Here is a 72089-nt window from a genome sequence, read left to right as displayed (position 1 = left end):
CCCAAGAGGATCTGATTTAAATGATCTGGAATGCAGCCCGGGCATGGGGCTTTTTTTTTCTTAAGGTGCCCCCGAGACTCTGATGAACAGCTGGGCTCCAGAATCCAGGCCCTAGCGCCCAAGCTCCAGCTGAGGTCACAGAGGAGTTCCCATCTATATTGTGAGAAGTGGATGGTACCTGTACACACCCAAAACACTCTAGTCACCTGCTGTCCTTGCAACCTCACTGAGACACCGCAAAGTTCGTGTTTGGTCAACAAGATGGTGAAGTGCAAGGCCAAGTTTTTCTGTCTTGTGGTCAGCACCTGGGAGCAGAGCTCCATGTTTTATCATTCTTAGGCATTTCTCCTGGCTACGATTCCAAAAGTGCCATGGGCAGCGACAGCTGCTCTTGTCATGTGAAAAGCCATTAGAGTTTCTTCACAAAGTTGTGGTGAAGACAGGACATCAGAGGCATGGCAAAGTCTGGATGAGTGGCAAGGGCTGGAGAGAGGAGAAAATGCTGGCTGAGGCCATGAATCAGAGCCATCTTGTGTTGCTCAAAGCTCATCACAGTTCTTCCTATGGTTTACAGTGTGGACAGCTGCCAGCGCTCATGAGGGTAAACAATGGCTGGAGTGGAGAGTTCAGATAACTGTGCCTACAGAAATCTCTTGGGAGACTTGGTGGTATCCAGATTATCCTTTCCGTTCTGATTCATTAGGTCTGGGACAGGGTCAAGGAATCTGTACTGTAACAGGTGCCACAGGTGGTTTTCCTGCAGGTGCTCCCCCGATACTTGAGGATCCTAAGCAAATTGATGGTCAATTATATTGAACAAATCCAAAATATGAGGTTGCATTAGAGAAGCATACAGTATAGTTGCTGTTAGAAGATGTATGTATATTCACAAGCCTGTACCCCTGGGGTTAATAATACATTATATGTTAATAAAAAATAAAATTTTTTAAAAAAAGATGTATGTATATGAGTATAAGAAACAAGGACCTTAAAACAGGAGATAGGATATGATGACTGCTATAGAAAAAGGCAAAGCAAGCATGTGGGAACTGAAATGTGACATATGTCACATTTGTCACATTTGGTTGAGAGGATCAGCAGAAACTTCATGAAGGAGGTAGTACTGAATTAGACTTGGATGTGTGGATAGGCGTTCTGTAGGTGGTAATGGGATAGAGAAGAGAAAAATATTACTGTACTGGAGATGTCAAGTATTTCCTGCCTACCCACAGTCCCTTCTAAGGAGACCTGACCCACCCAAGGCCTTAGCTGATTGGACAGTAGATCATATGATCCCACCTCTGGTCAGAGTTGATTCGACCAGATATTGCCATTTGATTAGGGTAAGCCCACCTACAGGCTTGCTGGCCACCTTCCTTTGATACGGTTTCCTCACAAAAATATGCTCTTCTCTTGAGAATAGGAAATTGGGACACTGAGAGACTGAGTGACTTAAAAGAAAGGTTATGTCAAGGAAAATTGTTGGGAATTGTTTTGGGGCATAAGAAAAACAAATCTGTGTTTTGGAAGACTTTTAAAATTATTATTCAGTACATTAAAATATACGACTTTATTAAATTAGGTTTAGTGAAGTGGAATGAAGTGGAATGGAGAATGGATTAATGATGGCGGGACAATTGGGAGGTTACTTTGACAGTCTAAGGAAAAAATAATAACAACTAGCACTTATCTAGCATTTATTAGATTGCAGGCATAGTATTTGAGGCATTATTTCATTTAATGCCAACAATAACCGTATTAGGTAAACGCTACTGGTATTCCCATTTGAAATGGGAAATGAAGCTCAGACAAGTAAAGCAACTTGCCCAAGGTTATGTCTTACAAGTAGTGGAGGCAGAACCAGTGCCTGAACATGATATGCTTGATTTCAGAACTTCTGCTTTGAACCAGTACTCTATGCTCCCCAGATTGCGAAGTGAGAGCTTTTTGGCACTGGGGACAACAGGCATGAGAAGAAGGGGATGATGGCAGGAGGCTGCATCCACGTAGCACTGACATGTATACAATCATGGAATGGTAGAATCAAAACAGATCTTAGAGACCATTTAGTACCGTAACCTTTTTATGGACAATGCTTCAAGACCCTGAAAGGAGAATACTTCTTCTGTGAGCTCCCTGGGCTACAAGCAAAGACTTAACATGGAAATTAATGTCGAGGAGAAAGGGGAAGGAAGAATCAACAATACTTTTGAGGTTTCACATCCAGGTGACTGAGAGGATAGAGGTAGGGCCTGATTGTGATGCTGAGTTTGAGGTCCTGATGGAACATGAAGACGGAGATTTCCCATGAACTATAGGCTAAGTTTAAAGATTGGCTGAAGTCATAGGAGAGGGTGAGATCATTGGAGAGACCCTAAATAGAGGGATGAAAGTCAAGACAGAATGAGAGACAATGAGAGAGAAAAAAAAATCCATAAAAAGTATAGGGAAAGAATAGTAAGAAAGATAGGAGGACTTTCAGAGAGTATAAGGTAACTAAAGACAACATAAGAGAAATTTCAGGAGGGAGAGGATTCAGTTTCAAATGCTACAAAGAGGTAAGGGAGGATGCAACTGAGAACAGGCCTTTGCATGGTGAGGAGGAGTCAGAGTTTGTGGTGGCAAACAATACAAACCAACTTTGGCTAGCTTCAGAAAAGGGTGAATTGGAAGAATACTGGGTAACTCAAAACAATAAGAATGGAGAATCAGACTAAGAACATTGGTAGGAGCCAGAAAAGCTGGAGTTAGGGAACATAGTTAGGGTTTTGCCCAAGAAACTGTTGGGTGAAGAATTGCTGTGGGGTCCACCCCTCTGACATATTCATTGCATTTAGAAAGTTCAACCTCACCCCTGCTTCTACAAATAATTCCTAACTGATTGTGTGTCCTTGCTTCATTCCTTCTGAAAGCATAGTTCCTTTTGCCTTTTTAGCCAATTCCATTGGCCAGACCTAGATCATGTACTCCCACTCTCACAGGGAGAAGGACAAATCTGATCTTTTTCAGCTTGCAACAGGGTCAAAAAATCTGCATCCACCAAGCCTCATAAATGGGAAGTTCTCACATACGAAGTTGTTTCTTTGCTGGATAACCCCAAATGGTCATCATATCACTTGAGACATTTGAGACCAGGATTGCAGATAAGGCTTTAGTGGCAAAGATCGTTTAATGGAATTAATGGATATTAAGGAAGTTTTAGCTGTAGTATAAACTACTCCCCCAAATGGGAGAACACAGTTGAAGAAAGAAACCCTTTAGAACGGGAAAGACAGGGACAATTTGTAGGTAAGAGAGAAGGCATTCATTAGAGATGGAGGAGTGATACGAATAAGTCTCATTGGCCAGTGGATTTTCAGCACCTAGGATAAGAAGAACGGAGGAAGGAAAAGGAGGAAGCAAGCAGAGAGAGAAAGAGAGAGAGATGCAAGAGAACATAGATGTACAGATATACAAAGTCTGCTGGGGAGAAGAGAGGATCCGGTTGATGGTAGGCATATTTGTTGGGTTCTCATCAATTTAATTTGGGACTTTCTTTAGCAGCCACATCCCAACACCCTCACGGATAATCATGGTCCTAATCTCTGCTCCTGACTCAGCACATTTTCTATTTCTCTTTCTTTTTTTTTTTTTCCTTCTTTCACCAGTTTTATAATAGGCACCATGCCCTGATTTTCAGCCCAGTCCAGCTCAGCTTGCAGTCCATGAATTAAATGTAATGCATTCTAATTTGTTCTGATGTTATGCTGCTGCTCTTTGAGTGGGGCAAAGAGATCTGTCCCAGTACCATTTATACCGTTTTGGTTGAGCTTCTCAAAATCTCTAGCTCTCATTTGTTAAATCTGGCAAGGTTTAGAGGTTCGGTAGGCATTGAGGAAGAAAATGTAGCTAAGTGGCCCTGGAAGAGATTACATCCAAGACTTAGATCTCTTTATACAGTGTTCAGCACAAAGGGAAAGGGTAGTCAGTTGGGGTCAGTGGCTCCTTCCCAGAATCTCTTCTGCTATCCAAGATAATCAAGTCTAAAAAAGTGCACTTTTTCTACCTAACTCGATTTCACCAAAATGTTCATAAGGAAGATTTAATTACATGACAATGGACAGCAAAAATGAACAGCTTCACTCCTTTGTTGTGGCTGTCTTTTCATGTAGACTATTCATTTGCCAGCTTGGTGTCTGATGCCCCTAGAAAGATTTCTTTAAGACCTAAAGCATAAAAGATGCCCCGAATATGAGAACCTGTGAATTCATTAAACTAACATACATTCTATCAATTGTGAAATAAAATAAGAAACAATAGGGCAGGTTTTAAAATGATTTCTGAAAAAAAGGCTGACCACCACCAAGAGACATGGCAAAGGATATAAGCAACTGGTGGAGATATAAAAAGGTACAATAACATTTAATATGAGACATATATATCCTTCATCACTTTAAAGGAAAAAAATATATTGCTATAGAATATGCATATGAAGCTGATTTGGACAGTGTTTTTAATCATTGTGGTATCTCAGGTTTATTACCTCGTAGTATTTCCAGTTTAAAGCAAAAAAAAAAAAAAAAAAAAAAAGGGTGGGGGATAATATTAACCCTAGCTCTACTGTTTGACAGATAGTGAGTTCTGGAGCCAGAATGCCTGGATATAGGGAGCATGTACCACCAATAGCAAGCTCAACCACACAATAGCTATGCAACCTTGGCCAAGTTTACTTAACCTCCTCATACTTCCATTTCCTTTTCTGTAAAGCACAGCCAGTGAACATACCTACATTAGAGGGTCACTGCTAACATTAAATGAGTTGATGCATGTAAAAACACTTGAGTGTCTGGCACAAAGCCCTCACGAGATGTTCTCTATCATAATTTACCAGTTGGAGAAATGGAAGTACAAGACATAATCTACATATACATTTAGTTGGATCCTCAAATTAGCCAAAAATTTGTCAAATATATTGCTGGAAATAGGAAAACTTTTAAAAGAACAATAATAAAATGAATGCTTACATTTCCAGGCATCACAATATACAAATACAGTCAATCAATGCATTCAATAAAATACCGTGAGACTATTCCAATAGTAAACAGAACAATGGCACACTACAGAAATCTTTGAAAACAATCCCAAACACACAAAAATTAACCATCTGACAAAAATGACACTTAAAAATTGAATCTGAAGAAAAGTTAAGCCACGCAATAAATGGTGGTGAGACAAATGGTGAACAATAAAGAAAAGTTGTCAGAGGGGCGCCTGGATGGCTCAGTAAGTTAAGCGTCCCAGTCTTGGTTTTGGCTTAGGTTATGATCTCAGAGTTGTGGTATTGAGCCCCACATCTGGATTGGGAGTCAGCTTGAAGGCTCTCTCCCTCTGCCACTGCCTCCTTGTGTGTACTCGCTCTCTAAAATAAATAAATAAATAAATCTTTAAATATTTAAGAGAATTAGAAAACAGAAAAGTTGTCATATATATTTTTTATAATTTATACCAAAATTCAGATGGATTAAACAGTCAAACATAAAAACAAAATAAAAATACAAAAAGATGAAAAACAGGTATAGTTGATAAAGATAAATATTAATCAGACTTTAAGGTGAGAAATGACTTTAATATTGAAATTAAAAGGAATCATTACTAAAAAACAGCTTGATTTAAATATGCAAAAATGTGAAACTTCTGCATATTAGAAAAATCAAAGATTTTATTTATTTATTTGACAGAGAGAGAGAGAGATCACAAGTAGGCAGAGAGGCAGGCAAAGGGAGAGGAGGAAGCAGGTTCCCTGCTGAGAAGAGAGCTCGATGCAGGGCTTGATCCCATGACCCTGAGAGGATGACCTGAGCCAAAGGCAGAGGCTTAACCCACTGAGCCACCCAGGTGCCCCGAAAAATCAAAGATTTTTTCATGTAGGGAAAAAAGTTGCATATGATGTTAACACTCTTAATATATAAAGTTCACTTACAAATCTGTAAGAAAATACAGTGCCCACAGAAATGGAAAATGGACAAAGGACATGCGAAATCAATTCCCAAAAGAAGAATCTTAATGGCTAATACATTAAAAAATTTAACTGGACTAATATTGAAAGGAAACAAAGTTTCAAAGTGAGATACTGTATTTTTCTCACAAAATTTAATTAAAAATTACCAATTTTTGATAATTATAATTCTTATTATCTGTCGGGGTTTGGGGAATAAATATTTTACTGTTTTAAGAGTGTATTTTGCTACAACCTTTCTGTGGTTTTTAGTGGTAAGTGTTAAAGGTCTTAAAAATGCTTATACCCTTTGGGCAGTAATCCCACTTCTTAAAATTAATCTGAGGGAAATTACCAGGAATGTGACCAAAGGTCACAGAACATCTGTATGCTGTGATATTTGCAGAATATCTTTATCTGCAAAGATATTCATTGAACATTTCTCCTAATGAGAAAAATAGAACAAACAAGGGACTGGGTAAATAGATTATGGTTTTTCCGTATAAAAGAATCATATGCAGTTATTAGAAGTCATATTATAGGAGACTACATAATGATATGAAAAACTGCTCACCGTAAATTAAGGGAAAACAATAGCTTATAAAACAATATGATACCAAGATTTTTAATATGAATTTTTAAAAATCTAGAAGGATACACTTTAAAGTCTTTCTTTTTTTTTTTTTTAAGATTTTATTTATTTATTTGACAGACAGAGATCACAAGTAGGCAGAGAAGCAGGCACAGAGAGAGGGGGAGGCAGGCTCCCAGCTGAGCAGAGAGCCCAATGCAGGGCTCAATCCCAAGACCCTGGGATCATGACCTGAGCCGAAGGCAGAGGCTTTAACCCACTGAGCCACCCAGGCACCCCTACACTTCAAAGTCTTAACAGTTGTTCATTTCTAGCTGATAAAATTGAACGTTCTTTTATTTGTCCTCTTCATACATTTCTTTATTTTCTATATTTCCTCAGAGAGTGTGTACTATTGTCTTAGACGAAATGTTAATTGAGATAATTGTATGCTCACATGCAATTGTAAGAAATAATCCAAGGAAATCCCAAGTACCCTTTATACAGTTCCCCCAATGGTAACATCTCACAAAAAATACAGTATCACAAGCCAAAATATTGACAGTGATGCAATCCACTGATCTTGTACATATTTCTTATTTCATTGTGCTTGTGTGTGTGTGTTGGGGGGGTTCTACGCAATTTTATCATATCTGTAGGTTCAAATATCCACCATTACAGGCAAGTTACAGAGCTGTTCCTTTATAGTAAGAAGCATCCCTCCTGTTGTGTTTTATACCCACAGCTACCTCCCTCTTCTCCCATTCTCCCTCTGGATCCCAACCCTGGAAAACACTGATCTGTTCCCTGTTTCTCAAATTTCTTATTAAATAAGGTAAATAAATATTTCTATTTGTTAAAGAATTTAAACTATGGAATGTTAAATAAATGGAATTGTTAAATGTTCAAAATGTTAAAGTATATTAAATATTGGAACATTAAATGTTAACATTTAAACATTAAATGGAATAACACAATATATAACCTTTTAGGACTGGCTGTTTTTTTACTCAGCATAATTCCCGGAGATTAAACTAAACTGTTGCATGTACCCATAGTTTCCCTCGCTCTCTCTCTTGCTCTCTCTCTCTCTCTCTCTCTCTTTTTTTTTTTTTCAGCTGAGTAGTATTTATGATATGGTTGTGTTACAGTTTGTTTAACAATTCATCTGTTAAAGGACCTCTGGGCTGTTTCCACTTCAGGGCTATTATGAGGAACATTTGTGATGAACATTTGTCAACTATGAGCATTTGTGTACAGGTTTTCGTTTGGACATCAGTTTTCATTTTTCTGGGATAAATGCCCAGAGTGCAATTGCTACATTGTATGGTATTTGTGTGTTTAGTTTTCTGAGAAACTACCAAACTGTTTTCCAGAATGGCTGTTCCATTTAACATTGTCACTAGCAATATAAGAGTGACTTAGTTTCTCCAGATTCCTTGCCAGCATTTAATGTTCACTTTCCTTTTCACCCTTCTGATTGATGTATGGTGCTATCCTATTGTAGTTTTTAATTCAAATTTTTCTGGTAGCTACTAATGGTGAACATCTTTTCATGTGCCAATTTTCCATCTTCAGTGAAATATCTGTTCATGACTTTGACCATCTTCTTGGATGATTTGGAGTGCTGGGTTTTTTGTTTGTTTGTTTCTTTTTCTTTTTTTTAGTGTTGAGTTTTAATTTTATATATATTCTAGATACCATTCTTTTGTTGGTTATGTGGTTTGCAAATATTTTCTCTCAGTCTGTACCTTGTCTAGTTACCCTAACCATGCAGTCTTCAACACAGCAAATCAATCTTTCTTTCCTGCTTTCTTTTTCTTTCTTTCTTTCTCTCTCTCTCTCTTTCCCTTCCTTCCTTTCTTTCTTCCTCCTTTGTCCCTTCCTTTCCTTCTTGCCTGCCTTCCTATGCTTGTCCAGTTGATTTTAAAACCTGTCTAAAGAGGGACATCTGGGTACCTCCTGATTTTGGCTCAGGTCATGATCTCAGGGTTATGAAATGGAGCCCCATTCTGGGATCCACACTGGGTGTGGAGCCTGCTTGGGATTCTCTCTCTCCCTCTCCTCTCTCTTTCTCTCTCAAAAAACAAACAAACAAAATAAAGAAAACCTGTCTAAAGAGTATTTGAAACACTAGGTATTTTTGATAGTGCAAATGTAAGATTGCTGGGTTGTATAAAAACCGGTTAATGTCCAAAAGGCCACACTGTAATATTTGGGGTTACCCATTCCACCAGACAGAAATTATTTGCATCTCTACCAGACAAGAATCTGTAAGTTCACCTCCACTCCTACGGTTGTAAATTCCCCAGACAATAGAATGTCAAGCTCAGCACGACAATGCAAGAGCATTGAGTAACATTTTTTGCTTCTGCCCTAGTTTAATAGTGTGCCAGGAACACAAAATTAAACTAGAGCCAGTGAGAATCTTCATGTTTGAGTTTTAAGTGGTAGACTTCAAAATCAATGCAAACTTCAGGTTCTTGGTAGAATGTTTAGTTTGGGACAGAACACCCGTGCTGACCAATCAATGGAACAAATTGCTAGGTATGTTCTTTTCCAAATCCGTTTGAGAAAGACTCAATAGGCTTACCTTACATCTTCTTGGGCAGTGGTTCATAACCAGAGAGTGACTCAGGAGCTTAACTGACTATGACACCCAGATGTCTCTTAATTTAAGCATTCATTAACAGTAGAATGGATTTTAAAAAAGGTAAACATATGGTGCAATCAAAGAATACATTTAACAGTGAATGTATGCAAACTGCTTTTATTTATTTATTTATTTATTTATTTATTTATTTAAAAAAGATTTTATTTATTTATTTGACAAACAGAGATCACAAGTAGGCAGAGAGGCAGGCAGAGAGAGAGAGAGAGGAGGAAGCAGGCTCCCTGCTGAGCAGAGAGCCCAATGCGGGGCTCAATCCCAGGATCCTCGGATCATGACCTGAGCCGAAGGCAGAGGCTTTAACCCACTGAGCCACCCAGGCGCCCCGCAAACTACTTTTAGACTCCACAAAAAGCTCATAAACATGACAGTGAATGAAAGAAGCAAGATACATGATATGACTCCATTCATAAAAAGTTTAAAAACAGACAAAATTAAACTATGCCAATAGGGATGCTTACAAAATTGGTATAACTATAAAGTAGAGTAAGGGGGCACTTGGGTAGCTCAGTAGGTTAAGCACTGCCTTCAGCTCAGGTCATGATCCCAGTGGGATTGACCCCCTGCTTCTCCCTCTCACTTTGCTGTTCTCCCTGCTCATTCTCTCTTTCTCTCTTTGTTAAATAAAGAAATAAAGACTTAAAAAAAATAAAGTAAGAAATGATGAACTCAGATGCCAAGATGGTAGCTACCTCTGGGGAGGGTAGGGAAGGAGTTTATTTAGAAAGGAGGGCACTGGGGCTTCTGGCCTGGAAATGTTCCTTCTTGATTAGATGGTGTTTTGCAGATGTTCGCTTCATAAATTTTGCTTTAAATAGTAGCACATTTATATTTTACACTGCTTTCTTTGTGTGTGTTGTAGTTTATATTTTGAAAAATAAACAAGAGGAGATCCTAACATAAAGGTCTATGTGTCAGGAGTGAGGAGGTGGAGAAATCACCTTTTCTAGAAACAGAAACCACTTTCAGGTCATTGACGTAGGACTGAAGGGTAGAGAAGTTAGTGGAGACCTTGATTAATGAAACTGAACCACTTTCAGGATTGGTTGTCTGGGTGTCACAGTCAGCTAAGCTCCTGAATCTTGGTTTCGGCTCAGGTCATGATCTTGGGTTATGAGATGGAGCCCCTTGTTGGTCTCTGTGCTCAGGGTGGAGTCTGCTTAAGACTCTCTCTCTCCCCCTCTGCCCTCCCACCCTGTTCTCACTCACTCTCTAGCTCTCAAATGAAGAAATAAATGAGTAAACAAATAAATAAAAAACAATTTAAAAAATGAACACTTAAATTCTGTTCAGTTTTTGGTAAATAGAATTGTGCAACCGCAAACATTCTTGTATGTGTTTTACTGCCACTGTGCCAATAGATTTACCAGGGTAAATGCCTAGGAGGGGAATTTCTGGGTCATAGTATGTGAATCCCTCTGATTTGACTAGATAAAGCCAAAGATGTTTGCTAGTTTCCTCTCGCCAACAGTTCCCATTGCTCCATGTGAGCAGATGTGTTTTTAGAGTTCTGGTAATTTCATACAGTGAGGCCTTTTTCCTTTGGTCCTGCGGATTCATGCACTCTAAAGTAGGCAGGTTACCTAAAGCCCAGATTGAGTCTAATTCCAAAAGACAAGAGGTATCAAAGTCATCTTCACTAAGAAGGTGGCCGTACTGCCGTGATATCACTGAAACTTTGCCAAAGAAAGGATATTATTTTGACCACAAGATGCTTTTGTGAAGCATAACAATATTTGTGGCATTGCATGACATCAGCACAAAATAAGAACAAGATATTAATCGACAATTCTGCCACTCAATAAATCACACTGTTTTTCTGTTTCCTTCCAGACCCGGCTCAATATACTACTTCAATTTTTTATATAATAGTAGTCACTACATGGATATGTTTTGTCTTTTGCTCATCCCCTAGACAAGATAGCATGAACATTTTTTTTATACTTTGGTACATAAGCTTCCTAATAATTATGTTATTCACTGTGCAATTTTCTGCCAATTGTTGCAGGTGTAGGGGAGATAGCTGCGGTTTTAGTGGCCCCCCCAAGTCCCATCCTTCATTCCCCACAAGCAACACCAAATAAATATTCTAAGGAAAAAAACATGTACTCTGTCTAAACGCAGATTTGAGCCCCCCGTCCTGACTCCAACAAAATTGCATCCTAAACCCTTACCATGTGGAAATGCTGGAGTTTTCTGACTGTCAAGAGCATACCATTACTGACTTCATTGTTTTCCTGGTGGAGAGCCTTCAGATTGCTTCTAATGCCTTGAAATTTTAAATCGTGCCATTCACATAGCCATTTTCCTTCCTTAAGATTATTTTCTTAGCATAAATTCTTAGAAAGTGTTAATGAGGGGCACCTGGGTGGTTTAGTTGGTTAAGCATCCAAACCCTGATTTTGGCTCAGGTCGTGATCACTGCAGTCTTGGGATTGAGCCCCACGTTGGGCTCCCATTCAGCAGGGTGTATGCTTGAGGATTCTCTCTCTCCCTCTGCCCCTTCCCCTACTTGTGTGCACTCTCTCTCTCTCTCAAATAAATAAATAAATCTTAAAAAAAAGAAGAGAGTTAATGAGTCAGAGATGAATGTTTTTTCTGGATCTTGATATATAACACTAAAAGACTTTACAAAAGTGATGTTTCAGTTCATATTTGCACTAAGGATGTAGGAATGTACACACTATTCTGTAATGTCTAGACTACATTAATCAGGATTCTTAGTCTCAAATTAAGGGATTTATGGGTGGATAGAATAAGTCTTAGAAGCTCCACAGCTGTGAAGGATACCCACACCACACTATACAGGGATGTTCCAGAGAAGATTGTGTTGTTGTCTTCAGGACATAGCACCGCAGCTCATCCACTGAGTCTTGGCCGTTGCTGATGCCGGAAACTCTGCTGCCCTCAAAGCTGGACCCATCTACTATTATTACCATCAGGAAATGAATTCCGTGTATCATCTGCTTCCTCCTATTTCCCTCTTCCATATCAGATTTTTTTTTTAAGATTTTATTTATTTATTTGACAGAGAGAGCACACAAATAGAGGGAGCAGCAGGCAGAGGGAGAGGGAGAAGCAGGCTCCCCTCCAAGCAGGGAGATGGATGCAGGACTTGATCCCAGGACCCTGGGATCATGACCTAAGCCAAAGGCAGACACTTAATGACTGAGCCACCAAGGCACCCCCCATATCAGACTCTTAATTGGCTATATTTATAGGTTACATATCAACATCCCTGTTGCAAAAGAACTGGGAAAATGAGTTTTGTATTTTTCTTTCAAAGGCATGATTCATAATTTGACAACTTTCCCAAATATAAGAAATTTGTTCAGAAGATACTGGTGGCCACCAACATGAGCTATGTCTGCCTCACCTTCCATAGCTGTGAACCATAGCTAATTAAATTGCTTTTGCTAATTAGTTATAAAATAGGTTTTTTAGGGGCACCTGGGTGGTTCAGTGGGTTAAGCCTCTGCCTTTGGCTCAGATCATGATCTCAGGGTCCTGGGATCGAGCCCCATATTGGGCTCTCTGCTCAGTGGGGAGCCTGCTTCCCCCTCTTTCTCTCTACCTGCCTTTCTGCCTACTTGTGATCTCTCTCTGTCAAATAAATAAATAAAATCTTTAAAAAAAGAGTTCTTTTTACTACTTGAATTTCCTTTCAAGTTTCTGTGTACCAATTTTATATTCACTTGCAGAAACTATCAGTGCAACTTCTTCGTCTATCAGAAATATTAGAAATATTTCTATCAGAAATATCTGTGAATATATTTATTAATGTATTTCTCATAGCTGTGTAGAAACTTTGTTATACTGTAGAGATTAAACTTAGTTGTCAACATTTTCATCTTTCAACATCTCAGTGTCATAATAATTTCTATGCTGGGTGAAGGTCAGGTAGGCTCAGTTTGTCTGGTCTTTGTGGCCCTTCATTGCTATGATACCATTTATTCTAAGAGGTGGCTGGTCTCTTGACCTATGCCCAGAGAATTCCAAGTAACTCATAAAAGGGAAGAAAAAGTGAATCTGAAACACCTATATTTGTTTTGTGCCTTTGTACATGTCACGATTTCTAGTTACTTTAGGAAGCATGAGAACATTATGACTATAAGTGGCTGAGATCCTCGTGTCTCAGGCGATATTTTTTTAACCAGAAAGCTAGACAGTCCTTGACATCTTTCTCTTGTCTTCATCATGGATTGATGAAACAGTCAAGGGAAATATTTATTCTTTAAGTCCAATATTTCATCCAAAGGGTAGTTTACAAACATTGACCTCAATCTGAACCAAAGCCTAATTCTGCACTCCAGAGATGGCCATTTTAAATATGAGGGATAAACAGCTCAGGTATTTTTATCAAGGTTATAAACGCTTTACCACTAGAGTCATAAATCGGGTATTTTTCAGTTTGGGGCCCTTACTGTTATCATCTCATATGCCCATTATACAGAATTACACAACGACCAAGTCACATTTTCAAAAGCCAAGGCACGAGGCAGTATTCTTTGGGGTAGAAGGCCATGCCCTCTTCTCCACCAATAAAAGTACAAAATATAAAGCTTACCTCATAGACCATTGGGCAAATGCCTAAATCCTGGATCAATCTGCCCATGTTTTCTGATGCACAGGGCTTTGGCCTCGCTAATGCTGCCTGTGATTATAAATGTCTGGAAAGCTCTTTGATGGATGAATGGTACTTTCCACCACTTGGTGAATGGTGTGCTCCCATGCATAATAAAAATAAATACAACCAACATGATTGCATTTCAGAGAAGGGGTAGTAGAGCAGGGAGCAACCAATCAAAAGTATCTAAAGTACCAAATTATGCCCTTGAGGAGTCATCTTGCATATCCTTGCTTCTGTTACCATGGTAGTAAGGATTGCTTGGGATATGCAAAGGCAATTTAAATGCATTTAGGCCACAGCTTACTAGGGGATAATCTTAGGAAAATCAGAAGCAAGTAAACACTAACAGCTAGTAAGAGAAGCAGTATTAAAAACCATTCTCCATCTTGCTCGCTTTTTTATTTAGTGAAAAATAAAAAGTTTTGGACATCTGGAAATTATGTCTGCTTCTAACTTGGGCTTGGGATGACTCATTTCGAGAAAGCGCCACAATTTCCATATGTTAGAACACAGAAATTTGAGGCTGCTTGTTTTTTTTAAATTTAATTTTTAGACTCAAAGGTATGAATCTGCATTATTCTCCCTGGGGCCAGCCTCAGGAGTGTGCAGACCAGGGACAGACAGATTCTCCCACCCAACCCCCTGCCCCACAATCTGAAAATACAACTCCTCACCTACCCGTCAGCATTGCATATTCATTTCTTCAAGCTCTGGTGACTTTTCAGCCTTCCAGAGTCTCCAGAGGGAACTCAAAGGCCCCTTGGAGAAACTTGCTGAACCTTACCAGTTGTGATCTGCTAACACCCTGGTAGGAACTTGAAAAGAGGGCTCAAGATGAACGTAAAAGAAAGAAGTGCAGGTAAGAAACACAAATGCCTATTTCTTAATTTTCCCCACAAATGCCTATTTCTTAATTTTCCCCTAGGGCACTGCTTGGTTTCCCAAAGGGGACAAAAGCCTCAGGAGACTTTGTTCATTTTCTCATTTTGTTTAACCAATACCCGTGTAGCCCTTGCTAAGATCTTAGACACCATTCTGGGTATTTTACAAATCTAGCTCATTTGTTCCTCATGACTACCATAAAAAATAAGCACTTTTGATTATTTCCAGGAGAAAGAGGAGGAAGCGGGCACACAGCTTGAGGTAAAAGTCCCAAGGGTCCCCAAGAGACCGTAAGTGGAGAGCTGAAAATCCGGATCCAGGTCCAGACATGGCTCCAGGGTCCCCGATCTGAACCATTCCACACCACTCCATATAAAAACCACCTTGTTGTTTTTTTTTTTTTAACTCTCTTGGAAAGCTTTGGCATTAGGGTATGTAGATAAGGAAAGAGGTCCATTTAATGGAACAGCTCGCTCCCAGAATTCAGCTTTCAGGTGAGAATGTATAATGTTGACTCATCTGCTTTGTGTAACACTTAGAGAGCTACCGCAACTCCTGCCTCTGTATTCATCTTTGAATGGAGATTTTGATGTTGATTAGGTAAGAGTTCTAATTTTCATATAAAAGAGAGGTTGAACTCCCCCAGGAGGCAATCTGGCTTCAGCTTGATAGCCTGTGAAGGAAACCATTTCTTGTTCATTTGAAAGCAGAGAATAGTGGGATGGGAGAAAAAAATGGGGATTCGAACTATTTTGTGGAATCTGAGACTTCTCTTAGCATCAGGGGAATTGTCTTGGTCTGTGTTGTGAAGGTGGCATGACCCCTTCTCTATAAGGGATGGGAGTTACTCACTATTTCCAAGCGTACAATTGCTTCATTATGTCCACACCCACATTTTTCTGTTTATAGCCAAAGAAAAGGCCCATTGTTGATGCCAAATCACTACCTGAAACAAGCATATTATAATTCACTTAAAATATCTTGGACCGTTCTGGGGAATGGTATATTTTATTTGACTCCGGAAAGCAATTTTCAATCATCCTTTACTTAGGAAAATACTGTTAAAACTTTCTAGGTATTAAAATGACGTTGATATTTAAATGTGTTAAGTCTTCGAAGGAATTACAAATAATCCTCCACAACCCTCAAAATCTATGATTTTTTTACTTTTTAAAATGTTACAAGTATTTGCATATTAGTAGCTTATCCACAGAAACCTGGGTTTCTGGCCTTTGGAAGCTACAGAGGACTGAAGTGGTTGTAAGCCATTGTTCAGAGACCATTGCATTCCAACATCTCAAAGGAGAGTGATTTTGGTCCCCCAGGGGATGTTTCTTTGGCAATAAGGAGAGAACTGGTGGTGGGATGTTTTTACAGGCATTTAGTGAGTTGTGGGTAGAGATCCTACAGTGCGCCAGACAGTTCCCTACAACAAAGAATATCGAGACCACGGTGTGATAGACAAACCCTGCAATGGAGAGTTTCCAAAACTTTTATGTAGAACTTTTTACAAAGACCCCTCATTTTATGTTGCTTGCCTTATAAGCCCCTTGTATAGGCAGCTAGTCAGTCTATATTGGAATTTACCAGATTGTGATGGGTGCCCAGGACCATCAGGAACTCCATGGTCACAGAGGGTCAGAGAAGCACTATATCAGGGCTTAAGCTTCCAAACCACACTAAAAACAATTTTGCAAGCTTGCCCAAGAGCCTAACTTTCATGTATAGCTTAGAAAAGATATTTGCAAAATTCTAGTCTTGAAATGAACTCTTGGAATGCATCTGCTTGAAAACTGGGTACCTCAGTTCACATCACTGGGATAACGGTTCTGTCTGTGTTGTTCAACCTCATGCTCTCTAGCTCCTTGGAGTATTAGAGAAGAAGTCACTGAGAGTAGCATGGCAGAGTACGAAGTATGAGGAAGTGGTGCTACAATGACGGGCTTTGGGTACAAATGTCATCACCTTTGTGGTCTTCTTGGCTCTATTCTCCATATATTCATCTGAAGATACCAACTTGCAGAGATTTGTCTGAATGACATGAAGTCGTTTATCCAAATCATGTGTTCCAGGGTCTGAGCACATAGTAGATGTTCAGTTAATGCTAATTCTCTTCTCCCTACCTATTTTTCCTAGGGAGAACTCCTCTCTTCCTCTCCTAGCTCGTCAAAATGAAATAACCACCCATTTCACATGGAGCCTTGTGTCCTCCCCTCTGGGTAGACAAAGACCTCAGGCGGTGACCACAGGCCTTGAGGAGCTGACAGCATCTTTATGCAACAGAGACTCACACTGGCACACCCTGCTTGGCTAATGGAGTGTGATCTGGTTTTCAGCAGCCCCCCCCCCACCCTTGCCCTTCTCCTGGCACACTGTGCAGGGTACAACTTAAACTATTGTATACTTTCTCCATTTTAGAACTGCTCTAACTGTAAAGAGCACACATTTTCCTTTGCCCCTGATTCTGTGAGCAAACACACCTGGGTCAAGGTCACAGTGTGGGCACCCAGAGGCAGAACTGTCTTATCTCTGTGTTTGACATGTATAAGGCAGGTGGCTTCTCAGCAAGTCTTGCCTAACCACCAGGGTCTAGAAATCTAAACTTGAAGGGAAGCAATAGGAAGCCTGATTTTGGCTCACAGGGCCACATGGCATTCTCTGACTCCTAACTCTATTACTCTGTAGAAGAAAGAAGTAAGATTAGCATTTCAGAAATTCCGCCAATAATATTATTAATCCATGAATCCATGTTGACATTTACTACACAGTTTTTCAGCATGTTCATATGATAGGTGCAGTGCTAGATCTTGGGGGTATAACTTTGAAGCAGACACAGTCTCTGCTCTGAAAGTACCTGTAGCCTAGTGGGGAAGAGAAACAAGTCACAACAAGAGGGTGTAACTAATTCTTCAATAGAGGTATATATGGGGTGCTTTGGAAACATGGGACCAGATCAGGAACGTAACTCAGCCTGAGAGGTGCAGAAGAATCCAAGCTCTTCTCAGGAGAAGTGACATCTGAACTAAGGCTTGAAGGCAGAGAAAGAGTCTTTTAAGTACATGAGGAGGTGAGCAGGAGAAGGGCATCTAGGGTGATGTTCAAATGTCTGGCTTGGACGGCGAAGTGAATAATGGTGGCCTGTAAGAGGGAGAAGAGTTGTAGACATGTTGCCTGGTAATGATGGTCTGTGTTTCAAATGAAGGTCGTCCAGTGACTGGGTGGATATGGGAGTTTGGAAGAAAGAGAAGCAGAGAACAGCACGTTTTTAATGAAAATCTAATATATGCCAGATACCGTGGTAAGTGATTTACATGCTTTATTTCACCCATTTTGGTCAGGCTTTGTGAGTTTTATATTACTGTCTCCACCTTACAGACAAGGAAAGCAAGGCCTTTCCAAACCCACACAATGACAGAGCTGCAACTTGAATCCAGGCTGTCTACACCAAAGCCTGTGATCTTTCCAGGATCTCTGGGAGAGAAGATGGGGGTGGGGGTTGGGAGTCTCTAACCTAGAAATGATGGCTCATTCTGCATCTCCATTTGTCTTATTAGGATTGCATTCAGGTGTTCTTCTCATGGTGATTTATGGCATATAGCTTAATTTCCATCAGGCATTCCTCTTTTTCCTTTTTCTTGCCTTTTTTTTTTCTTTGTAAGTGCTACTCAAGTAGTAATATTTTTTTCTTTCTTTCTTTTCTTTTCTTTTTTTTTTTTTTTTACTAAGTGGAGCCCAATGCCGGGCTTGAACTCATGACCCTGAGTTCAAGAGCTGAGCTGAGATCAAGAGTCAGATGCTTAACCAGCTAAGCCACCCAGGGGCTCCAAGTCATAATATCTCTTAATGACTGTTTATTTTTTCTTATCTTATGAGTCAAAATTTGGGGTAGATTTCAGTCGGTCTTAATGCTACTGCTATGTCAGGTAAAATAGTTTGTTGGCTGACTTCCAACCAACCACAATTTAATCTCCTTTGACAGGAACATAACATTTTCATAGCAGGAGAACCGATCATTACAGCTGACTAAACTCAGCTTACATTTTGTCTCAAGAAGATAAAAAGTTTATCCCAGGAGCTAGAATTAGCATACACATTAGAGGAACTGCAGCTGGTGATGTCACAAAGCATTTACTTGAGTTTATTTTCGAGGTTGCCAAAGTAGGAAACCAGTCCCCATTTACTCCGATGAGAATTTAATTTTCTCTCTCTCCCCTCTACTTTTTTTGTCTCTCTGACACTTTTCTTTCTTTGTTGTTAACATACTTGAGTTCGGTTTTTAAACTTATAATCCTTAAAACTGGAATATGAAGCCTTTTTTTGAGGAAATTTTTATCTGACCATATTACTAGGCATGGAGGAATATCCAGACTGTTTGGATGTCCTAGTTTCCACTCGCTTCTCATTGACATTAAGAGAAAGTATCAAAAATCCTATTTAAATAATCTTGTGCCCAAGGTATTTATTGAGTAACAAACACAGATCATCCAGTAGAGGGCAGTGCTGACTTATTCGTGGATGCCTTCAATGCCTTATTCGTGGATGCAAAATTTAGTACAAAATAAAAGCCTTAATTTTTTTTTAATTGAAATATAGTTAAAACACAATGTTATATTGATTCCAATTGTACAATATAGTGATCGGGTCAGTCTATCCCTTTTGCTGTGCTCACCACAAGCATAGTGCCATCTGTCACCATAGGTTGTCATTACAGTATCATTGACTGTATTTCCTAACTTTTGCCTTTTATCCCGTGAATTATCTCCATAACTGGAAGTCTGTCCCGCCCACTCCCCTTCACCTATTTTGTCCATCCTCTGACACCCCACCTCACCTCCCCACCCCCACCCCCACCGCTGGCAACCATCAGCTCCTTCACTGTATTTATGTGTCTGTTTCTGCTTTTTGTTCTTTCTTTCTTTATTATCTATTATTCTTTGAAAGACAGCCTCTGACAGACAATAGGTAGTTTCACCTAAAATGCTTTGAATTCAGCAGAAGTGCCTTTGTTACAAAGAAGAAGTGTGGCCATCAGCTTTGCTGTCTGAACATCCAAGTTTCTGTGCTGTCTCAGCCCAGGTACTGATGAAAAGGTATCCTTCTGAGTGCTGAGCCAAAACTAAGGTGGTACAGACACTATGTCCCACTCTCCCAGGCCCAGGGCCCATCAGTGTTCCTGTACAGACTTTGGCATGAGGCTTGTCCTGGGGAAGATGATTCAGAGTGTCAGTGGTGCCTGCTGTCCCTAACTGGTCCTCAGGCTGGTCTGTGGCTCCTTTGAAGAGAAGGGTTTGAAGCTGGTACGATCTGGTGGAGTTAAACAAGCCTTTGTGAGGCCAATCAAAGAGACCAATATATAAGGCATGGGGGAAGGATGAGATGACTCTTTCTTCCCTTCTTCAGGAAACCAGTGACTACCCTACAGAATGGAAACATTGGAGAAAGAAGCCTTGACACCAGACTTAATGTTCTTGCAATCGTGGGTGGAAGCAATGAGGTTTCCACAACTGCTTCTGTAGGAGTCAGTCATGGACAAGTGGGAGTAGAGGCAAAAGATTAGGAGAGATAGTTGAGGTTGTTGCTGACATTCTGCTTTGTAAGTTCACCTAAATTTCCTCTTTAGGGATACTCGACTGTAGATGGGAGACATCAATTTTTTTTATAAGTACATCATCATATTTTTTAAATTGAGATAAAATCGACATATTAGTTTCAAGTGCCCAACATAGTGATTAGATATTTGTGTATAATGCAAAATGATCATTGCAGTAAGCCTAGTTAACGTCCGTCACCACATAAGGTTACAACTTCTTTTTTGTGATAAGAACTTTAAAGATCTACTCTTACCAACTTTCAAATACACAATACAGTATTATTAACTCTAGTCACTATGCTATACATTACAACTCCATGATATTTACCATATAACTGGAAGTTTGTACCTTTTGACTACTTGCACTCATTTTGCCCACCTCACACTCCATGTCTCTGGCATCACCAATCTCTTCTCTGTATCTATTAATCTGCTTTTATTTTTTAAGGTTCTACATATAAGTAAGATCACATGGTATTTGTCTTTCTCTGTCTTATTTTACTTAATATAATGCCCTCAAGTTCCATCCATGTTGTCACAAATGGCAAGATTTCATTCTTCTTAGGGCCAAATAATATTCCATTGTATGTGTATAACAAATTTTTTTGATCCATTCGTCCATCAGTGGACACTTAGGTGACCTCCCAGTCTTGGCTATTATGAAAAATGCTGCAATGAACATGGGAATGCATGTATCTTTTCAAGTTAGTGTTTTTGTTTCCTTTGGATGAATACTCAGAAGTGGGATTGTTGGATCACATGGTAGTTCTATCTTTTTTTTTTTTTTTTTTTTTTTTTTTAGGAATCTCCGTACTGTCTTCTATATTGACTACACTGACTTATATACAACCAACATTTCCTTTTCTCTACATCATCATTAACACTTGTTATTTTTTGCCTTATTGATAATAACCATTCTAATAGGTGTGAGGTGATAGCTCACTGTAGTTTGATTTGTATTTTCTTGATGATTAATGATGTTGTGTATTTTTTCATGTACCTGTTGACCATCTCTAAGTCTTTGTAAATGTCTATTCAGATCCTCTGTGCATTTTTTTAAATTTTTTATTTTTTTATAAACATATAATGTATTATTAGCCCCAGGGGTACAGGCCTGTGACTTGCCAGGTCTACACACTTCACAGCACCCACCATTGCACATACCCCTCACCCAATTTCTATAACCCCACCACCGTCTTCCGACCCCCTCCCCCCAGCAACCCTCAGTTTGTTTTGTGAGATTAAGAGTCTCTTATGCTTTGTCTTCCTCCTGATCTCATCTTGTTTCATTTATTCCTTTCCTACCCACCACATAGCATCCCCACTTCCTCATATCAGGGAGATCATATGATAGTTGTCTTTCTCCAATTAACTTATTTCACTAAGCATAATACCCTCTAGCTCCATCTGCATCGCCGCAAATTCCTCTGCCCATTTTTAATTGGATTATTTGTTTTGTTTTGTTGCTACTGAGTTGCATGAGTTCTTTATATATTTTAGATATTGTCCCTTTTTCAGGTAACATGATTGGCAAATGTTTTTTCCCATTCAGTATGTTGCCTTTAATTTGTTAGTGATTTTCTTTGCTATGCAAAAGAATTTTACTTTGATATAATCTCATTTATTTCTGCTTCCCCTTTTCTCTCTGCCTGCCTCTCTGCTTACTGTGATTTCTCGCTGCCAAACAAATAAATAAAATCTTAAAAAATAAAAAGAAAAAAAAAGAAACTATAGGCCAATATTTTTTATGAATACTGATGCAAAAATCCTTAACAAAATATTACAAACCAAATCCAATAGCATATTATCATCATCATCAACCCCATCATCAACTGAGGTTTATCACAAGAATTGCAAGGGTGGGCTGCCTGGGTGGCTCAGTGGGTTAAGCCTCTGCTTCAGCTCAGGTCATGATCTCAGGGTCCTGGGATTGAGTCCTGCATCGGGCTCTCTGCTAGGCAGGGAGCCTGCTCCCTCCTCTCTCTCTTTACTTGTGATCTCTCTGTGTCAAATAAATAAAATCTTAAAAAAAAAAAAGAAAGAAAAAAAAGAATTGCAAGGGTGATTCTATGTAAGAAAACAAATCACTGTAACACACTACATTAATAAAATGAAAGGAAAAGAAACCATGATCATCTCAAATGATGCAGAAAAAAAATTTGAAAACACTCAGAAAACTAGGATAAAAAGAAACTTCCTCAACATGATAAAGGACATTTAGGAAAAATCTGCATCTAAGATCAAAATCAATGCTGAAATACTGAAAGTTTTCCCTCTAACATTAAGATCAAGACAGGAAAGACTGCTTTTACAGCTCCTATTTTTGAACTGGAATTGCTGCCTGGGGCAGTTGAACAAGAAAAAAACCAGCCAAATAAAAAGAGCCAATCAAATTGGAAAGGAAGAAGTAAAACTTTCTCTATTCACAGATGATATGATCCTATTTCCCAAGAATCCACATAAATACTATTAGTGTTAATAAATTCAACAAAATTTTGGGATACAAGATCAACATGCAAAAATCAGTGTGTTTTGGGGTGCCTGGGTAGCTCAGTGGGTTAAAGCCTCTGCCTTAGGCTCAGGTCATGATCGCAGTGTCCTGGGATCAAGCCCCATATCAGGCTCTCTGCTCAGCGAGAAGCCTGCTTCCTCCTCTCTCTGTCTGCCTCTCTGCCTACTTGTGATCTCTGTCTGTCAAATAAATAAATAAAATCTTTAAAAAAAAAAAAAATCAGTGTGTTTCTACATACCGGCAATGAATAATACACAAAGGATATTAAGAAACAATTCAACTTGCAATAGCATCAAAAAGAATACAATAACTAGGAATATATTTACCCAAATAGGTAAAAAACAGAAAACTACAAAACATTGCTGAAAGAAATTAAAGACAACATAAATGGAAAGACATCCCATGTTTATGGACTAAATCTTAATATTGTTGGGGCGCCTGGGTGGCTCAGTGGGTTAAGCCTCTGCCTTCAGCTCAGGTCATGATCTCAGGGTCCTGGGATCGAGTTTCGCATCGGGCTCTCTGCTCAGCGGGGAGCCTGCTTCCCACTCTCTCTGTCTCTGCCTGCCTCTCTGCCTACTTGTGATTTCTCTCTCTCTCTCTGTCAAATAAGTAAATAAAATCTTAAAAATTTTTTTAAAAAGATCTTAATATTGTCAAGATGACAATACTACCCAGCACAATCTGACATTTAATGAATTCCCCATCAGTCTTCAAATGGCCTGTTTTACAGAAATGGAAAACTGATCCTTAAATTTATATAGAGTTGTGAGTTGCCTGGAATAACTAAGAGTCAAAAAGAACACAATTCATGTGTAGCTTGTAACAGATTAGGAACAGAAGGCTAAAAAATACAATGCATAGGTTTTGACAAATGTGTAACAGCATATATCTATGATTATGATATCATACCGAGTATCTTCACTGCCTTAAAAATTCTATGTTCTGCCTGTTCTTACCTCCTTCCACACCATCAAACCCAGACAACCAAAGATCTTTTTACTTACAGTTTTGCCTTTTCCAGAATGTCATATAGTTGGAATTATACAGTGTATAACACTTTCAGATTGGCTTCTTTCACTTAATAATATGTATTTAAGTTTCCTTTATGCCTTTTCATGGTTTGATAGCTCACTTTTCTTTAGTACTGAATAATATTCCATACTCTGGATATACCATAGGTTGTGTATCCATTCACCTACTGAGGGACCTCTGGGTTGCTTCCAAGTTTTGGGAATCATGAATAAAGCTGCTCTAAACATCCTTGTAAAAGTTTTTGTATGGACATATATTTTCAGTTCATTTGAGTAAATACCAAGGAGCATAACTGCTGGACCATATGGTAAAAGTGTGTTCTATTTTGTAAGAAATTACCAAACTGACTCCCAAGAATGGCTATTATCATTTTGCATTCCCCCAGTAATGATTAAGTGCTCCTTTTGCTCCACATTCTTGTCTGCATTTGGTATCGCTGGTGTTTTAGATTTTGGTCATTCTAATAAGTATGTAATCGTATCTTATGGATGTTTTATTTTGCAATTCTCCAATGGCATATGATGTTGAACATCTTTTCATATGCTTGTCATCTACATACCTTCTCAATATACCACAGTTTAGGTCTTCTGCCCATTTTTAAATTGGTATTGTTGAGCTCTAAGTATTCCTTGTATATTTTGGATAACAGTCCTTTATCAGATGTCTTTTTTGATACTTTCTCCTTGTCTGTGGCTTGTCTTTTCATTCTCCTGACCCAGTCTTTTGCAGAGCAGATGTTTTTCAATTCTTTTCTTTTTAAAGAATTTACTTATTTATTTGACAGAGATCACAAGTAGGCAGAAAGGCAGGCATAGAGATAGAGAGTGGAAGAAGCAGGCTTCCTGCTGAGCAGAGAGCCTGATGTGGGGCTCGACCCCAGGACCCTGGGATCATGACCCGAGCCAAAGGCAGAGGCTTTAACCCATTGAGCCATCCAGGCGCCCCAGATTTTTTCAATTTTAGTGAACTCCAGCTTATCAAACACTTCTTTCATGGATCGTACCTTTGATGTTGTATCTAAAAAGTCATTACTATACTCAAGGTCATTTATGTTTTGTCCTCTGTTATCTCCTAGGAGTTATATAGTTTTGCATTTATATTTAGGTCTAATATCCACTTTAATTTTTGTGAAGGCTATAAAGTATGGGTCTAGATTCACGTTTTTGCATATGAATGTTGAGTTGTTCTATACCATCTGTTGAAAAGATTGTTTTTTGCTCCATTATATTGTCTTTGCTCCTTTGCTAAAGATCAGTGGACTATTTTTGTGTGGATCTATTTATAAGCTCTATATTCTGTTCCATTAATCTATTTGTCTATTCTTTCAATGCCACACTATCTTGATTTCTGTGGCTTTTCAGTAAGTCTTTATTCTTCAGTATCATGTGTCTATTCTGGGCTTTTGTCTCTCCATATTAACTTTTGACTCAGTGTGTCAATTTCCACAAAATAACCTGCTGGAATCTTTATTGGAATTGCATTGAATCTATAGATCAATTGGGAAGAATTGACACCGTGCTGAGGGTGCTTCTGGAAGAGAGTCAGATTTGAACCAGAAGACTGTGTAAAGGTCACCCTCACCATTGTGGGTGGGCATCATCCAATCCATTCAAAAAAACAGAAGGAGGGCAAATCTGTCCTATGCTTGAGCTGCGATATCCATCTTCTCCTGCCCTCAGTCAGCAGTACTCCAGGTTCTTGGGCATTTGGTCTTGGACAGTGACTTAAACCATCAGCTCCTTTGGTCCTCAAACCTTCAGACTTGGAGTGAATTGCATCACTTGTTTTTCTGGTTCTCTAGCTTACAGACAACAGATCATGGGACTTCTTGGTCTCTGTAATTGTATGAGCCAATTCCTATAATAAATCTCTTACACACACACCCATAGCTTATTGGTTGTGCTTTTCTGGAGCCCTAATATACTCTTCTATCTTAGCATATCAATTGTACTTTTTTTTTTTTAAGATTTTATTTATTTGAGAGAGAGAGAGAGCGCACCAGCAGTGGGGGAGGGGCAGAGGGAGAAGCACACTCCCAGCCCTGTGCAGGCGCTCCATCCCAGGACCCTGGGATCATGACCTGAGCCAAAGGCAGACAGGAGACCAACTGAGCCACCCAGGTGCCCTCAATTATACTTTTTAAAAAACTTTTTAAAGTGGTTGCCCTAGAGTTTACAATATGCATTTATAATTCATCAGAGTTTACTTTCAAATAACATTATTTTGCTTCACAGGTAGTACAAGCATCTTGTAACACCAAATTATTCCTACTTTAAGATAATTACAAATTTACGGGAAGTTGCAAAAATGGTACAGAGAGGTCCTGTGTACTGTCCACATCGTGTTCCCCACTGGTAACATTTTACATAATTTTAGAACAATAACAGAACCAGGAAATTGTTATTAGCACAATCCAAAGACCTTATTAAAATTTCACCAGTTGCACATACATATATCTGTGTGTAGGTTTGTGTGCATGTATGTGGTTCTATGCAATATTTTCACGTGTAGATTTGAGTAACCACCACCACTGACTAGAACGTTTATTGCTATATGCAAGGGGAAGTTTGAAACGAGTCATTTAATGAGAGAGTAGGGAGCAGGGACAGAGGCAGGGAAGGAGAGAGACAGAGAGGGAGAGAAGAGAATCATACAGTGAATTGTTCATGTCTAAGAGACTCAAGATAATGTGGCAATCAGCTATCTAAAGAGACTATCAATTCAATGATATGCAGACCTACATGTGGCTAACAGGCAGTGAAATTTTCCTAGTACGGAACCCCATAAGATCACTAAAGATAAGGAAATAATTTATATGAGACCCAAGACTATTCAAGTAAGACCATTTCTGCCTGCAGAATATGAGAATAGTAAACAATAACCCGAATGCTCCTAGGATTATAGGCAAACAGAGGCAGAGGAATGCAGGAATGTTTCCCTTAAGCAGGGAATAGAAGAAGGAGCATGTGTCCACCATGGCCAGACTTTAGCACTCCTGGACTGTGGCCATTTGGCACTATGAAAACAAAGCATATCTAACAAATTCCCAAAAGTATCTAGGGGTTGTGATATCTCCAATCAAAAAGCACAAATGTCTTCCTCTTCTACAGGAAGAATATTCTTCTCCCTAACTTCCTCAGTTCCTGTTTCCACTCACTGGGGCTTTCTTTCTTTGTGTTTTTTATTTTTTTCCTCCAGAAACTGCCAATGAGGGGGCATTTGGATTTTTTTTTGTTTGTTTGTTTTGGAAGATCTGGATTTTTAAAGTTTTTTTTTTCTTTTTTTTAAGATTTTATTTATTTATTTGACAGAAAGAGCAAGAGAGCACAAGTAGGCAGAGCAGCAGAGTAAGAGGGAGAAGCAGGTTCCCCACTAAGCAGGGAGCCTGATGTGGGGCTTGATCCCAGAATCCTGGGATTATGACCTGAGCCAGAGGCGATGCTTAACCAACTGAGTCACCCAGGTTCCCCTAAAGTTATTTTTATATATGCTTTTATTATGGAAAGTGAAAGTTTTCTTACACATGACTGTCTTCCATCCTGGCTGATCTATCTCGAGTAGGCCTGAGCCCATACCATCAAAAGTGACCATTACCAATAGGAGAGAAGGGGATACCAAGGTTACCAATTGTACAAAAGGCCTTGACTGAGACTTTATTCAAAGCATTTTAATGGCACTCAGGGAAGACTGGTTTGTTAAAATCTAGCAATTCTTTTTCTATCAATCTAAGAACTTCAGAGAGGGGGCGCCTGGGTAGCTCAGTGGGTTAAAGCCTCTGCCTTCCGCTCAGGTCATGATCTCAGGGTCCTGGGATTGAGCCCCGCATTGGGCTCTCTGCTCGGCAGGGAGCCTGCTTACCCCTCTCTCTGCCTGCTTCTCTGCCTACTTGTGATTTCTCTCGCTGTCAAATAAATAAATAAAATCTTAAAAAAAAAAAAAAAAAAGAACTTCAGAGAGGGTCACCTGGGTGGCTCAGTCAGTGATAAGCATCTGCCTCTGGCTCAAGTCATAATCTCAGGGTTCTGGGATGGAGTTCCACATCAGGCTCTTTGCTAAGCAATGAGTCTGTTTCACCCTCTACCCTTCCTCCCTGCTCATGATCTCTCTCTCTCTCCCTCTCTCAAATAAATAAGTAAAATGTCAAAAAAATTTTTAATTTAAAAAAGGAACTTCAGGGAGGTTTAACTTCCAAGAAAAGGAGAATTCAATTTAATGTGGGCTTACCGTTTGTTGTATTAACCCACTAAGATGGGTACTGCGGACTCTTCAAAAGAAGCATTCGTTTTGTTACTTGATCTCAAGGAGGTTAAAGTTTCACTGGGATAATAGCATATTAATCCTGAAAATAATTAGAGATCTCAGATATAGTTCCCATCAGAAGTAATTTAAAAAGAGGTGAGACTAGGGAAGAGATGGTGATGGTTCTGGAGAGCCATATACAGCTTTCTGGAGGAGGATGGACATGGGGAGCTGGGGGTAGTGGTATGCAACAGAATTGGAAAGGGAGAAGGGAGGGATGTTTAAGGAAATGTAATTATTGAAAGTAACATTCTTCAACACATTTCAGAAACCAGAAGCTTGGCAGGCAGACTGGAAAATAAAACATTGAGGAGGGGAGCTGATGTCTGTTGCACTTTCATCGTTTTAAAGTTGTATTTGGCTTATGCCAAGGAATAGCCTTTCATATCAGAACATAAGGTAGTCCAGGAATTAAAAAGGATGTAATTTCTATAGCATCAACACCTACAACATTCTCCATGAAGACTCTCTTTTGTTCTCAACCATGACCTAATTTCTATGCACTTTAAGTGGGTGCCTTGGAGGCTTGTAGATCAAAACCCCTCATCTTAAAATTCTTAATTTTAACATAAGTAGGTGTTTAGAAGGAAGCAATGACACACTTTGAAGCTTATTTGTAGTGGAAAAGTATCAAGACTAGTATCTTGACATTCTGTGTACTTAGTAGTGTTCTTAAATCCTGTTTTTATTGTGCCATTTACTTTGGGAGGCATATCTTGACTTAAGAACAAGGATGTTTAGCAACGAACTAATATTTGTTTTGCCAAAACAGTCAGCTAAGAGTAAGTTTGTGTGCTGTCAGAAGCACATTTTAGGGTATTAAATTATAGCATATGGTGTTAGTCTTTTTCCTTTGGTTGTGAAAGGACCTTGTCCTGAGGGTCTATTGGCCTTGACTCATGGGGACTTGTTTGATGGCCGCTTACCTTCAGCACCACCCTGGCTTCATGAAAAGATACAGAGACATGAGTAGAGGGAGCAGCCAGTGCTCTTTCCAAATGGGAATGAAGAAGGGGCTGAATGGAGAATGCTTTCCTCCTTGATTCTGGCAGTTGTTTCTCTGCTCATAATGGAAATCAGGTAGCTTATATTTGAACCCACTTTTTACAATTATTGGACTTTTATAAATGGTTGAAATTCTGTTTCCATTCTGAATGGACGAATCCAGGAGAGGCCAGGGTTCCATTGCTCTGCCTATTGTGCCCCATGGGCCTCTGGGGAGCCCTTTCATTTATTCATCTGTCTTTTATCCACTTTGGACACTTGGGATTCAGTTTTGAGATAAATTCTGCTCAAAATAGGAAGAAGCAATCCTGGGTACTGCGGACTCTTCAAAAGAAGCATTCGTTTTGTTACTTGATCTCAAGGAGGTTAAAGTTTCACTGGGATAATAGCATATTAATCCTGAAAATAATTAGAGATCTCAGATATAGTTCCCATCAGAAGTAATTTAAAAAGAGGTGAGACTAGGGAAGAGATGGTGATGGTTCTGGAGAGCCACATACAGACGCTACTGTGACAAGAACTTGCTGAGTATCTTTGCCAGAGGCAGCAGATTCTGAGGCTGGATTTTTCTCACTGGTAAAGACAACAAATGAGGACAATTAGGCACTGGCAAAGATATTTCCGATAACAGTTGTTTTTCTGATCATAGTGGCTGATCCTTTAAACATATAATTGAATTTTAATGGGACGCCTGGGTGGCTCAGTTGGTTAAGCAGCTGCCTTCAGCTCAGGTCATGATCCCAGCGTCCTGGGATCGAGTCCCACATCGGGCTCCTTGCTCGGCGGGGAGCCTGCTTCTCCCTCTGCCTCTGCCTGCCATTCTGTCTGCCTGTGTTCGCTCTCTCCCCCTCTCTCTCTCTGATAAATAAATAAAATCTTAAAAAAAAATAAATAAACATATAATTGAATTTTAAAATGAACTATGCTTCTATTCAGGTAAAAGGAAATTCATGATGTTGAAATTTGTATATTAACTTGTTCTCATTTTCCAAAGTAAGACTTGCTAGTGAGGAGAAATGACCCTGTGGTGTTATTACAGTTTGTGTGTTAAAGATACAGCTCTGTTCCCCTTTCACCTTCCCCAGAACTAGAGTTTCTGGTGGAGAATCCAGGTGCGCATCCATGCTATGATTTGGCTTGGGACACTAAATCTAAATCAATTCTTATATTTTACAGAAGGGAGACAGGGTCAGAGGAAACTCTTGGAATTTTATCGGTGGAGTGAGACTCAGTGTAGTATCTTTAAGCACCATAGTTTAAAAGTCATTTATCATCATCAGAAGAAAACCCATATTGCAAAGGTAACAAACTAAAGAGGGCAAATCTTGAGCAATATTATACCAAGTTGTAATTGAGGTAAACAATCGGTTAAGATCAAAGTTTAGCTAGTGTAGGTCTTCCTAGAATCAGACCCATATCACAACAGTACCTGATGCATCACAATTGAAAACATTCTTATTGCTTTCACGTGCAAGGGTAATTCTTTAGGTCTAAAATATATGTTTATGAACAAAGTGCGTCTTTCAGGTTGGAATCTAAGAACTAAAGGAAACAAATAACAATTAAAAACTACAATTCTCATAATTATAAAAGAATACATATAATCACTGTGTATGAGCTACTGTGTCCTTCACAGGCATTTTCTCATTTAAACTTCTCTATTCTTTGTAGGTACCTAAAGACAAATAATTTACTTAGGCTGCCGAGGACGGCACCAGCTGGGCTCAGGTCTCCAATTCTGCTCCTACAGCCAGTGTTCCTGCACAGTTTGACTGAAACTGCACTTTCCCGTCCAGGAGCCAGGCAGGTGTCTTTTGCAACAGCTTTTCGAATCTGAACCGACAAGGTGGCAACTCAGAGTAGGGTTCATTGGATGGGGGTGGAGGGTGAGTGCCTGGCGTGGGTGGAAAATTGATAGTCTGTTCCTTTCATTGAGTTAAAGAAAGAAAGACGAGGATGGTGGGAATCGTGATCCTAGGTCGGACCAACTGTGCTCTTCCTTTTGACACAACCCGAGCCTTGAAACAATAGGAGTTGTTCTTTTTTTTTTTTTTTAAGATTTTATTTATTTTTTTTATTTGACAGACAGAGATTACAAGTAGGCAGAGAGGCAGGCAGAGAGAGAGAGAGAGAGAGAGAGAGGAGGAAGCAGGCTCCCTGCTGAGCAGAGAGCCCGATGCGGGACTCGATCCCAGGACCCTGAGATCATGACCTGAGCCGAAGGCAGCGGCTTAACCCACTGAGCCACCCAGGCGCCCAGGAGTTGTTCTTGATAGGACAAACCTTGTGGCTGCTGTACGAACAGCCGTCCCGCCGCGACTTCAAGCCCTCCCTGCCTTCTGTCCCCTCTGCAACCTTTCTCAGGCGCAGACGCAGGCGGAGCGAGCGCAGCAGTTTCGGGGTTCGGGACTCCGGGCGCTGCGTGGGGCGATTCCCAACATCCTCGGCTCAGCCCAGGGCGCGGCTCCCAGCCGGCGGGGTTGGAGGGGCGGTGTGAGGGCGGTGCGGAACTGGGCGCTTCGGGACCGCCCCCCCCCAGCCCCCCCCCCCCCCCACACTAGCTGGGCGGAGCCGCGCCGCTCTCCGGCCTTGGGGCTGGCGGCCGCGCTGAGTCCTGTGCGCTCCTGTGAGGTCAGTCTTCCTCCCGCCGAACCGGGCGCGCGCGGCCGCGATGAGCTGGGAGTTGCTACTGTGGCTGCTGGCGCTGTGCGCGCTCGTCGCGCTCGTGGTGCAGCTGCTGCGCTTCCTGCGGGCCGATGGCGACCTGACTCTGCTGTGGGCCGAGTGGCAGGGGCGACGCCCAGGTGAGGCCCCGCAGCCGCGCCACCCGTGGGGGGATGCCGGGCTCCGTGCGGCCGTGCCCGGTGTCGCCGCATCCCTCCGGCTGGCGTGGAGCTTCCCCGCCTTTCCTTGGGGCTGCCTGTGGGGGAGGAAAAAGCCGTGGCCAACGAGGCGGTCCTGTCCCTTTGTCTCTCGCGGGGATCAGCGAGGTCTGGCCCGCTTGGCGAACGAGGAGGGCGCCGGAATGGGCGGAGCGCCGTCGGGACCCGAAATTCTTACCCGGGCTCCCAGGGGCTCTGCTGCTGCGTCCACGGAGTCCACCACTTTGACGAGCAGTGCCGGTCCCCTGAGTTTGTAAAGGAGCCAGCCTCCTTTTGATAACCGGAGCCCGGTTCATCTCCTTCCTCAAGTTGTCGCGAGTGGTGAAGTAAAGTGAGTGTCCGGACTTACCCCCCTACGCACGTACTGGGATGAAAGTATCACCCCGGAAAGAACTGGATTTTGCCCGGGGCGAGATCATCGCTGGCATCCTGAGGGGCATTCTGCCTCTCCCACTTTCATCTGTACCCTGGTTAGAATTTGGTGGTTGTTTCCTAAACACATTCTTTGTGCGCAAGCGATGTGACACGACCTCTAGCCTTTACAGCGACTCTTGCAAAGTAGGCGTTATTAATCTGAGGTACCCGGAGCTAGGCGTTGGATCTGTGAGCGCTAGGGGATGTGGGGTTTGCCTGGACCTAGTTTCCTGTGTGTGCATACCCAAAACACATGTGAAGAAGTTTACTCTTCTTTCCAAGCAGTCCTGGGAGGGCAGGGCAGCGATATGGCTCCCAAGGGTGTCAAAACTGGTTCCTGAGGATTAAAGTCTTAGAGGGTACAGTGCTTTGTGTTCCTCTAAAGCTCAGCCCTACCGCACAAAGTCTTATTCCTTAATATTTCATTTGTCTCGTTGCATTTTCTTGGGGATAACATCTGGAGTGCTGACATTATTGAGTTGGTGGAAATACACCTATGCAGGGTCAACGCTACAAAACGGTGTCAAAGAGGTGCTTGTGATTGTCAGACCTCTGGATGAGTCCTTCTCTTTCCGATGGCTGCCCTCTGCTTTGTGGATATTTCCATTTGATCCTGAGTGCTTTTGTGTTAATTTTGATTTAGGATTACCTAAAAATAGTTTTTTTAATTTAATTCTGCAAAAGTTATCTGATCCATTAGTTATGTAAAGTGCTGAAGAGGAAGAATGTTGCCAATGCCTGAATGAATAATTAACAGCTGGTTAAAGTTATTATCACATATCAAGCAAAAATTAAAAGTTGACCAAAAATAGTTTTTTGGAAATTCATTTAATCTTTTCAGTGTTTTACTTTAGTTGGAAAAATAATTTTGAAGGATTTTAAGATACATTTAGTTACATTGCTATTATTATGAACTTTTAGAATAGGGTAACTTGCATGCTAATGGCTTTTAAATTTTAATTTAACTTTGTTTTTAAATTTAGTCATTCTTTTTAAAAAATTTTTTAAAAGATTTTATTTAATTATTTGACAGACAAAGATCACAAGTAGGCAGAGAGGCAGGCAGAGAGAGAGGAGGAAGCAGGCTCCCTGCTGAGCAGAGCCCCCCCCCCCCCATGCGGGGCTCCATCCCAGGACCCTGGGATCATGACCTGAGCCGAAGGCAGAGGCTTTAACCCACTGCGCCACCCAGGCGCCCCAAATTTAGTCATTCTTAAACCTGTGTTGACTGTAGAGTAAGGTTTCGAGAACTCTTTGTTTATGTATAAAGTACAGAACACATAAATGGGGGTACAGTATATCTGGTGTTAAAAATTTGAGGGAGTTTTTAGGGAAAAAAAAAACCACTAGAAAGTATACTGTGGGTTGGGAGTGTGATAATAAAACAAAGTTAAAGGCACATGGAGTTACACTCAGGTCCCCATCAGATTCCCAGAACGATTTAGACTGAAAAGATAGGCAGACTCTATTAAGGTAAAAAAAATATAGATACATAGATAGATATACAATAGATAGGTTTGTAAATAAGTAAATCCTCCTTGTCTTCTCCATTGGTTTATTATTTTGTCACCTTAGAAAATAGACAATATACTCACATGCTACAAAAGTTAACAACACAAAAGGATATATGATTAAAAGCTGCCCCCAACCACCAAGTATGCTTCTCTGAAGTCAACCAACTTTTCCCATCTTTTATGTATCCTTCTAGAGAAATTCTCCATGTTTCCAAGGGTGTATCTCCCATGGTGAAATTGAAGGGTGACTATAGATACTGCACAGAGATCCAGAAAAATCCATGGCACAAGTCCAGAGTAGGAAATCTCCAGCAGCAGCAGTAGCAGCAGCACACCAGAGGAAAATTCAAGTTTTAGTTGGCAGTAACCACCATGTGAGTGGTGTCTCAAATGACTGCCAAAAAAGATTTGGCAGGTGTGGGAGGCATGTAGTGTGTGAAGCAAAACAAGGCAGTCCACAGTAGGTATCTTCTGAATGGCTGCTTGTGTTATGCCTGAGTTTTTGTGTCCGAGAGACCACCAAGGAGCCAACACCAATGCAATCGCACGAGGGTTTATTTGGCAAGCTTAAGCTTGGACCCAAGTGTACCCCGACACAGCGGAGCAGGGACTTGGACCCCGAACTGGATTACAGTCAGAGTTTTTAAAGGCAGATTAGGGGTGGCACCCCTACTCGGATTGAGCCACAACTGTTGGCTCAGCAGTAGGTGAGGACAAAGAAGATGTTCAGAAGGGCTGTCAGGGTAAAGAAGACTGTCAGGATATTGGAGGCCTGGTTATTATCAAGTCAAGGCCATTTCCCCCTTTAATGAGGCACTAACATGACGACAATTGGGAGTTTCCTGGTGGAATGTCACATTCCTCCTATCAAGTGTTCTTGTTAGTGAGGTTTAGGTTTAACTTTATTTCCATTTTCTTCTGCCTCAGCCTCCTTCAGTTTTATAAGTAACTAAATTACTTATCTCTGGAAGTTGGGCTATTGATAAGATAGCTTCTTTATTGTAAATCTCTAGGATATTTATAAACCAAGGGAGACTCCTGTCTTGCAGGATTGTGGTCTCTGCTAGTTAACTATTTGTTTTTCTTTTAGGGCAGCCAGGGGTGCCTGAGGAATGTCACACATATTACTGAGGGGAGTGGGTGGAGAGGGGTACAAGGTGCCAGCTTTTGCTTTGTCAAGATGGCTGTACTTACGTCAGGGCTAGACTCGAGGTGGGTACAGCCTTGTTTTTCTTGGCCTCCACACTTGTATGTGTCAAGGCCTCTGTGCTAGACCCTGGGACACCCTGGTGGCCAAGCAAGCCATTGCCCGGACCTCATGGGAGTCCTGGATCCTTCTCTGGCCAGTTCTGTTCAATAGGAACATTGCCCAGCTAGAGTTTGTACAAAGGGGTGTGAGCCAAGTAGTGAAGAAACCTGAAGCCATGTCATCTGAGGGAAGGTCACAGATATTGGAGGTGTTTATTTACCCTAAGAGAAGCAAGAGATGAGAGGATTTAGGGAAGACACGTAAGCTATCTTCAGATACACAAGGGACTGTCAATATGTGAGCCAGGCGTGATTTATTTTTTCTGTTAATACAAGCAGAGCTGTTGCCAACTGATACGGAGCTGCAGAAGTTAAAGGTAGATCACAATATAAGAAAGAATCCTTGACTCCTTGAATGATCAGACTAGTCCAAGGAAGGAGGGGGTGCTTTGGAGAGAACTAGCTTCCACATCCTTTGAGGGAATTAAATAGACGTTAGTCAACAGCTTGAGGAGAGAATTCTCAAACTGGATTGGGGCTGGAACTCTTGTGAAGTTTCCTTCTAACTCTGAGAATCTGCTTTTAGAGACTCTGTAGGGGAGGCCTTTGTGTCTGTTAGATTCTCTGGAACTGGGAAACAAAAGTTGGTGCTAAATACACAAGTTTTCTTCTCCAGGCTGGGCCAGAACTCTAGGTATCCTGAGGTAAGCAAGACCCTAATGGTTTTCATTATTTGTTTCAAGTCATATTTGCTTAGTGGTGTAAACAGGAAGAAATTTTTGTGAGCTGTATGCCAGTTAGTAAATAGTTAGTTTTATTTACTCTCTAGTTTGAGTATTGCAGAATTTTGGAATAATGAGAGGTCAGTCTGAATGTACATTCTGTTCTTCCTGAAGGAGTCCTCTGTTGTGCATTTCCATAGAAGTCCATCGTATGACAGGAAGGCATTGTCGCCTAGACATAGTATTTGGGATGTTTCCAGCCTTGATTCAGATACTTACGTGAAACCTCTTTCCTGAAGACAAGTTTTATTTTCTTGAACATCTAAGAAACAGTTGAGTTTTATAGGATTGATCATATTAAAATGTGGGCACCACTGGTCAGGGTGTGGCTTTGGAGCTAGATGTACCTGAGCTTATATCCCAGCTCTGCTGGAGTGGGGTGCTTACTCCACAGTTACTGATGTAGTTCTTTCTCTATTCCAGTGTCTGTGCTAGGCGCTGAATAGTGAACAAGGCAGACAGGGTCCCAGCCTTAAGGGAATTTGCAGTCTAGTGGGGTAATGTCTGTAATCCTGTTTCTTTTCCTTGTTTATAAAATTAAGATAATTCTTACTTCATAAGTTTCTTGTGAGGGTTCTAATAAGGTAATGTGTTTAAGCATGTAGGAAGTAATAAGAAGTATTAAACCTTTATAGTTAAGAACCCCCTTATCCCTGGCTGGAGAAATTAGAGTATGCATATTATTGGGTGAATATTCTGTGTGTTGCTGCTGTAGAGTCTATTTGTTAAACACTTTTAGCAATGAGTAGTTAACATTTTACTAAGCACTGAGTATGTGTCAGACTCTGCTCTGGATATTTATTTTAACTCATTTTTTTCTCAACAATGCTATGAGGGAGATTTTACTAATCCAGTTTTCCAGTTGTGGAACATTAAGGCACCAAGCTTTCACAGCAGGGCGTTTCCTTGCTGTGTGTGGTGGAGCCAGGATCTGAACCCTGGAAGTCTCCAGAGCTTGTAATATGTTACTAGACAGGTTTTAGCATGGTCTGACTAAAACAGTAAACTGATTTCCCAATTTTATTTTTTATGATCTCAAATCAGAAGTGTGTGTGGTGGGGCGCCTGGGCGGCTCAATCATTATGTGTCTGCCTTTGGCTCAGGTGCTGATCCCAGCATCCTGGGATCCAGGCCCACATGGGGCTCCCTGCTCAGCAGGAAGCCTTCTTTTCCCTCTCCTGCTTCCCCTGCTTGTATTCCCTCTCTCACTATCTCTCTCCCTCTCTCTGTCAAATAAACAAAAATCTTTAAAAAAAAAAAAAAAAGAAGTGTGATTCCTTGTTTATTTTGTTTTTTACTTATTTGAGAGAGAGAGAGCAAGCAGGAACAGGGGGAGTGCCAGAGCAACAAGCTGACTGCCCACAGAGTGGGGAGGCCCAATGCGGGGCTTGATCCCAGGATCCTGGGGATCATGACCTGAGCCAAAGGCAGACACTTAATTGACTGTGCCAACAGACGTCCCTGTATTCATGCCTTTTTAAAAAAAAAAATTAGGTAGGAGGGGTTTCTGAGGATATTAAATTAAAAACTTTTAAAATCACTTTATTGAGGTACGATTAGCATGTAAAAAACGGTACATATTTAATGTATACAACTCAGTGAGTTTGAGGTAAGCGTATACCTGTGAGATCATCACCAGTATCAAGGCCGTAAATAGAGGATATTTAAACTTTTAAACCCCACATATTATTGTCTTCATATTTAGTGGTATTGTTTATGACTATCTTTTTTATGGGTGTAATCCACAGCCCATTTCCTGCTCACTGCCCACGTTTTTCTCCCTAGAATGGGAGCTGACCGACATGGTGATATGGGTGACTGGAGCGTCGAGTGGGATCGGTGAGGAGCTGGCTTACCAGCTGTCTAAACTGGGAGTGTCCCTTGTGCTGTCCGCCAGAAGAGTGCAGGAGCTGGAAAGGGTGAAGAGAAAGTGCCTTGGTGAGTAAACATAAAATGGCAGCAGTGCTTCCTAGAAGTAAACCAGAATCCGAATTCAAATACAATTCTGAGAATTTTAAGAGGAAAGAGTGGGATTTTCCCAGGCAGTCTCCTCTGGTTCCAAATGCTTCCAATACTCAGATTCAAATCTTCTTCATGAGCTGCCCTTGCCTTTTTCTTCTCTTTTCCTGACACCTTTCTAGTTCACTTTTTTTTTTTTTTAAGCCTTATTTCTAGCTAGTTGACATACAGTATAATATTCGTGTCAGGTGTACAGTGTACTGATTCAGCACTTCCATACATCTCCAGGTGCTCATCAAAGTGAGTCACTCCTTAATCCCATAACCTATTTAAACCCCTCCCCTCAGCCACCTCTCCTCTGGTAACCATCAGTTTGTTCTCTAGAGTTAGGAGTCTGTTTCCTGGGTTGTCTCTCACTCTTTTACCACTTTGCTTGTTTATTCTGCTTCTTAAATTCCACGAATAAGTGAAATCATGTGGTATTTGTCTTTCTCTGACTAACTTATCTACTGACATTCTACTTTCTACTTCTTAGCTCCATCCATGTCTCTGCAAATAGCAAGATTTCATTCTTTTTTTTTATGGCTGAGTAGTATTTCATTGTATATACACACCACGACTTCTTGGTGCATTCATCAATCGGTGGACACTTGGGCCACATCCATATCTTGGCTATTGTACATAATGCTGCCATAACATAGGGGTGCATGTATCCCTTTGAATTAGTGTTTTTGTATTCTTTGGGTAGGTACCCAGTAGTGCAATTACTGGATTGAAGATAGTTCTATTTTTTAGTTTTTGAGGAAGCTTCATGCTGTCTTCCACAGTGGCTGGACCACTTTGCATTTTGACCAACAGTACATCAGTGTCTTTCTCTCCACATCCTCACCAACATGTGTTGTTTGTTGTGCTTTTGGTTTTAGCCATTCTGACAGGTGAGAGGTGACATCTCATTATAGTTTTGATTTGCATTTCCCTCATGATAAGTGATGATGAGCATCTTTTCATGTGTCTGTGGGCTATCTGAATATTTTCTGTGGAGAAATGTCTGTTCATTTTTTTCTGCTCATTTTTTTAAAGGTTTTTATTTGAATTCCAGTTAGTTAACATGCAATGTATTATTAGTCTCAGGTGTACAGTTCACTGATTCAGCACCTGGAGCTCATCGTGAGTTTGCGCTCCTTACTCCCCATCACCTATTCAGCTCACCTCCCCCCTCTTTGCCCTCCTCCCACCTCACCTCGAGGAGCCATCAGTTTGTTCTCTATAGTTGAGTCCGCTTCTTGGTTTGCCTCTCTTTCTTTTTTCTTTATAGTTGTTTCTTTTGTTTCTTAGTGCTCGCTTTCGCAGTATACATACTAAAATAGTTTTGTTTCTTAAATTCCACATATGAGTGAAATCATGTGCTATTTGTCTCTCTCTGACTGACTGACTAACTTCGCTCAGCATAATATTCTAGCTCCATCCTTGTCATTGCAAATTATGTCTACTTACAAATTGGGTTGTTCATTTTGGGGGAGTTGAGTTTTTGTAAGTTGTTTATATGTTTTGGATACTAGGCTTTCACTGGATATGTCATTTGCAAATATCTTCTCCCATTCAGTAGGTTGCCTTTTAGTTTTGTTGATGGCTTCCTTGGTTGTACAGAAGCTTTTTATTTTGATGTAGGCCCAATAGCTTTTGTTTCCCTTGCCGCAAGAGACATAGCTAGGAGGAAGTTGCCGTAGTTAATGTCAAAGAAGTTACTGCCAGTGTTCCCTTCTAGGATTTTCGTTTGTTTGTCTTTTTAAGTAGGCTGCAATCCCAGCCTGGAGCCCAGCATGGGGCTTAAACATAAGTGACCCTGAGATCAAGACCTGAGCGGATATCAAAAGTAGGATACTTAGCCGACTGAGCCACCCATGCACCTCTCCCTTCTTTTGATGGTTTCCTGTCTCACATTTAGGTCTTTAATCCATTTTGAATTTATTTTTGTGTATGCTGTAAGAAGGTGGTCCAGGTTTCATTCTTTCACATGTTGCTGTCCAGTTCTCCCCACACCATTTGTTGAAGAGTCTTTTTCCCATTGGGTAGTCTTTCCTGCTTTGTAAAAGATTTAATTGGCCATCATTGTGGGCTTATTTCTGGATTTTCTATTCTGTTTCACTGATCTATGTGTGCCTTTCTACGTTTCTTTTGCACTGACCCTTGCTATTAGGGAGTGACCACCAATTCCTTCAAATGCTGGTGGGTTTTCAGTGACCACATACCTTTTTATTTTTGTCTTAGAGAAAGAACAGTTTGATTGTTATGTACGGCATACATGTATGTAACCACAGAAATTTAATTAGAAAGGATCCTTAATTTTGCTAAAATGTCAGCTATTAAAGTCATATGGGATGCTATAAGATTTTTGTTATAAAAATGAAAGAGCAAAAAAAAAAGGAAAGAATAGGAATTGAATAGGTTTTAAAATGCAGCTTGAGATCATATTCATATTCATAAATTGAGCAACCATGTTAATTTTTTATTTTTGGGGGCCTGGGTTTGGTATAGTTATAGTCACATGAAAGCAGTCTCAAGTTATAAAGTGATTATTTCTCATGGGGCATTTAGTCCCTAAAATGAGATAATTTTGAATTTTCAGGCAGACCATTCTTTTGGTTATCTGTCTACCTGTTGTTCTTTAAACATTAACCACCCAAAAAAGGGGAGTCAACAGACAGGTCCACAAGGCCTCTTTCCCAGTGTTGCTATCAGAGGCCTCTTGGGTTTTGCGCAGCGACACTCCCATGGTAGCTGTTCCTCCAGCTGTTGAGACTGGCAAGTCCTGTACTGGCAGAAGCAAACCATGTCCGCATTTCTTGGCTGGAGGGAGGCTGGTTGTTTTCCTTTCTTCTGTCCGATCACTGGTGCAAGCATTTCCATTTCTCTTAAATAGTTCATGTTTCACAGTTTAGACTTTCCCATAAATCCTTTCTACCCCTTTTATTTCCTCTCCTTGCTTGTTTTTCTAATTGGCATTACTTATTGCATTTCTTTTTCTTTTTTCTTTTTTAAGATCTTATTTATTTATTTGAGAGAGAGATCACAAGTAGGCAGAGAGGCAGGCAGAGAGAGAAGGGGAAGATGCAGGGCCTGATCCCAGGACCTTGAGACCATGACCTGAGCCAAAGGCAGAGGCTTAACCCACTGAGCCACCCAGGCGCCCCACTTGTTGTATATCAATCTTAGGGCCTTATTCTTTTGATGAGTAGCCACGGAAAGGGCCAATCTAGCTCCATCTGTTTCTTGATTGGGTATTTCAGGATTGTGCCCTGTTCCTTGTTTGCTTCCTGGAATCCTTTTCTCTGGAAGGAAGTGCCTATGTGTCATGTGAGTGGGGAACTCTGAAGGCCTAAATTGTTTTTCTTTTTCATGTGTGTAAAGGGCAGCTATACTTTGTGCACCTATCATAAGACAAATGTACCTCTGTAGTTCTAAAGAAATAGCTCTAAAATTTCTGCTTTTTTTTTTTTTTTTTGCTTGTAGCTTAATCTTGATTTCTTTTAGAGCATGTTCCAATGTTAGACTGTATATATTCATGTTGAGGAGAGCCACTCTACTTCCTGGGGACCCAGCTAGGTTTTTGTTTAATAAGATGTTGTCTCAGGGGACACCTGGGTGGCTCAGTGGGTTAAGCCACTGCCTTCGGCTCAGGTCATGATCTCAGGGTCCTGAGATCGAGTCCTGCAACGGGCTCTCTGCTTAGCAGGGAGCCTGCTTCCCCCCCCCCCCCATCTGCCTTTCTGCCTACTTGTGATCTCTCCCTGTCAAATAAATAAATAAAACTTAAAAAAAAAAAAAAAAAGATGTTGCCTCGGGGCAGGTGGTTGGCTCAGCAGTTAAAGCCTCTGCCCTCAGCTCAGGTCATGATCCCAGGGGATGGAGCCCCACATCAGGCTCTCTGTTTGGCAGGGAGCCTGCTTCCCTCTCTCTCTCTCTCTCCCTGCCTCTCTGCCTCCTTGTGATCTCTGTCTGTCAAATAAATAAATAAAATCTTAAAAAAAAATATTTAAAAAAAAAAAGATGTTGCCTCATTACCACCAGTCCTCTCGGTCACTGAGAGAAATTCTTCCACAAAGCCGCCAGAAATGAGTTTGTTGCCAAGTCGAATTGTAGGGTGGGTGTTAAACCTAATGCAAGTAGTGAGAAGCCTGATTGAACTCTCATGACTTCGGTACTAATTTTTAAATGTGTTTATCTAGAGAATGGCAATTTAAAAGAAAAAGATATACTCATTTTGCCACTTGACCTGACTGACAGAAGTTCCCATGAAGCGGCCACCAAAGTGGTTCTCCAGGAGTTTGGTAAAGTAAGGAGCCATTTTGAATCAACAAGTCTTGCTTTGACACAGATATGAAAGAGATTCCCATCTTTGTGCTATACTGAAAGGGCTTTAGGTAAATGGGTCCCTGTGCCCATGAGTCTCTTATACTCACAGTCTTGGCTTTATGTAATTTGTACTTTCCATACCTTAATAAGTACTAATTCCTTGATGTAAACAAAAGAAAGTAAAAATTCACTGTGCCTTTTATTTTTGTGGTATTTATAAAAAGTCACTTATGATGGGAAATTATTTCCATAGGTGAATTCTGGTTTTATTTTCTCTCTTTCTTGCTGACTTTTGGAAATTCACCATTCCACTGATTTTTTTTCAAGTTAATGATACAACAGACTATCCCTAAGAACTGCATCAATCCATTTACAGGTCATCCCCAAAGTGCCTTTTTCTGATTTTATTTAACTAGATTGACATTCTGGTCAACAATGCTGGAAGATCCCAGCGTTCTTTGGGTGTGGACACCAGCCTGGATGTCTTCAAAGAACTAATAGAACTTAACTACTTAGGGACAGTGTCCTTGACATTGTGTGTTCTGCCTCACATGATCGAGAGGAAGCAAGGAAAGATTGTTACCGTGAATAGCCTCCTGGGTATCATATCTGCACCCCTTTCTACTGGATACTGTGCCAGCAAACATGCTCTGCGGGTAAGGCTGCTCTGATGGTACTGATCTAAATATGTATATGGGAGATATGGCCATTTCTGCAAGAGGTTATGGGAACTGGGCAGTGATGTAAGGAAAGAGCAAGAATGACCCATGGAGACTTCTGTTAGAGGACATATCCAGAAGATGCTGAAAAGGACTTGAATCTCACAGGCATCTTCCTAATTCAGCAAACACGTATCAAGTATCTATACTGTGCTATGCCATGCACTACAACATGGAGATATAAAGAAATGGTCCCTACCCTCAAGAAGTGTTTAGTCTTGTCAGCCTGTCATCCTTATCTTCATCTTTACCAGATCTTTGTGGCAAATTTGGGATCTACACCTCATTTCTTCCACACACACTTGAGGTTGTATTTGTCATTCTCATTTTTGTGGCTTCTTTTTCTTTCCCCATTGTAGTGGGCATTTATTTTCTCTGATCTAACTATATGTGCATGTCAGAAATAGGAGCTCCCCACTGGATGAGTAGCCCTGGGCTTCATATCCTTACTAGGACTAGGCTTGAATCTGCTGACCATGGCTTCACTGAAAGAAAAGCTAGTCATGGCAGAGGCTAGGAGAAAAGCTTGACTTGGGTTGCTTAAGTTCCTGGATGTAAATATTGGAAAGACATGAAGTTTTCATGTTGGCTTCAGGATAGATATGAAAACATATTATTAAACTGTAACATGGAACAAATTAGATCCTAAGGCCAATAGGAGACACATAATTTATAATTAATGTTGTTGAGGGTCATTGTAAGTAGCATGTTACACTGTTGGAATAATGAGATACAACGGCTGAATGGTCCTCGCAGTTTCATGAAGATCTGAAGCTTGTTCTTGAGGGAACCCTCTTTCCACTGCAGAGAGTGGACAGTTGCAGAGTGGTGAACCGGTGACCACACTGCACACATCCCCATATTTGGTGCTGGGTTAGTAGTCACTTCTTGCAGAGCCATTGGGCAAGTCTCAGGCAGGCAGATAAGGGAAGGCAGTCAACTTTCTCATGACATGCAGAGTGCTTTCAGTGAAACACAGCCTGGCCTGCCCTCCAGGACTCACTGTGGTGCTGCTGGATTTGATCGTCGGCTACAACATGGCAGGTTGAGACTCTATAGTTAGTTAAACCAGTAGCTGAACCCTGGGACCAGGAAGCACTTTTCTAAGAATGTTTTTCCTTTCTTGATTCCCAGCAAGCTCTAAAGTGAATTTGTTTATCATTGCAAAGTTTATACTCTGTACCAGACGTGATTGCAGACAAGGGGGTGCATTAGCATCTGACATGTTGGCTTTCGTGGTGTCCTCATCCTTTTTTGCTACACAGAGGCGAAAGGTTAAGGGTATGAAAGTTCTTGAATTTACAAAAAGCCTTTTTTCCTGTCCGTTTGAGGTAGACACTTTATTAATCTCTGACTCAGGAGCCCTACCTGCCCCTGTTGATTGGTGGTCAGCATTGGAAGCTGGTAACTGGTTAATGGTGGACATTAAAAGAACACATTCTGAGTTAGCTGTTTAGTCTCTTCAGTTGTTAACTCAGCTTATACCTATGCAGTCTTGGAACATTTCCTAATTTAGAAAAGAGATAAGGGGAAGTAGATGTTTACTCCCTATTCGGTTTAGAAATAGCCAGTATCTTTAAATCTATAGAGTCTAGCTTGTGTTTACAAAAGCCATCAAGTAAGCACACATACTATTTTTTAACCAGCCACGTACTCTCTTGCTAACCCTAAAAGTAAATGTCTGCTGAAATGAATTGTCTGTTAAAATAGTAATATACATAGAAAATTCTTCTTCCTCTTTGATAATTTCTCTTAGGTATTACTAACCCCTCTCTCTCCTTCTTGTGCCAGCACTGGCACTTTAGACCACTTTGAGGGATAAAAGTGGCCCAACCTCAGTGATTCTCAGTGGAGAACACACACCTCTTTGGGAGTGGGGAGCTAGGGATGGTCTGAGCAGGGTATGTCAGAATAATCTCCAGGGATGGTTTTCCACTTGTCCAGCATATACCATAAAAAATCACTGATGCCATGAGCCACCACTGCCAAGAGGGGCGAACCATTACTACCGGAAGGTGACAATGCCTGAATATGCCTGTCCTATATTGCTCCCAGTCTTACACTTAAAGTTACTTAGTAAGGTTGCCCAATTATATTTCATATCTTTTAGTAGGCATTTCAAAGCGTATTTTGATAATTGTCCCCCATAAAAAGTTAAAAGAAAAGTAATTTCATGCTAATAGCAAATATGAGATATGTGTATTTAATTTTATTTGCCTTTTTTTTTTCATATTAGGGTTTTTTTAACTGCCTCCGAGCTGAACTTGCTACATACCCAGGTATAGTTGTATCTAACATTTGTCCAGGACCTGTGCAATCAAATATTGTGAAGAATTCCCTAGTTGGAGATGTCCAAAAGGTAAAAGTGCCTCAGAGAATAATTTAAATGATTTAGTGGTTATATATTGATATTGTATCACTATGTCTCAGGGCTTAGAATTTTTCTGACATGTTAGACTAACATGTTACCATGTTATGAATGATTTACAATACTTAACCTTATGGCACCTGGAACACTGTTAAGGTTAGCTGATGGTGCTTTGGCATTAAGTTTTAATAAAGGCTAAAGAAACTGAGAAGATACTGCTTATAAATAATCCACTGTTATGTGGGCTGTCAATATTCTTAAAGCCTAGCTTCTGTCAATTCATAAGTCATAGTGACATTGAAAGGTTCTGTCTGGCTGAATTGTAGTACATGAAATCTTCTGGGATTTTCAAGAGGGGCAATGGCGAAGGAGCTTAGGAAAAGCTTTGCCAAACTGAGGTAATTTTAGGTTAGCTTCACCTGTGCTAAGCACAGGCCTGTGCTTCCCTCAGATCATTAATTACACATAGTGTTACCCAGTGGAAGGCAAATGTCCTGTGAAGAATTCAGTCTCACTCAATCATACAAAATCCAACAAAAGACCGTGAAATTTTTCTTCTTTTCAATGAAGGTCGATTTCTGCTGAGACATAAATCTATTTCTGCATGTATGTAAAAGTTTACAGATACCATTTATATCTTCACATTTTCTGTGGAGGCTCTAGGGTAGAATAGAATGAGTGTGCTCTTCTAGGAATGAGGTGATTTGGACTGTAGAAATGGTTACTGCTAATGGTCTGTGGGAGCACAGCTGAGTCACTACCTCTCTGGGCCTCAGTTTATTTGTAGAATGATAGGGGGTTAACTAGATGAGCAGTACCAGATTTGTTCACTACCAGAAACTGCGTTTATCCTCTTCCTCCATTTTATCCCCATGGTGTCCATGTCTCTTGCTAAGTGGATTAGTAATTTGTTTAAAAACTTTTATTGCTAAAATGACATATAGTTATCAGTAAATACATTAAAGGTGATCTAAGGAAAAGCAAAGAACCTTCATCTTTTGTTGAGCCTGCACCATCTTATCTGGTAAGTATATGATTTCTCTTAGGCTTTTGGATATATTACAAATAGCTTATAGACACCCATTAGTAGCTATGGGTACTGCAAATGGGCATGAGTCCCACTGAAAGAGTCACTCCACTAGATGACCTCTATGTCCTTTCTAGCTTAAAAGTTCTGTGAAATATCTTGGATAAATACTCAGCATTCACTTAATTTCCTTTTGTTAACATTTTCTTAGACCATAGGCGTTGATACTGACCAGTCCCACAAGATGGCGACCAGTCGTTGTGTGCGGCTGATGTTAATCAGCATGGCCAATGACTTGAAAGAAGTTTGGATCACGGATCAGCCTTTTTTATTAATAACATATTTGTGGCAATATATGCCTACCTGGGCCTGGTGGCTAACCAACAAATTAGGGAAGAAAAGGATTGAGAACTTTAAGAATGGTTTGGTAAGACCCATTTATACACTTTTTTCTTCTTTTTTAAGATTTTATTTATTTATTTGACACAGAGAGAGAGAGACAGTGAGAGAGAGGGAACACAAGCAGGGGGAGTGGGAGAGGGAGAAGCAGGCTTCACGTTGAGCAGGGAGCCTGACACGGGGCTCCATCCCAGGACCCTGGGATCATGGCCCAAGCCGAAGGCAGACACTTAACGACTGAGCCACCCAAGCACTCCTACCGCTTAATACAGATCAGTCTTGTAGGAAAGTATGAATTTTCCAGTGCTTGAAAACTTTTCTTACTGACCCTCCATCCACCTCATGATATATATAAAAGAGATAAAAAGAATTGTGTCCCCTGTGCATTTCTGTTGGTTTACTATAAATTACTACTGGTCTTAGAGAAAGAGGTTTCTTCAAGGTAAAATCAAATCAAAGATTGACATTCTGTCTTCTACACTTCCTGACCAGTGCATGGGTCAAAATATTCTTTCTCTACTGCTTTCCACAAGTTCCTACCTGGTATGGGTTTCTTGGGTTGATACCTGGCCTTCCCTCCCACTTCTCCCCAGGATGAAGTATACCTCAGCCCGTGCTTAACTCTGTCAAAGCTCTTACCGCACTGTTAAAACATATGCACTCTCTCTGTGTAGTGCTGGTTCCTTTGGCCTCATTCTGGAAGCACTGTGAATATGTGATGTGTGCCAAAATGTCTATGTCTGAGAAAAATACGGTGATTATTCATTCTTTTGGCACTCATTCTTAAAGAAAAGTGAGGAATATTATGGGCTATTTCTGAGAAAATTGTGACCATCACAAGGGTTTAATGTATAAAGATCACAGAAAATGTAATGAGTTAAGCCAAAAATTATAGATATGATAATGGAAAGAAAAGCCATTTCTGTGGATGGTTTCTATCATAAAATATGTTTTCAAAGACTGTTTCTTCTAGAAGTAAGTTAGCAGGGTTTGATATATATAGAGAATTATTCAGTGGAAGCATACCATATGTATCATTATGTAATCTACTACTATTTAAGCGATCCACAATTTGTTAGGCACTTAATTTATTCCCAGTTTTTGCAGGACAGTGAACATGAATTAGTGAAAAAAGTAAACAACCAAAATGCTTAAAGAGACTTAAGGGTTATAAAACTTCCTTGATGCATTAAACAAGTTCCAAGCTGGAAAAATCCTGAAGGCCATTCATTGGCTACCAAGTTGTAATGTGGACAATTTATAGTGTTTTGGTAATGTTGGGATGTAGGGTGGGATTGTTCCAAAGGTAGAGGTTCATCAAAGATTTACATCTGACTTTTTTTTCTTTTTAAGATTTTATTTATTTATTTGACAGACAGAGATCACAAGTAGGCAGAGAGGCAGGCAGAGAGAGAGAGAGAGAGAGGGAAGCAGGCTTCCTGCGGAGCAGGGAGCCCGATGCGGGGCTCGATCCCAGGACCCTGAGATCATGACCCGAGCCGAAGGCAGCAGCCCAAACCACTGAGCCACCCAGGCGCCCCTACATCTGACTTTTGAACTCGGAGGACAACTGGTAGAATGGTATTGTGCCCAGTGATGGATGAGAACTGAGAAAGAAAGGGCTTCACGCTGGGAGGTGACATATAACGTCCTGTTTGAACATGGAGCCTCATACCCAGGCTCCCTGGGTAGAAATCCCAGCTCTATCCTGTGACCTCATCCCTCAATCTCAGGCAAGTTCTTCTCTGTCCGTCAGTCTTCCCATCAGCAAAATGGAGATTAATGATGCACTTAGTCATAGGATTGTCATAGGGAGTGAGTGAGTAAGTACATGGAAAGCTCTTAAAACATGTCTTGGAGTGTTATGCTTGTTAAGTATTAGCTCTTAATGCTTTTGTTTTGATGGTAGCAGGATATTTAGCTAATTGATAAAGATGAAAGAGTTCAGCGACAGGGTAGGGAGAGAATACATTGTAAAAGTGATTGATTGGGTTCACGAGAAGAGGGGACCAGGGGCGAGAGCTCTGTTCAGTGCCACTATAGCAGTTGTGCTTTTTGGAATGTCCACAATAACATTATTTTGTCTTGTTTATAGATTATCTAACTGTAAAATAGACAGTACTCAGTAAATCAAGCATTTGATTAAATCAAGTCCTTTCTAAAATGATGGCTTTTCTCTTCCTACCACTAACTTTAATATATTATTACATTGTCTTTTTTTTTTTTTTTTAAATAGGTTTTATTTATTTATTTGAGAGAAAGTGTGAGCAGAGGGGAGGGGCAGAGGGAGAGGGAGAAAGAGAGTCCTCACTGACATGGGCTCAATCCCACAACCCGAGATCATGATCTGAGCCAAAGGCAGATGTTTAAGCAACCAAGCTACCTGGGAGCCCCTGCTTACTTCATGGTCTTATCGTTAATCACTTTTTTTTAAAAAAGATTTTATTTACTTATTTGACAGAGAGAAATCACAAGTAGATGGAGAGGCAGGCAGAGAGAGAGAGAGGGAAGCAGGCTCCCTGCTGAGCAGAGAGCCCAATGCGGGACTCGATCCCAGGACCCTGAGATCCATGACCTGAGCTGAAGGCAGTGGCTTAACCCACTGAGCCACCCAGGCGTCTGTTAATCACTTTTTTAATGATAAACTGCATATCCTTTCATTTCCCAAGGATATTTCTGAAATAAAATCCCTCCTTCTTTACATGAAATCATATCAACTAAAGAAAAAAATTGTTCCTCACTTTTTTTTTTTTTAAGATTTTATTTATTTATTTGAGAGAGATACAGTGAGAGAGAGCATGAGCAAGGAGAAGGTCGGAGGGAGAAGCAGACTCCCCATGGAGCTGGGAGCCTGATGCGGGACTTGATCCTGGGACTCCGGGATCATAACCTGAGCCGAAGGCAGTTGTCCAACCAACTGAGCCACCAGGCGTCCCTGTTCCTCACTTCTTTAATTCAAGTTTTCTCCCTGTTTTTTCCCCATTATTTTCTATATTATATATATAAATAAATATATATATCCATCTACTTATTGAAATTTGCTTATAAAGCATCTATGTTAAGATGATGCCAATATAGCTTATCCCAAACTAAATGTACTTATTGATAATACTTGAATTTATTTCTGTTGCTAGGAACATTATGTCTGGAACTTTGTTTTTATGAATGTACGTTATTTTTCAGGATCAAGAACAATAGCTGCACTGAATTGTGTTATTTATTATTTATTATTTTGTTCTTAGTGGAAATTCTTAGAAGAGTTAAATGTACATCTTGCCCAATGAAATGTCACATCTTAAGAATTACTGAGTTGCCTTGGTTTACCTTTTTAAGCAAGATTCTAGAAGTTCACAAATCATTTTCGAGTTATCTGTCAGATACTACAATTCTAAATACCCTGGCCTATTCTTTGTATTTATTTATTTATTTATTTTTTAAGGGTTCATTTATTTAGAGAACGAGCAAACATGAGCAAGGGGAGGGGCAGAGGGAGAGAATCTCAAGCAGACCTCTGCTGAGTGTGAAGCCCCAGAGTGGAGCTCGATCTCACAACCCTGAGATCATAACCTGAGCTGAAATCAGGAGTTGGAGGCTTAACCAACTGAGCTACCCAGTGCTCCAATTCTTTATATTTATTATAGGTATGATATGCTGGTCCAGAAGAGTAATGGTAGATATTTCAGCATTTAAGAAATGCCATGGGCAGATGCTAATATGATATTTATACCTGATAGAGGATATAATGATGCTAAATCCTACAGAGATATTTTTGTGTAGGTCTAGAATTCTGGCTATGATTTTTATTCTAATTTAAGCATTTGCTCAGGTTTTATAAGGATTCTTAACAGTGAATCATAATGCTATAGCTCCTGAAAACAGAAGGACTTTGTAAAAAACAAAATAGGGTACATATAAGGAGGGTCTGATTCATGTTACTGTCACTTTGTTGCAGGATGCAGATATCTCTTACTTTAAAGCCTGGAAGACAAAACATGACTGAAGGAGGAGTACTTGTATTTTTTAAGCCACCGGAGGTAAAATTGAAAAACAGCAATCTTCTTATACACTGAAGACTAACTTACGATTTTACTTTCAGTAGATACAACTTTTCTTTCAACATGTAATAATTAATAAACTATTACCATGAATCTTGCAATAAAGATATTAACACATACTGCATTCTTGGATAAAAAAAGCATTTTTTGTATTTTTTTAATTAATTTCAGAGGTAGAGTTTAGTGATTCACCAGTTGCATATAATACCCAGTGCTCTCACATGCTCTCCTTAATGCCCATCACCCTGACCCCATTCCCCCCACCCACCTCCCCTCCAGCAAAAAAAGCATTTCGAAATAACTCTAGCATATATACGTAAGATCTAGTTTAGTAGAATGCTAACCCAAGAATTATAGTAAACATAAATGTATGGAATAGTACACAAAGCAGAGTATGGAGAAAAGAGATAATAAAGAAGTATCTGAAATGGACCTGTCTCTAAGGTACTCACACTCTTAGAAGAGCTAACAGGTACAGACGACTACAATTTGAAGCAGCAAACAGGGCTCATAGGAGCCATCATCAAGCCTCTGCCATATGCACTTTGCTGTACTGAAGTGCTTTGTATGAGTTAGTTCATTTATTCCTCATAACAACCCACTAAGGTATGTGGTATTATCCTTCTTTATAGAGGAAGAAATAGATGCTCGAAGCAAGTAGGTATTACTCTCCCCTCAGGTGGCTATCCTTACGAAAAGGGGAAGATGACAGAGGTAGACCATGGGGTACAGCAGCAATGGAATAAAGAGGGTGTAGTATGGGGATAAAATAAAATACACAAGAGTGCTCTTGTGCAACCAGTGATGAAAATGGGCATTATGACTAATTGATTACACTGCACCCGGGGTAGAAATAAGACGAATTAATGGAACAATTCTAGAATGCTACAAAATAACATTGTCATATAGCATGATATAGACTGTAAGCATAAATAACTCAGAAAAGGGAGAGATTTGAATATAGAATAGTGCGACTTGAATATGATAACCACTACACTATAGAAACCCCTCTGTAGCATAGAGAATAGTGTGGAAGTCATTTGTGGAGAAGACGATTTGCAAGATCTTTGCAAGATTTCAAGATGAGCCTTGAAAGGGTGGAATTCAGACAAAGGTTTCAAGAGATTGGAGTACAGGTCGGTTTTTATTTGTCATGAAGTCTACAGACCTTGTCATTGTGCTTGCCAATGTTTAGGGTTTGTTGAGAATATGCCAGCCTTCCAGAATGTTATGAATGAAAACTCATAGAGACTGAAATTAGCATGGTATGAGGATGAAGGAAAAATGAGAGTTGAGTTTGCTCAATTACTCCAGCCAATCAAGGGTAGAAGAGGCATAAATAAATTAAAATGACTTTAAAAATTCATCTGTATGGTATTCTTCTATGGCATGTACAATTATATACTTTATTATGTATAAACCCTTTCTTTTTTGATCTTTTTTGTGAGCAACCCAAGATGGAAAAGCAGCTTTTTGTCGAAGTTCATTTTGTCAAAAATAGTCAAGGACTGTGAAACCAAGTGTTCACATACTGACTTTTTAAAAAGTTTATTATTTTGCCCTGACCTCTCATTTCCTAACCATTATCTTAAATGGCCCTTGAAGATGGGAAGGAAACGGTGTACTCATTCCATCAATGCTGAAAGGCAGATATGGGGTTGTGCAAGGGGACAGCTGGTGAGCTGGTTAGCACAGTTACCAGTAGAAGCTATGGCTTTAGATTTAGTCTGCTCAACTACTGGGTGCACCAGTAAGTCTCGTGAGACCTCACTCACAATCAGTTATTCAGAGGCTAAATAACATATCCTACCAAACAAATATCCCATTATTTTAACATCTATTATTATTTTTAACACTGAAGTGTAGTTGATGTACTGTGGGCTGCACATATATAAAGTATTCAATTTTATATGTTTTGACATACATGGCCACACTTGTGAAATCACTGCACAACCAAGGCAGCAAATATATTCATCAGCCCCAAAAGTTCTTTTGTGCCCTTTGTAATTATTTCCCCTGCCTATCCCACCCCAGGTAACCAATGATGTGCTTTCTGTTACTATAGATTTGTTTGCATTTTCTACAGTTTATATAAATGAAATAACAGTTTATACACAGCTACTGTTGGTGGGAATGTAAAATGGTACATACAACTAATTTGAAAAAGTTTCACAGTTTCTTAAAATTTAAACCTACACCTACCCTATGCTCTAGCCATTCTAGTCCTAGGTATGTTCCCAAGAAAAATGAAAACATATGTTCATACAAGGACTTGTAAATGAATGTTCATAAAAGCTTTTACATAATAGTACCACACTGTAAAAAACCCAAATTCCACAACATGAATGAAATAAACTGTAGAATAGTCCATATAATGGGAGTACTACTCAGCAACAAAAAGGAATGATCCATTGATACATGCAACAACATGGATGAATCTAAAAATAAACCAGAGCATCTGAGTCTAGATTTTTTTCTTTTTCAGGCCATTTTAAATTAAAAATTCAATTTCTTTAGTGATTATAATATATTGAGTTTGTCTATTTCATCATTTTTTAGTTTTGGCTGAGTTTTAGGAGTACGTGGCTTTTAAGAATTGTCTAAGTTATCAAATTTATGAATATAAATTACATTCAGAGTTACTATTGTAAGATGTGAATTTAGTGCCATTGTATTATCTGTAAAGTCCCTGTTTCTGTATATTGTCTTTGTTCCTTTCTGGTCTATGTTACTTTTGGGCTTTCTTTTCATGTATAGGATCCCCTTTAGTATTTCTTGCAGGGCTGTTAAGTGATCACAAATTCTTTTAGTTTCTGTTTGTCCTAGAAGATCTCTATCTCCTTCCATTCTGAATGACATCCTAGCTGGATAAAGTATTCTTGGCTGCATGTCTTTCTCATTTAATACACTGAATATATGCCAGCCCTTTCTGGCCTGCTAGATCTCTGGATAGGTCTGCTGCCAGCCTAGTGTTTCCACCATTGTAGGTTATGAGATTTGCCTTGAGTTGCTTTCAGGATTTTCCTTTTATCTCTGAAATTTGCAAGCTTCACTATTCTATTTCGGCATGTTGGTCTATTTTTATTATTTTTGAGGGCTTTTTTGGACTCTACCTTTTGGACTTGAATACCTGCTCCCTTCACCCAAATTAGGGAAGGTCTCAGTTATGATTTGCTCAAATATATCATCTCTCCCTCTATCTTTTCTTCCCCTAGAACTCCAATAATTCTATTATTTTTTCACTTTATGGTAGTGCTGATTTCTGGTCTTTCCTCATGGGAAAGTTAGTTTTTCTTTCTTTCCTCAGCTTCCTTACTTTCCATCATCTTGTCTTCTATGTCACTGATTCTTCTGCTTCACTTACCCCAGCTGTTAGAGCATCCAATTTAGACTGCATCTCAGCTAAAACATTTTTAATTTGGACCTGATTAGATATATTTCTGCACTAAGAGTTTTTCTAGTGTCTTTTATGCTTTTTTCGAGCCCAGCTAGTAACTTTATCATCATCATCCTGAGTTCTAGCTCTGATATTTTACTTATAGCTATATCAATTAGATCTGTGCCAGACACTATTACTTCTGGTTCTTTCCTTTGTTGTGAATTCCTCTTCTAGTCATTTTGGCCAGGGAAGAATGGACAAATGAGAGAACAACAACAACAAAAAATATCAACCAAAACCCAAGTGAAATACATAGTAGACAAATCTGAAGAGGTCAGAAACCAAAAAATTAGAGAAAAAATGGAGAAAAGAGAGAATATAATCTTCCAAGTGGACAAATTAGGGTGATCTACTTGGTCCTGGGTGTATTTGTTAGAAGACAATAAATCCCAAAATTGTAAAGAAAGCGGTCTCTCTCTCTCTCGCTCTCTCTCTCTATATATACACACACACACAAATAAATTGAATACAGGGAAAGGAAGCCAAAAATGAAGAATATATCTATAAAATGTAAAAATGAAAGTTAATAAAAAGATTAAAAAACAAAGAATTGAAATAGGAAACGAGTTGAAAAGGAAAAAAAGAAAAAAAAAAGGAAAATTTTAAACTGAAAAATAAAGGAATCATGAGAGGAAACCTCAAATTCTATATATTATTTTTGTCCTAGCACTGGAGTTTTGCAGTTCTTTGTACTTGGTAAGGTTGGTGTTCCCCTGATGTACCAGCAGGTCCTCTGGGGGAGAGGTCCACTGCACTGATTTTCAGTTGTCTTTGCCTAGGAGTTGCACCACCCCTTCCCAGGGGGCAGAGCTCAGTACAAGCTGCTTTGGGTTGTTCTATGTGGCTTTTTTTCCCTGAAGGCTTACTACACTGCTTTAGAGGATGAATATAAAAATGGAAGCACCCAATCTCCAGTGCTGGAGCTGAAAGATCAACTCCTCCCCAACTCCCACCCCCAGTAAACCCTCAGGGAAAAATCAATCTGTACTTTTGTGTATACCAAACTCTGCAGACTTCTGCAGCATGTGCTTGTGCCATTCCTCCAGTAGGAGGGAGGAAGGCGGAGGGTCACCGCATTTCTGTCCTTTGCAGGGCTCCTGCATGGACTGTGGTGGCCAGATTGTTCCCTGGTTCGTGGTTTATGGCAAACTGAGCTGAGAACCCCCTCCCAGGCTCACTGACTATAGCCAGTTTCTCCACTCTGATGCTTGGGGCTCTGCTGGCACAGGTATCCCCATTCTTTCTGTGACCATAGGGTTCTGTGACTGTGAGATCACACAAGCCTCACCCACGATTCTGTCCTGCTTTGCCACCTGAGTGCCTTTCAGGCAGGAATGTCTCTTGGAGGAGATTTTTAAAAGTTCCATTTTGTGTTCTGGGGCTATATCACTTTCTAGTAGCTGGTCTATGGGGCTCCCTTGCCCACTCCCCCATCCCACCATTTACCTTATGATATATCCCCCTTTGATTCACTGCTCTGTACCTCCTACCTTGTGAAAAGTGGCTGCCTTTCTATGTGTAGAATTCCACCAATTCTTTTCTTACATTTCAGGTTGGGTTTGACCTGAATTTCAACCATATTAAATGTCAAAACAAAACAGCACACAAATAATCCAATCAAGAAATGGGCAGAGGACATGAACAGACATTTCTGCAAAGAAGACATCCAGATGGCCAACAGACACATGAAAAAGTGCTCCATATCACTCAGCATCAGGGAAACACAAATCAAAACCACAATGAGCTATCACCTCACACCAGTCAGAATGGCTAAAATCAACAAGTCAGGAAATGACAGATGTTGGCGAGGATGCGGAGAAAGGGGAACCCTCCTACACTGTTGGTGGGAATGCAAGCTGGTGCAACCACTCTGGAAAACAGCATGGAGGTTCCTCAAAATGTTGAAAATAGAACAGCCCTATGACCCAGCAATTGCACTACTGGGTATTTACCCTAAAGACACAAACGTAGTGATCCAAAGGGGCACATGCACCCGAATGTTTATAGCAGCAATGTCCACAATAGCCAAACTATGGAAAGAACCTAGATGTCCATCAACAGATGAATGGATCAAGAAGATGTGGTATATATACACAATGGAATACTATGCAGCCATCAAAAGAAATGAAATCTTGCCATTTGCGACAATGTGGATGGAACTAGAGCGTATCATGCTTAGCGAAATAAGTCAAGCGGAGAAAGACAACTATCATATGATCTCTCTGATATGAGGAAGTGGTATGCAACATGGGGGCTTAAGTGGGTAGGAGAAGAATCAATGAAACAAGATGGGATTGGGAGGGAGACAAACCATAAGTGACTCTTAATCTCACAAAACAAACTGAGGGTTGCTGGGGGGAGGGGGTTTGCGAGAAGGGGGGTGGGATTATGGACATTGGGGAGAGTATGTGCTTTGGTGAGTGCTGTGAAGTGTGTAAACCTGGCGATTCACAGACCTGTACCCCTGGGAATAAAAATATATTATATGTTTATAAAAAATTAAAAATTTTAAAAAAACAGCAAAGTTTGAAAATACTATAAAATTTAATATTTCAAATAAATAAATACACATTATGCAACCTTCAACAGGATCCATTATCATCACATAAAAACACTGATATGTGTGTATATCTTCTAGGAATGTTAAAATTACATAGTTGTTGACTTCTATAAAGCAAGCCACCTATCACATATTTAAGAAAGCATTAATAAATTCATTACTTAATCTCATACAAATGTTTTATATTTGCTAAAGCCTACCACAATCCATAGGGCGCAAATATTGGCCAACTATTTCTAACTTTTGTGTTAGACAAAGTTTTTTAAACATTAAGATAGCTGAGAGAATCAACTTTACAGAGCTTAGCTTTTCTCAGGTATCTGACTTGGAGGAGGAGAGAGAGAAGTCCAGTGAAGTTATGAGAGATCACATTGTTACTTTTCTAGAATGAAAAAATAAAGACATCTCATTTTTGACGATACACTTACAAGTCAAAATGGGCTCTAATACAAATGTATGTGAAGAGGTTTTGAAGAATAAATTGGATATCCCAGGGGAGGATCAGCTGCTTGTACTGTAAGGTTTCTTAAAAGTAGTGGATGAGCTTGTATACTATATCGTTCCTCATCATCGTTTGTGGCATAAAGCAATTCCCATGACAGATTGGCCCACTGACCTTTAACAGCTTCAGCATTTAACTTCCCAACTTGGATCAGCAATTCTTGAAGGGTAAGTACTCTCCCAGTGTAAACACCCTTCAGAGTATAAAAGGTGGGTGGGAAAGGAGAAGACAAAGTTACCTTCAGGCCTTTACATTTTATTTGTAAATTTAGAGAAAAATTCCATTGTAGTTAGGCAAACTTAAACAAAAAGTGGTATATTAAAATATACACAAGAGTTCCTTGTCTTCAGAATCAAGATTCACTTTTATTTGGTAGCTCTCTGAATAAGCTTGATGTGACAGCCATTCATTCAATAACCCAAACAGCAAAATCTCAGCTACTTCTGTTTCCTTTCCTTCTCTATTCCTTCACCCCATCTGGCCTTAACAATGCATAAGTCATAGATAGTAGTCAGTGGACAATCACACAATAAGTTCTTTTTAAAAATTTTTGAGATATAATTCACATTCCATACAATTTACTCATGTAAAGTGTTTAATTCAATAGTTTTTTTTTTTAGTATATTCAAATGTATACAAGCATCTCCAAATTAGGACATCTTCATGATCTCAAAAGGAAACTTGTGCTCTTTAGCTATTACTCTCTTATCCCATCATTCTCCCAGTTATAAGCAACCACTTACGTACTTTCTATAATTTTGCCTTTTATGAAATTATCATATGAATGGAATCATAATGATGGTGACTGGCTTCTTTAGCATATTTTCAAGGCCCATTCATTCATATATCAGTACTTTATTCCTTTTTATGGTAGACTAACATTCCATTGCATGGAAAAACCACATCTGTCTGCTTACTGATTCATCAGTTGATGGACAGTTTGGTTGTTTCCACCTTTTGTCAGTTATGATTAATACTGTAATAAACATCCATATAAGAGTTTCTATGTGTATCTATGCTTTCATTTTTCTTGGGTCTATACCTAGAAGTGGAATTACTGAGTCATATGGTAACTCTAAGTTTAATCATTTAAGAAACCGCCAAAATGTTTTCTAAATGGTTGTACCATTTTACATTTCTGCCAGCACTGTGTTAGAGTTCTAATTCTTCACATCCACCAATACTTATTATTTGCCTTTTTGATTTCAGCCATTTTAGTATGAACTTGTATGAAGTGATACCTCACTGTGGATTTGGTTTGCATTTCTCTCATGACAAATGATATTGAACGTCTTTTTATGGGCTCTTTTATTGCCCCATTTGTATGTCTCCTTTGAAGAAATATCTATAGAGATACTTTGTTCATTTTAAAATTAGCTCATATTTTATTTTATTTTTTTTTCTTTTTTTTCCCCCTCCCTTAGCTCATATTTTAAATAAAAACACCTTTTTATTATTGCATTGTAAGGATTTTTAAAATATTCTAGTAACAAGTCCCTTATCATTTATATGCAAATATTTTTCCCATTCTGTGAGTTGTCTTTCCACTTTCTTGATTGTATCTTTTGAAGCACAGAAGTTTTTACTTTTGATGAAGTCCTATTTATCTATTCTTGTTTTGTTTTGTTTTCATGCTTTTGGTATTATATCTCAGAATCTACCACCATATTTAAGATCATAAAGATTTACTCCTCTGTTCTCTTCTATGATTTTTATGGTGTTAGCTCTTATATTTAGAACTTTGATTTATTTTGAGTTCATTTTTATATATACATGAAGTAATGGCCTGCAGTTGGTTGAATGGTATCCCTCAGAGAAGATATATCTCCAATCCTAATCCGTGGTACCTGTAAATCTTGTTTAGAATATGTTTTTGCAGGTGTAATTAAGAATCTTAAGATGAGGTCATCCTGAATTTAGGTGATCCTAAATACAGTGGTTATGTCCTTAGAAAGGGATACAAAAACTGACATGGGGGTGGATATAGGAAAGGTGTCCATGTGAAGACAGAAACAGAGATTGGAGTTATGCTGTCACAAGCCAAGGAATACCAGGAGTCACCAGCAGCTGGAAGAGCAAGATTATTCCCTAAAGCCTCTGGACAGAGTATGGCCCTGCTGGCATCGTGATTTCAGGCTATTGACCTCCAGAACTCTGAAAGAATAAACTTCTGTTGTTTCAAGCCACCCAGTTCACAGTAATTTGCTGTAGCAGCTCTGAAAACTAATATGGGGTCCGATGACATTCTTTTGAATGTGGCTATCTGTCTCAATACCATTTGCTGAAGAATGGTCTTGGCAACCTTATTAAAATCAGTTTATCAAAGCCACATGCATTTATTTCTAGTTTTGAATCAATTTCATTGATTTTTATGTCTACCTTTATGCCATTGCCATACTGTCTTAATTGCTGGTCTGTACTAAGTTCTGAAATTTGTGTTAGTCTGACAATTTTCAGATTGTTCTATATATTCAAGGTCCCTTGAAATTCCATATGAATTTAAGAAACAGTTTGCCAATGTCACAAAGAAGCCAGCTGAGATTCTGATGGGTATTGTACCAACTCTGTGAATCAACTGGGGAGTAATGTCATCCTATCATTTTGAGCCAGGAACATAGGATGTTTTTTCATGTTATTAAATCTTAAATCATTTCTTTCAACAATATTTCATAGCTTTTGGAGAATATGTTTCATGCTTTTCTTGCTAAATTTCTTCTGAAGTATTAAGTAGAATTGTTTTCTTAACTTCATTTTTAGATTGTGTTTTAGATTTTAGATTACTAGTGTATGGAAACATAATAGATTTTTGTATGTTTATCTTGTATCCTATAACCATGCTGTACTTAATAGTTTTAAGTTTTTTAGAGAATTCCTTAGAATTTCTATATGTAAATTATTTGTGAATAGAGATTTCACTTCTCCCTTTCCGGTCTGAGTATCTTTTTTTTTCTTGCTTAATTACCTTGGCTAGAATCTCTAATATATAATGTTTAATAAAAGTGTTGAATAAAATCCTTTACTACTGATCATAAGTGAACTATCAGCTTTTCACCAATAAGTATGATGTTAACTATGGATTTTTCACAGATGCCTTTATCAAATTGAGGAAAACTCCTTACTATTCCTAGTCTTTGGATTTTTTTGTCAAATCCTTTTTCTGTGTCTACTGAGATGATTATACAGTTTTATTTTTTTTATTCAATTGATATGGTATATTACGTTAACTGATTTTCAGTGTTAAGGCAACATTAGATTTCTGGGATAATACCACTTGGTTATGGTTTTATAATTCTTTTATATGTTGCTGGATTCAGTTTGCTATTATTTTGTTACAGATTTCGGTAACTACATTGATAAAAGATATTAGCCTGTAATTTTCTATCCTTGTAATGTTTCCTTATGCTTTTGATATCAGGGTTAATACAGGCTTTAGAGAATGCACTGGTAAGTGCTCTTTTTTTCTTGAAGAGTTTGTGAAGAACTGGTATTATTCTTTAAAGTACTTGGGGGGGCATATGGGTGGCTCAGTCATTAAGCATCTGCCTTCAGCTCTTGTCATGATCCCAGGGTCCTGGGATCAAGCCTCTCATTGTGCTCCCTAATCAGTGGGAAGCCAGCTTCTCCCTCTACCACACCTCCTGCTTGTGTTCCCTCTCTCACTGTCTATCTCAAATAAATAAAATCTTTTAAAAAAATACTTGGTAGAATTATGTAACAAAGCCATATAGTTTTCAGATTTTCTTTACAGTTAGTATTTTGATCACTAATTCAATCTCCTTAGTTGTTATAGGTCTGTTCAGATTGCCTATTTCTTCTTGAGTCAGTTTTGGTAGTTTGTATTTGCAGGAATTTGTCCATTTCATCTAAGTTATATAATTCACTGGCATAAAAGTGTTCACTGTATTCCTTTGTAATCATTTTTATTTCTATAAGGTCAGTAGTAACATACCTCTTTTTTTCATTTTCTATTTCATAATCACTTATCTTTATTAATTTCTTTCTTCTATTTGCTTTAAATTAAGTTTACTCTTCTTTTTCTAGTGTTATAAGATGGAAGGTTAAGCTATCGATTTGAAATCTTCTTTTTTTTTTTTTTTAAAGATTTTATTTATTTATTTGACAGAGAGATCACAAATAGGCAGAGAGGCAGGCAGAGAGAGAGAGAGAGAGAGAGAGGAGGAAGCACAGAGCCCGACGTGGGACTCGATCCCAGGACCTTGAGATCATGACCTGAGCCGAAGGCAGCGGCTTAACCCACTGAGCCACCCAGGCGCCCCTCTTTCTTCTTTTTAAATAGACACTTTAAAGCTATGAATTTTCCTCTAAAAACTGCTTTAATTGCACCTTTCAAGTTTTGCTATACTGTCTCTTCTTGCCATTCATCTCAATGTATATTCCAATTTCTTCTTTGACCACTGGCGATTTAGGCACGTGTTGTTTAATTTCCACATATCTTGTTAGTTTACTCTGCTAGTTTACTCAATAAACTGTTATCTGTTTAGTTTACATATCTGTTAGTTTACTCAATTTCTTTCTCTCACTGATTTTTAATTTCATTTCCTTCTGGTCAGAGGATACATTTCAATCATTTAAAATGTATTAAGTTTGTTTTATGTATTAGCATATGATTTACCCTGGAGAATGTTTCATGCACACTTCAGAAGAAGATGAATATTCAGATGAATAGAATATTCAGATGAATATTCTATTGTTTTTAGATGGAATATTCTACAGTTGTCTGTTTGGTGTTATGGGTTTATAGTGTTATTCAAGCATTCTGTTTTTCTGTTGATCTGCCTGTTTGCTCTATCCATTACTGAAAGTAGGGTTTTGAAGTCTTAAATTATTATTATTAAATTGTCTACTCCTTTCTTCATTTCTGTCAATTTTCCTTCATATATTCTGGTGGTTCATTGTTAGCTGCATACACAATTGTTCTAGCTCCCCGATGGACTAACCCTTTTATCACTATAAAATGTCCCTCTTAATCTCTAGTAACATTTTTTGTTTAAAAGTCTATTATTTTCTGATAATAGTATAGGTACTCCAGCTTTCCTGTTGTTGCTGCTTGCCTGATATGCCTTTTTCACCCTTTTACTTTGTTTTTTTTATCCAGCCTGACAATCTGCCTTTCAACTGTTTAATCTTTTAATGTTACTAGTGATACAGCAGGATTTAAGTCTGTCATTTTCCTTTTGTCTTCTATATCTCTCCTTTTTTGTCCCTCTAGTCCTCTTTTACTACCTTCTTTTGCATTAAGTGAATATCTTCTAATACTGAATTTTAATTTCTTTAGTGATTTTTTTCGCTTAAAATTAAGTTACTTTCCTCAGTGATTGTTCTAGGGCTTGCCATAAATAACTTACCAGAATCAGCATTAGTTTACACTAATTCTGGTGAGATAGGAAACAATAATCCTGTATAATTCTACTCTCCTTTTGCCCCTTTTTGTGGTATTGTTATACGTATCACACCTATAATGTTTCAAGCCCAATAATTTATTATTATAATTACCATTTTATATACTTTTATGTCTTTTAAAGAAATTTAAAGGGAACAAGTATATATTTATCACTTTTGCTACGTTAGCTTCTTATTTATCATTTCTGGTTCTCCTTTATTCCTATGGATTCAAGTTACCATCTGGAATCATTTCTTTTGCTAAGTACAGCTTTATTTCCATGGACTTCTATTCTGCAATCACTGGCAAGTATATTACATTTCTGTATGATAGAGGCCCAACAATACATTGATATCAGGAAGCATGATACTACCACCTTTGGTCTTATCAAGATTGCTTTGGATATTAGGGGTCTTTTGTGGTTCCATACAAATTTTAGGATTGTTCTATTTCTGTGAAAATGCCACTGGAATTTTGATAGGAATTGCGGTGAATATGTAGACTGCTTTGGGTAGTATGCACATTTAATAGTACTAATTCTTCAGCAGGGAGCCTGCTTCCTCCTCTGGCTCTCTGCCTGCCTCTCTGCCTACTTATGATCTCTGTCTGTCAAATAAATAAATAAAAACTTTAAAAAGAAAAAAATAGTACTAATTCTTCCAGTCCACCTTTCCATTTATTTGTGTCTTCTTCAATTTCTTTAATCAATGTCTTACAGTTTTCAATGTAAGGTCTTTCATTTCCTTGGTTAAACTTACTCCAAGTTATTTTATTTTTTAGATGTAATTGTAAATTGTTTTCCTAACTTCTCTTTCTGACAGCTTGTTATTGGTGTATAGAAACAACAGATTTTTGTGTATTTATTTTGTATCCTGCATCTTTACTAAAGTTGCTTATTATTTCTAAGTTTTTTGGTGGAGTACTTAGGATTTTTTATATATAATATCATGTCATCTGCAAATAGTGACAGTTTTAATTCTTCCTTTCCAAATTGGATGACTTTATTTCTTTTTCTTGCCTAATTACTGGGGCAGGACTTACAATACTATGTTGAATAAAAGTGGCAAGAGTGGGCATCTTTGTCTTGTTCCTAATCTTAGAGGAAAAGCTTTTAGCTCTTCACCACTGAATATGATGTTGGCTGTGGGCTGTCATATGTGACCTTATTACTGAGGTACTTTCCTCCTATACCACTTTGTTTTTTCTTTAAACATGGTTTCTTTCAGTCCTTTGAACATTTTTATAATGGCTACTTTGAAATCTTTGTTAAATCTGCCATCTAGTCACTCATAGGCAATTTACCCCCCCCCCCCCCCCAGTATATGGGTCTGACTTTCCTGTTTCTTTTTATGTCTTATAATTTGTGTTCAATATTGGACATTTTATATAACACCACTGCAATTCTGAGGATTGACCCTTGCCCCCATACCAGGTCTTGTTATTTATTTATTTGTTTAGTAAGTGGCTGGATCGCTTTAGTGAAGTTAATGCCCACTCTCCCTACAAGTGTGAAGCCTTTGATTTTGGTTCCTTGGGGAGTGCAGCCTTGTGAATGTCCACAGTTAATCTGAGATAGCAGTAGTTTTAGCAGGGCTCACTTCATCTGTTAATTGCTCACACCCAGATGCTAAGCTCCAATGATCGCCAGGTGGTTGCTTTATGTTTTCAACAATGTCCTGGGAAGTAAATTGTTTCATAGACTAATCCAGTTAAACGTGGGCACATTTTTTTTGACCCCAGGAGGGCTCTTCTCTACTGTTTCTTCCCCTGGTTCTGTTTACCTACTCAGCCTACAGTTTAGTTTATGTCTCTAACAAATTTACCAGTAGCCCCTTAATTACTTTTTACCACAGCTCCATTGTTTTTGAGAGCATCTTAGGTGTCAACGTATCTACACCGTTGCAAGTGAAATAATTTCCTTTGGGAGAAATTTAGAAATTGGTTTTGTTTTGTTTTGTTTTATGATTGACTTCTCCCACTGGGCAAAACCTCTTAGCCAGAGCTCTGTATCTGAGGGTGAGACAACAGCATGCTTCTCCCTGAGAGACATCTCTGCTTTAGGAGGCAGAAGGCAGCAGTAATCTCAGGTCTTCTTGACTTGCCTCTCCTTGTGTGGAACCTCCACCTTCTATGAGGTAAGGCTGGTCAGGGCCCCATTATTCTCAGGGGCACCAAGTCCACAGTAAAGCCTCTATCCAAAAAGATGGGGTGGCCAAAAAGGAGTTCTCACCTCTGAACTACACATGCTCAGAACCTAGCCTCACAGCACGTAGCTGGAGGTAAGATAAATGCTAAAGCTCTGACTCTCCCAGGAAAACAGTCTTCCAACTAGGAGCAGAAGTGAGAAGGAATCCTTCTTGTTTAGATCAGTCTGAGGAGTTTCTGTCTTGCTGAGTTGGGAAGGAATGGGATCTTGGTCCAAATACTGCAGTCTCTCACTACTCTTATTGGGTTTTAGTTGAAAATTTGAATAAATATTTCTTCCTTTGCAAATGCCCTTAGGATCATTTCCAAGTCTTTAAATGGTTGTTTTTTAAAAACAACTTTCATTATTTTTGATGGGGAGGAAATCTACAGAGCTCTTCAAGCTGCAATGCCAGATACAGAACCTCCAATGAGCGTGTAACATTGAATCACACTGTGCACATCTGATGACATTTTAAATGTAATGAGAACCACCATGTTTTTCTTTTTTTAAAAAAAGTTATTTCCTATTTGGAGTCTCTGAATTTTTACAGGTCAGTTTGCTTCAGATAAAACACTGATGTCAGCAAAAGGAATACTTTGCCACTTACAAATTAGTTTTTCTTCTAGGAGTCAAATCCAAAGTGATAATTCATGACTCAGATTTGGCGTAGGAATATAATCCATTTAGCCAAATATGTTATAGCATATTAAGTCTACTTGGCTATCTTAGTGCAGTTATTGCACATTGGCTATACATTTTAAATTAGCTCATATTGGGTTTGCAAAAGTAAATAATTAGTCATTCTAGGATTGTACTATGCTGGCCATGAAGTCATGATTACAAAGGCCTTAATGATATGATTAATATATCCATACCCATAATGTTGTATCTCTATCACTTAAATTTTAGTTTTTTTAAGGTCAATACATGAAAATGTTTAAAAACACATTTTTAAACTTACCATATTAGGGTCATATCCCAGAGAAAACAAGTATGGTTTTTCTTGTAAAATTGCTTCCTTCCACTTTTCATCAGATACCAAACCAATGTACCAGTCAGTTTCATATTCTTCAAGGCAGTTAGTCAGCTCTTTAAAGTCTTCTATTGGACCTAAACTTGCTTTATCAATCATTAGTTTCAGAGTATACCTTAACAATGGAGAAATAAAGAATTTTAGAAGTTTTAATAAAATTTATAAAATCAACTTCATAGATGAAATAGACTCTGTTCAATCTATATTTTTAAGACATTGCACTAAAATCATACATATTTCAGATAAAAAGATCAGGAAGAAATGATGGAGTGAAGTAAAAAAAATCCAGTAAGTCAAATGAAAAACAGGTTCTCCATATAAAATAAAAGGAAATGGAAATTAAAATGTAATCCTGATATAATCACTGTACATACTAAGCATTTCTTTTATTTTTAGGAAAGTGATTATTATTATTTTAAAATATTTTATTTATTTATTTAACAGAGAGAGACACAGTGATAGAGGGAACACAAGCGGGGGAGTGAGAGAGGGAGAAGCAGGCTTCCCACAGAGCAAGGGAGCCTGATGTGGGGCTCAATCCCAGGGCCCTGCGATCATGACCTGAGCCTAAGGCAGACGCTTAATGACTGAGCCACCCAGGCACCCCAGAAAGTAATTATTTGTTATAGTTAGAAATGAAGAAGTATCTCCTTTTAGGTTTTGTTTTTTTTTTTTAAGTCAGTATTTTTCTGCCAGTTACAGTTTATGTATAATCAAAATGAATTACCTGAAAGCTTTCAGTGCTAGTTGGAACAGTTCTGGCTTTTCTGTGAGCCAATCCAAGGCAAGAGACCAAGGCAAAACGCCACTGTAAACTCTCAATATATGACCAGGACTCGGAACCATATTGTCTACTCCAAATAAACTAAAATAACAAGTCATTACTGCATGAACATAAAAGTCTTTTAAAACTCTGTCCTTTGCAATTTCTTCCAGGACACTTGAGGTATTTTCTTCTGAATGAAAACATTCCAGCTGCTTTAACACAAATTGGTACCACTCTTCTGGAAAGAGTGAGCTCATCTCCCTCATCTTGGAATTAGGCAAACAGCTAGATGTCCACTCTTCAGGTAAGCGTAACAAGTGAGAATGAGAACAACTGAACTCCACAAGGGGGATATATGCCACATCTTTTTGTTTTCCTTTGTCAACAACAGGGTATCCCAATATAACTGACTTGTAAAGACTGTTTTCAGGAACTGTGCCTCCAGAATGCTCACCAATACCCTGAGACTCTACTGATCCTGGAATAGGAAAATTTACACCTGGTACAACTTTTAATTGATCTTTTTCTTCTTTTCCTTTTCTGATAGTTGGCTCATCACCAAAAACATTATCATCAGACCAATCATCCAAAATTTCTGAATTTAAACTATCTGAGTCTTCTGGGGTTTGGGTTTGTGGTGAAGTATTCAAAGCAGGCAGGATTATTAGAGATGCTTGCCCTTTATTTTCAGTTTTGTGAACAACCTCCTGCACATGAGGCCTTCTGGAACAGTACTGAAGAAGTATCCACACAAGTACTTTAATAAGGTCACCTTTAAATTCTTTTAAATTATCATGAGAATCGATTATGCCAGATAGAACATTCCTGGCATCAGAATAGAGTTTTACTGGCAAAACAGAATAGGGTGTCAAGACATTTCCAAAGTGTTCATTAATAGAACATACTCTTGAATATTCTTGTTCAAAGGCACTTTGAAAAACTTCATCAACTCTTTGAGCTTCAGCAGTATGACAGGATGTCTCTTGCAATTCTAACCCCTAAAGAAGAAAGAGAAAGTACTTGAATTTATGATCACTTATTACATAGAGAAAAGCAACTACTTTTATATATTCCCATGGATTGGATTCTCATAATGAAAATATGGAAAACACACACACACAAAATTCCTTAACTCAAGAGCTACACATTTACTCCAACTTATTGGCACTTCAACACATTTGATGCTGCATATAGAGGTTAAAAGTTATGGTACTACTTTATGGGGTGCCTGGGTGGCTCAGTGGGTTAAAGCCTCTGCCTTCGGCTCAGGTCATGATCCCAGGGTCCTGGGATCGAGCCCTGCATCGGGCTCTCTGCTCGGCAGGGAGCCTGCTTCCTCCTTCTCTCTCTCTACCTGCCTCTCAGCCTACTTGTAATCTCTGCCTGTCAAATAAATAAATAAAATCTTTAAAAAAAAAAGTTATGGTACTACTTTAAAGGAAATGACAGAAATGCCACTAGAAATTGGCAAAACAATTTAATTGACTATGACCATAATTTTGAAAGACTATACCTATAGTGAAGGTTGAATCATACTTACAAAATACTTTTCTTTTTTTTAAGATTTTATTTATTTGATAGAGAGAGAGAGAGAGAGAGAGAGATTGAGAGAGCACAACCAGGGGAAGTGCCAGAGGAAGAGGGAGAAGCAGGCTCCTTGTTGAGCAGGGGATCATGACCAGCCCAAGGCAGATGTTTACCTGGCTGATCTACCCAGGTGCCCCAAAAAACTTTTTTAAATATAAAATTTTGGGGGGCGCCTGGGTGGCTCAGTGGGTTAAGCTGCTGCCTTCGGCTCAGGTCATGATCTCAGGGTTCTGGGATCGAGTCCCACATCAGGCTCTCTGCTCAGCAGGGAGCCTGCTTCCCTTCCTCTCTCTCTGCCTGCCTCTCCATCTGCTTGTGATTTCTCTCTGTCAAATAAATAAATAAAATCTTAAAAAATATATATATATATATATAATTTTTTGGAGGGCAAAAGGCAAAACTGGAATTATTTAGCATATACAGTAGTTTTCTATCCTACTTTAAATGGCAGCATTATTCTACTGTGGATATTCTGGAATTTATTCAATCATTTTCCTGTTCCAGTTATTTATTTATTTGTTTATTTAATTATATATATTTTTAAGATTTTATTTATTTATGTGACAGAGAGAGAGAGAGAGAGAGAGGTCACAAGTAGGCAGAGTGGCAGGCAGAGAGAGAGGAGGAAGCAGGCTCCCTGCTGAGCAGAGAGCCAGATGCAGAGCCTGATCCCAGGACCCTGAGACCATGACCTGAACTGAAGGCAGAGGCTTAACCTACTGAGCCACCCAGGCACACCTGTTCCAGTTTTTTAATTATAATAACATTATCATCATCATACAGATTTATGTATTTGGCTACTGTCTGTCTCCTCCAACTATAATGTAAACTCCAAAAAGCAGTTCTCTTTTGGTTACTAGTATGTCTGCCGTGCCTAAATCAGTACTTGACACAGTACTGGTATGCAGAAAATATATGTTGATGAAATGAATACTATGAATGTGTTTTTAATTTATTTTTTACTTATTTATTTTTTAAAGATTTATCCATTTATTTGAGGAAGGGAGGAGTAGAAGAGGAAGCGAGTCCCAAGCAGACCCTGCGCCCAGTGTGGAGCCCAATGTGGGGCTCAGTCCTGAGATCATGACCTGACTGATCATGACTCTTGGCTGAAACCAAGAGTCTGATGCTCAACTGACTGCATCACCCAGGCACCCCTAAATGTGTTTTTTTGTGAATTTTAAACACATTTTTATTACTTCTCTATAAGGAATAATTTGAAGAGGATGCAGCAGGCCACTGTTTACTATTACTATTGCTATCATTGTTTACTTATTTATACATTTTTACAAAGTTACCAGTGCATTTAATAAAAGACAATGCTGTCAGGTTGTATTAGGGTCCAGAGAAAGAACATAGGATATGAACATCAGAAGCCATTTTTAAATCATGGCTTTACCAGGTATTTGCACAGAATCTTGAGTAGATCACTTACCAAGATTCCTTTTCTCTTTCAAAGAAAACTAATCCTAGCACATAGGATTGTAAAGATTTAAGTAATAAAAGTGCTTTGTTGGGGTGCCTGGGTGGCTCGGTCAGTTAAATGTTGGACTCTTGATTTTGGCTCACGTCATGATCTCAGGGTTGTGAGACCAAGCCCCACATCCAGCTCCACACTGAGCCTGGATCTGCTTAACATTCCCTCTCTACCTCTCCCTCTGCCCCTCACCCCTCACAATCTCTAAAAATAAATAATTTTTTTAAAAGTGCTTTGTAAACTTTAAGGCATATAGCATATAAATGTTGGTAAGGTGGTATTGCTAAGCCACCTGTGTCCAAAAAACTGAAAAGAAAAAAAGACTGCCATTAAAAAAATGTATCTTTACATATATAATAGAGCGCAGAAGAGCAATGAAGGAGCCACATTATTAGGCATTATAAAACATACCATTTTAAAAAACAGAGCCTAAATGAAGCAATGAAAATGCCCTCAATATATTTTTTTAAAGATTTTATTTATTTATTTGACAGAGAGAGATCACAAGTAGACAGAGAGGCAGGCAGAGAGAGAGAGGAGGAAGCAGGCTCCCTGCTGAGCAGAGAGCCCGATCCCAGGACCCTGAGATCATGACCTGAGCCGAAGGCAGCGGCTTAACCCACTGAGCCACCCAGGCGCCCCTGCCCTCAATATTTTTTAAACATTTTTTTTTATAATGCCCTCAATATTGCATGAGATTTGCCTTCTCTTACTTACACAGGTTAGACTAGGTTCTCAAACTTCAGGTGAGTCAGAATCACTGGATGGCAGTTAAAACATGGGTTGCTGGGCCCTCCTCTAGTTTCTGATTCAGTAGTTCTGAGGTGGTGCCCAAGATTGTTCCTTTCTAAGAAGTTCTAGGATATGTCAATATTACTAATCTGGGGAACTGAATTTTGAGAACCACTGGGCTAAAGAAGAAGCTTTTTAATTACCAGCAATTTTATTCCATCTGTGCTAAGACAAAAAATTCATTCATTTACCACTATTCGTTCAGCAAATATTTATCAAGGGGCTATTAAGTGCCAGACAATGTTCCAGGGGCTTAGGCTATATTCCTTCAAACAGAGATCCTTGTCCTTGTGACAATTACATTAGAGAGTAAAGGGATACAGACAATCAACAATGAAAAAAAGTAAATTATATAGTTTGTTAGAAGGTATAAGTGCTAGAAAAATAGAGAAAAAGTAAAGTAAGCCAAGGAGAACTGGGAGTGCCAGGATGGGAGTGGGAATACACTTTAAACAGGATAGCCAGAGATTTCCCTGAGGTGATATTTGGGCAAAGACTTGAAGGTGGTAAGGCAGCTAGCTGTGTGGTTATATGAAAAAGAGCATTCCAGGTAGAGAGAATAGCCAGTAGGCTGGAGTAGAGTGAGAGGATTCAAGAAGTAGGTGAGGCTAAGAGGAAATAGAGAGCCTGAACAGTTAGGGCCTTGACTTTTACTCTGAATGAAAAAAAAAAAAAAAGAGATCCACTGTAGGGTTTTGAGTAGAGAAGTACCATGAAATGAGTTAGATATTAAAGATTACTCTAGCTGAGAACAGACTATTGGGAGGCAGGTAGAAAGAAGCAGGGGGCCCAATTGGGAGACTATTGCAATGACCTAAGAAAGAGATAAAGATAGCTAATTGTAGGATAGAGAAAGGTGGTGGCATATAGGATATGGCTTAAAGACAGCCAACAGGATTTCTTGTTGGATTGCATGTGGGGTATGGAGGTAAACAGGAGTGAAATACCACTGGACTAAAGCCCAAATGTTTTGGGGCTGAGCTACCAGAAGGATGGAGTTGTTACCAAGGACTGCTAGGCTCTGGACAGTCTGCTGTTTTCGTTTGTTTGTTTGTTTTTTCATTTTGTGTACTTTATTTTTTAAGCTTTAATTCCAGTAAGGTTAACATACAATATTCTGTTAGTTTCAAATGTACAATAAAGTGATTCAACAGTTCCAGTCTGATGTTAATTAAGAGTCTAGGAAAGAGGGGCACCTGGGTGGCTCAGTCAGTTACGCATCTGCCTTGGGCTCAGGTCATGATCCCAGGGTCCTGGGACTGAGCTCAGATTCCAATTCTGACTCCCTGCTCAGTGGCGGTCTGCTTCTCCCTCTCCTCTGCCCCAATCCCCCTGCTTCTGCGTGCTCTTTCTCTCTCTCTCTCAAATAAATAAAATCTTAAAGAAACTAAAAAGAGGTTAATGAAAAGAGAAGGAACCATCAAAGGAGACTGACAAGGACTGACCCATGAAACA

At 39.3% G+C, this 72089-nt stretch overlaps 2 protein-coding genes across 2 annotated transcripts in view; one reads left to right on the top strand and one right to left on the bottom strand.

Moving 5' to 3' along the window:
* Positions 1 to 31707: 31707 nt before the first annotated feature.
* On the top strand, positions 31708 to 51013 carry DHRS7 (dehydrogenase/reductase 7). The gene is made up of 7 exons (XM_059373326.1): positions 31708 to 31973; positions 37795 to 37947; positions 42195 to 42301; positions 42738 to 42977; positions 45277 to 45399; positions 46647 to 46862; positions 50787 to 51013. The coding sequence occupies exons 1-7, from the start codon at positions 31841 to 31843 to the stop codon at positions 50832 to 50834; spliced, it is 1020 nt and encodes a 339-aa protein (XP_059229309.1). The 5' UTR covers positions 31708 to 31840; the 3' UTR covers positions 50835 to 51013.
* Positions 51014 to 56853: 5840 nt separating this feature from the next.
* PCNX4 (pecanex 4) overlaps positions 56854 to 72089 on the bottom strand; it is a 42908-nt gene continuing 27672 nt past the window's right edge. The window contains exons 9-11 of the mRNA XM_059373324.1: positions 66740 to 67776; positions 65941 to 66127; positions 56854 to 57583 (exon numbers count right to left, since the gene is read on the bottom strand). Of these exons, the coding sequence (XP_059229307.1) occupies positions 57332 to 57583; positions 65941 to 66127; positions 66740 to 67776 (1476 nt within the window). The 3' untranslated portion in view covers positions 56854 to 57331. The remainder of the gene's footprint in view (positions 57584 to 65940; positions 66128 to 66739; positions 67777 to 72089) is intronic.

The sequence above is a fragment of the Mustela nigripes genome, chromosome 13, assembly GCF_022355385.1.
Source record: "Mustela nigripes isolate SB6536 chromosome 13, MUSNIG.SB6536, whole genome shotgun sequence".
NCBI classification, from domain to species: domain Eukaryota; kingdom Metazoa; phylum Chordata; class Mammalia; order Carnivora; family Mustelidae; genus Mustela; species Mustela nigripes.
The sequence above is the reverse complement of the archived record's forward strand: the minus strand, read 5'-3'. Positions and strand labels throughout refer to the sequence as shown.

Coding starts and splice junctions, on each gene's coding strand:
- DHRS7 (XM_059373326.1), top strand. CDS start 31,841: ATGAGCTGGGAGTTGCTACTGTGGCTGCTGGCGCTGTGCGCGCTCGTC. Junction 45,400..46,646: donor TAGTTGGAGATGTCCAAAAG/GTAAAAGTGCCT, acceptor ACATTTTCTTAG/ACCATAGGCGTTGATACTGA. Junction 46,863..50,786: donor AGAACTTTAAGAATGGTTTG/GTAAGACCCATT, acceptor ACTTTGTTGCAG/GATGCAGATATCTCTTACTT.